Here is a 72,089-nt window from a genome sequence, read left to right as displayed (position 1 = left end):
TTCAAATTTGATTTGTTTACCTTTTACTTTAACTTTGATTTTTGACCAGTAACAAGGCCCATTAGGGTTATTTGAGTCAAATGACACATGGCCTCACATGATCACATGAAATTTGACCCTTGTGGTCATGATCTTTATTTAGGGTTTTGAATCACATCACATAAAATAACAACATTATGAAATAAAGCTTATTTAGTGAATGCATTCAAAATTTTCTACTTTATGAATGCTTTGCAATGCACATGATGACATGTCAAGTTTTAGTACTAGGTCAAAACACCAGAGGTGTTACAGTTATAGCAGCAGTCATGGAAGGGTTGGCCATTGGCTAGTGTCCAGCTCATTTCGTTAGGAATTATCCCACCTCTGTAAGGGAGCTGTTCGAGGTGATGAGACAATACGCAAGATCAGATGACAACTTGAAGAAGCGAAAAGCGACAATGAATTCATGGAGACAAGCATGCAAGGCCTCTAGACCACCACCAACCCCAAGCTAGCGAAATATGAGACCATTCTGCGCAATCAACAATCTGCAAGAGCAGCCAGAGCACAACCTAGTGGAACAAGGTCTCCAAGGGCCATCGCCGAACTAGCAAAATAGAAGTTTTGATCAATCTTTGTGCGGAGGGCAAGGAGGATGAACTCCCTATGGTGGATGCGAAGGCAGAGGAAGAGGACAAGCCCAAAGAGCACCCTATTGCGCCGTTTGTGGCAAAAACACAGGACATTTCACAAAAGATTGCAAATACAACAAAATAGCTAGAGAACTTAAATAGAAAGACGAGGCCGCAAGAAGCAGCGAAACATCTAACCATGTGTTCCTCAACACTGGTCATGAAACAATAAACAACCAGGGTTATGACAACCATTATTCGTTGGCAAACAGCAATGCTTTCCAGCACCCTAGCTTTTCACACAGAGACAGCCATCATCCGTACATCTAGCAGCAGCTACCGTTTCCAGTATACCAGCATTTCACCCAGCACCCAGGGCAGTCAGCAGTTGTATCCTCACCAGTTCAGCAAGAGCAGTGTTGGTGTTTTGAGTTGCCACTGACTAGTAAATTTCTAATATTGAGCGTCTGGCTCGGATGGTGTGCTAAGAGGATACGATGTTTATACTGGTTCGAGTAGAATGTCCCTATGTCCAGTTTGTTGCTTCTGCTCATGTTACTAGCACTAAAAGTTCATAGTAGGGGTTACAAATGGTCGAGAGAGGGACAGGTCCCAAGTCTCTGGTGAGAGGAGCGAACGGGTGCCGAGAGCTCGGTCACTTCCTAGCTATGTGCTTATGTGTTCTGATCAGTTCAGGGTTCGATGGGTTTGAGTCCCCTTCATGGGATGCCCTGCTTTCCCTTTTATAGGCCAAGTGAAAGTACAGGTTATAGTGGAGGGAAAAGAGGAGAATGAGAAGGAGAAGAAGTCCTCCGGGATCGTTGGGCCCTTCTTTTCCTTCACACGGGTCCCACCGACCCTGTAGACATCAACAGGGATAGCTCCACATTGTGGCCCTGTCCGTCACTGGTGCCATGCACAGGCATCATCTCCTGGTTATGGCGCTCCACTCCATCCTAGCGGACATCGTGGTGAACTAATGCGCCTATCAGTGCTCGTATGAGGGTTAGACATAATAGCTTTGGTACGCCCGACGTTGTTCCTGATGTGAATCCCCAAGTATGGCCCATCACAGGCACGGGTTACATTAGGGCATGTCGGTCACCTCCCTAGTGTTAGAGCTTTGACCCAGGCCTATTCACTTGGACCTAGAGTGGTTGGCGGTGGTATGGGTCTCTGTCGGGTGAGACGGATTCCCTAGCCTTAGGGTCTGTCAAGGTAGAGTCCCCCTAAGAGGCCGGGCGAGGCGGAGCAAACCCAAGGGTTGAGCAAGGTGGAGCCCGCCCCCAGAGATCGGGCAAGGTGGAGCTCGCCCTCCACCCCTAGAGGTCGGGCGAGGCAGAGCCCACCCCTCGAGGCTAGGACAGGCAGAGCCAGCCCTCAGAGGTCGGACGAGGCAGAGCCTACCCTTAGAGGTCGGGTGAGGCAGAGCCTGTGGCCTCGGTGTTAGGTGAGGCGGAGCCAACCCTCAGAGGTTGGGTGAGGCAAAGCCCGTGGCCTTAGTGTCGAGTGAGGTGGAGCCTACCCTAAGAGGTCAGGCGAGGCTGAGCGCAAACCCAAGGGTCAAGCAAGGCAGAGCCCGCCCCAAGAGGTCAGGTGAGGTAGATCCCTCCCTTAGAGGCTAGGCAAGGTGGAGCCAACCCTCAGATGTCGGGCGAGATGGAGCCCACGACCTCAGTGTCGGGTGAGGCGAAGCTTATGCACCTGGGGTCGGTTGGAGCTATAGTCGCACTCTTGACTGCTCAGATGAATCAAGAACAAGAAGACAACAGAGACACATGAGTTAGACAGGTTTAGGCCATCAGTATGATGTAATACCCTACTCCTATGGTCTGTTGGTTTGTATTAGCTATCGTATGATATTGCATGAGTTTGGAGGGGGTCCCTGCCCACCTTATATAGTCCGGGGAGTAGGGTTATAAGTTGGTTAGATCTAAGAGATAACTAGAAAGTAATAACTAATTACAAGAATCTTGAGATCATACATATCCTAACAGATCTCATAGTATCTTTAGGATATCTTCCAGATGCCTTGCAGAAGGCACCGACCAGAGTCGTGCCCTACAAGGCTTTGTCTTGTGGGCTGGGCCGCCCCTAAGGGCGCAGCCCATGTGGTCTGCCATGGGTATCCGAGGTCATACCCCCTACATCTAGTCTGCGAGCACCTTGTACCCATTGTGCAACCATCGTGATAACTCATGGTCCGACAATCGTGATGAGTTGCCGAGCAGTTGTGAGTAGTTGCCGAGCAGTGTGTGCTGTTACCGAGCAGCATGAACCATAGCCGAGCAGCATAACCCAAACACAGCTTGCCATAAGGGTGTAAGGAGCTCAAGTTCAGAATCAAAAATTTCTTCGTAGTGGACCAAGTGTGCCCGCTTAGAGTCTGACCACGAGAGAAAGAAGAAAAAGCAAGCACATTCACCGTGAGGTGAAGTGTGCCCACTAAGTCCCCGAGCCTAACAGTAGCTGATGTAGTCATTTGGTGCCAGGGTCCAAAGTAGAAGAATAGAGGACCAGACGAGCAGATAGCTAGTCCCCGGGCGTAGACCCAAAAAGCACATTCACCGCAAAGTGAAGTGTGCCCACTTAGTCCCCGAGCCTGACAGTAGGTGATGGAGTCATGTGGTGCCAGGGTCAGATACAAAGAAATCATGAAAGACCAGCCAACCCAGTAGCTAGTCCCCAAGCCGCAAGTGGAGGTATCAGAGGAATCCAACCGTGGAGAAAGAACCAGAGAAATGGCTGTACAGTAACGGTTACTGAGCCTCAATAAATGGCAGAGAAGTCGGTGATTATTCGGCGAGTAACAACCAACGTGGTGATAAATGAGCAACATGGGCAGTAGTTACGCGAAAGACCAGGCTATGGCCCATTAATCCACATCGAAGAATTTGGAAGGGCGCAAACTGCGGGCACGGTTTCCCAAATACCCTTGAATGCGAGAGGGTGGGGAAAGTGCTTTATAACTGCACCACCGCATTCATACCTTTGCCACTCTGCCAGTCCATCTTCATCCTCAATCCTCAAATTTCTAGATTCGCTTCCACATTTACTTCCATCGCCAAACCCCAATCACATCGCAGAGATGGCGCCGAAGAAAGGAGCTGCCAAATCGAAGAAAACAAGCCCCAAGAAGGCGAGCACCGGCGCCCGACGGGACAAAGAGTGGGTGCCATTGCGAACGGGAGAGGCGGAACTTAACATATTGGTGGAGGTTGGCATTCTTCCTGACCGTGCTACCACCGGATGGCGGCCGGCCCTTGGTGAGTCCTTCCCAACACCTCATACCGATGAACTGGTGGTATTCGAGGATTATTTCTGGCGCGAGTTGGGATTTCCTGTTCACCCGTTTCTGAGGGATCTATTGGAGCTTTGGGTGGTTAGTCTGTGCAACCTACATCCCAATACCATTCTGCACATCTCAATCTTCATCATTTCTATGAGGCATATCTCAGAATCCTCCCCCATTTCAATCTCTTCTATTACCTGTTCTGGCTAAAAAAGAGAGGCGGTGGTGGTTCCAAAGTGGTCGGTGGGGTGTACCTTCAGCTACGCGATGGGATGGCGGGCGAGTACCTTACTATGCCGCTGAACACATCATTGAAGGGGTGGAACGTGTAGGGTTATGAGGCTGCTACGTTAGCTGGAAAACAAAAATTCAACCTCATAAACCAGGATCTACTGCTAGTTATAGATCACGGGATTACCACTAGATGCACAGGTGTAGCAGAAGTGACTTGATGTAGTCGAACGCGTCGTAGCAGTGCCATGTAGTTGCAAGGCCGTCCGTCCATCCATCCATCCCCTTCGTGTGGTTCGTCCTTGTGCTCTAGATGCAGCACCTCCGAGGTATCCACACGTATAGGGAGGAAGCGTCACGCCTTCGGACTGCTAGGTCCGTGAGGAGCAGCAGGCACGGGCATAGGATGGGCGGTGGTGGCTGCCAAAAGGCATGGATTACTTAGCCCCATTGCCCACCCCACATATTTATAGGCATCCCTAATGAGCTCCCGAGTTGGAGGCCCATTAGTAACCCTAAGCCTTGTCTAACTCGGATCCAATCCGAATTAGGCTTCCAGCCCCTTAAGCGTGCGACCCTATGGGTTCATGCACACATAGACATGGCCCGAGTACTCCTACTCGGCCATTAGTTGATAGAGGCCTCTAGCAAGACATGTCAACTCCTATGTGTACGCAAAGATCATATCAGACGAACCACCACAAAACCACATACTTGTTATTCCCTTGCCTCACGATATTTGGTCCAACTCATAGGTTCACACTTAACCCAAGCACAGCCATGCATTTCTTGATCTAATCATTAGAGTGATCCAGTGATATCTCTCTCATATATAGAGAGGAGCAAATTTCATCTTGATTGTCTATGTCTCATAGCATGTTTCCTGACAAACCCGAAAACCACCTTTATAACTACCCTGTTACGGAGTAGCGTTTGATAGTCCCTGAGTAGGTCGTTTCACATCTTGAATACATACAACAATCTCAGGTCTAAGGACATAACATACATGATGTGAATAGAGATAATAACAACATCTCACGTTGGGTCAGTCTAGCCCCATGTCATACATGTGCCCACATTATTAGTTTGACATCTCCATGTCTATGACTTGTGAAACATAGTCATCAACTAATAATGTGTTGATCCATTATTCATGTGTATCCTCACACGAACTCTGACCAGGGACAACATTAGAATAACCATACAAGTAAAAGTGTTTCACAAACAATTCACATAATTGCTAATCGATATAGGTTGTCTTTAATGGAAATTCAATGAACTCATAATATATCATGGATACAAGGCAATATAATCATCTCTATGATTATCTCTAGGGCATACTCCCAACAGAACGCCAGGTGGTTCTACATGAAACAGAGCCACCCAGCCGTCCGCTGCGACGTCGACCACATCCCGGAGAACTAGAGGAGCTGGTCGGAAATGCTGAACTACGCTGACATGGAGCAAGTGAAGGAACTTCTTGCCTTGATAAAGGGCATGAGAACCAATGGCGGATTGGTAGCGGCTAGCTTTATAGTATGCCACATGCAGCCCTATAAGGAGAGAGCGCATCCAGCCTTCAAGTTCAAGGGGGAAACCGACGGTACCCGGGAGAGGCCGGAGATGCTATCAAGGAACATTTGTGAAGAGCGAACTACAGAACTATTTGCTCCATTTTCCTCTTTCAACATGTCAGGGTATACGAGGCCCTTTAACTGCAAAAATCTACCTCCTTAGATAAATATCTCAGTTGTGTATTCCTGATGCATTTTATCCTTCTTCATTGCCGAGCAGCAGGCTAATTTACCTATGCGAAGATCCATTCATAGAATAGGGTGGTGTACTTTTCAAGTGTACCAAAGGGCAATTGGCCACCCACTGTGGATGCATGACCAGCAACCCAACCTGAAGGAAGTGCCATCGGTGTCTCATCAGACTCTAGAGGCACAGATGTTGGTCGGACGGAGAGTTCTCCCCTAGTGTCAAAGAAAGCCTAGGGGAAGAGGGCAGCGGCAGACGAGTCGGCCCAGAAGAGGAGGAAGACGGCGGGTTCTGCTTCCATCAAACTAGGTGGCATCTCACTTGGCGATGATCAGACTAGTCGAACGTGGAGGACCGCTGTGTTCGACTGGTCAGATGACAACAAAGTTCTGACAGATCCTCCACCGAGCACGAAGGAGCCTCCGCGCAGCACTCTCACGGGGAATCAATCAAGGGCATGCAAAGAAGTCCCTGAGCCATAGACAAGGGAAGTCCTCGAGCAACGGACGAGGGAAGTTCCTGCATAGTAGACAATACGAGTCCCTATGGGGCAAGCGATAGGAGTCCCCGAGCAACAGGCGGAGGCAAACCGAGAGCAGTAGGCGGAGACGGCCCCAGAGCCACAGACAGAAATGAGATCGACTGTGGAGGAGCCGAGACATCCCTCACAAAGCATGGGAGTTGACCCCACTCATGCACCTTGGGGCTCGGGCTAGCACCACCGGTTCAAGAAATTGAATTGACAAACCAAACCATACGTATCCTTGTCTTGGAGTTACTTTGCTAGAGTTTCTCAACTTTTATGGTGACTGATGAGCTAACTTGATGCAGAGCAAACCATACGATGGATCCAGTCCCGCCCATCCAGATTTACGAGCATGTAAAACCCAAAATTCTTACTACAAATTAGCAATTAATTCTTAACATTTATTAAATTTTCTAGGAATTTTTAACTTAGGCTAAATAATAAATGTTGGATAAATAAAATATACTATAAGGATTAGAAACAATGGTTGTTGCATTCATGCCAAAGCATATGGTTTTTGGTTGAGTGTAGGGCTAGATGATTTGAAGTTGAATTCAAATTCTATTTGAATTTGGCTTAGAATTGAAAATAGATTTGGAAAAGGTTTTGTTTTTGAAAAAAAAAATCTCTTTTCTTCCATTCTGGCCCAACCCCAGGTTCTGGCCTAGCCCCTTTTCTCTTTCTCCTTCCCGCGCTGGCCCGCTGGTGGCCCAGCCGCGCCTTCCCTTCCTCCCTTTCTATTTCTTCCATGCCTGGCCTGCTTCGCACTCGGTGGCCTACCCCGCACGCCAGCGCACGGCCCGCATCGGCCCCCTGGCCCACTGCGCCCGCCAGCTCGGCCTTCATCGCCCGCACACGTTGTCATTTCCCTTCTCTCGCTGCGCCTCTGGCCCCGCCTGTCAGTGCCCTTCTCTTCTTTCCTTTCTTCTTCCCCCAGCACTTTCCTTCTTCGGCGCCCGCCGATGGCGCTACCGGCATGGAATCCCACCGTCGTCGCCCACATATGGCAGGCGGCCAATCCCGCCCAAATCTTCTTGCTCCCTTTCCTTCTTGCGCTCACCACCTAGCCTATAAAGCTCTACGCCATCCCTTCTTCCTCTCCCATCCTCTGCTCACAGCCGAATCCCATCACCGTCATAGCTCTCCCTCGCCCGTGCCTTGGAGCTCAACGCCGACGCCACCCGAAGATTTGCCATGACCTCCCGCACCCCTAAGTACCTCCAGTTTCACGAATTGGTCACAGCTTCCTTGGATTCTTCCACACCTGCATGTTCTTCCTCTCTCTAGAGCACTGTCGTCGTCGACCTCTCCTCTGGAGCCTGTCTCAGACGCCACCGACTTGTCCCATCAACTCACGGTGAACTCCCGACCCTTCACGTGCCTTTTGTCCATTACTTTGTGCCCTAGAGTGCCGTAGCAGCGAGCACCTGAGCCGCCGATCATGGCACCACCACGGACCACTACCCCGACGTGCTCCCCGTCCCTGATTTGGTACCCTAGCGACTTCGTGAGCGCTTGTAGTCCATTTTTGTGTATTTTGTTCCGATTAGGATGGCCGGAATCGTCGTACCAGTGTCCGCCGCCAAGCTCGGCTCATCGCTGGCAATGGCAGGCTCGCCGGAGCCACTCTACTACCACTGGAGGATGATCCGTCACCTATGCCGTTGGATCTTGAATGAGCGGTCGAGATTGCGTACCCCTTCGGGGTTAAGTGGTCGGTCCACAGCGAGCCATGGACCCGGTCCACCCCACCAAGTCAGCGCGCGCCCACGCCGCATGGCATACCGCGCCAACCAGAGGGCGCCACGCGTCCGCCCAGTCAGCAGCCGGGTCAAACCCGCAGTCAAGCGCACCCCTTTTGCAGAAAAACCCCTCTATTTTCGTAGATTCAACCCGCAGTCCATTTTAATTCAAAGTAATTGTTTTTAGTCCTGTTTTTATTCACTTTAGACCCTATATTTTCCAGAATTAGTACCCGCAGTCCAAGAACACGTTATAGTATGATTTTATTCAAATTTAAGTTTGTTTTATTTACAGAAATGCCATTACATCTTATTTCATGCATAACTTTTGCGTTTTAAGTCCAATTTGAGTGATTCTTTCGCTCACGTGTTCATAGCAATACGTAGAATAGATTTATAAGCTTTTCAACTTATGTTTTTACTGTTTGGTGTATTGTTTTAATAGAAGTCTATCTTGTATGCATGTAATGATTGGTATGATGCTTGATTGGTGATTGGAACACGATTGGAGGGTGACCCATTTGAGGTGACTGAGGACCCACAGTAGGACCAGCTGTACTTCTAGGATGACTTTGACGAAGGCAAGTGTACCAAAGGCCCCTTGTCACCTATGAACTATTACCATTCATATTCATGCATGTGTTTAATTTGAAATGCCTTTAAGGACTTTACCTAGATGATTACTTGTACCACATATCCTTGATACCTAGGGTTTTTGGGTTGGCATTTTGGATAGATGCTGCAGCGCTTAACATAAAATAATTGTTAAACATGATTAAAGGCTATATGCAATGTGATAAAATGGAGCTTTTTAGCAACAGATAGGGGCTAGAGTACGGGGTTGAGTACTCTAGTGCCTCTCCATAAGGACTTAATCCTGAAGCGACAACCTAGGATGGTCTGTACAACCCCGAGTGTCATATGGCTCTGACTTTAACCTGTTAACTAGATTGTACTAGCTCGTCTATAGCTCTAGTAAGGGGTAAGAGGGTATCTCTCCTTTTTCTGCTAGGGTGCGTACCGTGCTGCGATGCCCACGTGTGCCACTCCTTTGTAGCTATGACTTGTTAGTGCAACTAGCTAAGGGTTTCATAGTGAAACCCTGCCACACTTCCTGGGAAGAGGTGTAGTGGGTCTCGTGAACCCTGGCTTTGGGAATCACAGCTCAGTGGGTAAAGATGTATAATTTCTGTAGAAATAATTAACCTGTTATAATAGCCGTGCTCACGGATATGAGCGGTCTAGATCCTTCAAGATTAGTGATTACTATGGATGGTGGATGGTTGGGAATTAAGATAAACATGACTATATTTTAATATCACTTGGTGATTGGGACTGTTCATTAAAGTAGTGATTCAGGATGCTAAAATTTGATCAACTAAAATTGTGAACCACAGTCAAATAGTGTCAAGCCTTTTGAGCCTCATAGATCCCTTTGATATACTTGCTAAACATGGTGAGCTTACACTTGCTTTATATCTAATGAAAATCCCAGATGGGTAACAGATAATGGATATGATGAGTTCCCGGAGAATGTCTAGGACTACTAGGGAGACGTTCACTAGTTGGAGTCCCTGTGGCAGTTGGGCTAGTTATTCCGCTGTGATTGTAATAATATTGCCATCGAGCAAACTTTGTATTAATTTTATGATGAGATATGCGATGTAATAAGTACTTTACTTTGATACTATTGCAATTTGTGATATATGTGTGTGTTTGGACATCCTGGGCACACATATATGAGTACTTGGTTTTGCTATGCAAAATTGGGTGCGACAAATTGGTATCAGAGCTATAACTGACTGTAGGACGAACAACCTAGTTAGAAATGGACGTTTCTAGGATCACATTATCTTTATTTTACTACCTTTAATTTGCTATAAATTTTTTGCTTATATTCTGTTCTTTATCTGTTGCCAAAAATTATTTTGTTCTAATACTCAACGTTTTCATAGATGGCCCGCACCAAGCAGACCCCGTGCAAGAGGACCATCGTGATGCCCACCAGGAGGACTAGGTTCACATTGGGCAAGCGTGTCTCGACACATCTGGTGGAAGCTTTGAGGAACCAGGAAGAGGAACTGCCTGTGGAGGTGCCCATGGGGGAACCTCTGAAGGACGTACTGGAAGATCCAATGGATGAAGAAACAGAAGAGGGGCCCATGTTCGAGGAGCCCATTGAGATAGAGGAGTTTGAGGAGGATCCTATGGAGGAGCATGGATAGGGTGGCTAGGAGGGAGCTGGTGACCCTGACGATGGAGATGACTCTAATGATTCTGATGCTGATGGAGGTGATGACGGTGGAGATGGTGGTGATGGTGGTGATGATGGAGGAGACGGTGGAAATGGGGGTGATGACAGTGATGATGATCACAATGCATTGTTGGCTCAGGGATGGACCACGAAGATCCACTATGACTTGGAGGGTGATGCCTACTACCACCCCAAGCTTCTCACACTTGTACATCGCTACCACCCTAGAGGCACTGTTCAGTACAGGACGGGGCATTGGACCCACCCCGACTACATCGGCTTCTGGGAGACAGAAGTGTACATCCGAGAGGGGACTCGGGTGCGCTACATCCACCGCGCCATCACTGCACGGCTCACACATGCGGCCATCATTAGGGACATAGCTCGATAGACGTTGGTGGTCAACCACGACCGCCACTTCGATGACATCGCCTAGGAGGACGACCGATATCTTCCCTGCCATCGGAGCGTCCAGTCTACATGCAACATCACTACACCACTTGGAGAGGTGAACCTGAGGCTAAGGCCTACCTTGTTGTGCTTGGCTAAGACCAACACCGACTTGGATCAGGCCCTGGATGAGCTTGATGTCATGGGGAAGGCCTATCTGTAGCTTGCCCATGAGAACGCTACACTGAAGCAGCAACAAGGAGGTCCAGATGTGGAAACGCCAGGAGTACCTGCTCAGTCGCCCCTGAGGAACAGAGGAGAGTTTGGAGACCCCAACACCAGCACCAACGTCGACCTGTACCCATAGGAGAGTCTTAAAAATATGTAATAAACACGCATAGATACGCAATATAGTGTTTAGTTTCTTTCTTTTAATGGTTGAACAAGTGTTACTTGCATGGTTGGATGTTTATCATTATGAACAATGTTTGATTTGGATCTTTGATATGATTGTGATGACTTGTGGGCATGTCCACGGTCATTTAGTTAAGGTTAAGGTTTAAGGATATTATGAATAAATAGTTGGGTTTCGTTTTATCATGTTGTCCATTCTGTAATCATTCTAAGCAGTCTGCCTTTATCAGTTCATATCTCATAATCTAGCTGTCCAATGGTCATGAAATTTTTATGGAGATAAGCAGACTTCAACATCTTTATTTTGGCTTTGGAATCACCTGAATACCTATTATAAATTGTGAGATACAGCTGTTGTAAGTTGAGGTTTCTGTGCTGTCAGAATTTAGGAACAGTACTGTTTGTCGTCTATATTTGACTAAGTAAACGTAAGAATCTGAAAAAGTGTTCTAAATGAAAGTTGTAGAGAATTTCATAAGCTTTCCAGAAAGGTAAAAAACGAAATCAGATGATAAACATAGTGTGAGATATGCTCATTTTACTGCACTGCTATTGTCCAACTCGCTGGAAAAGTTCAGAACAAATATCTTCTTGTATACTCTACATATATCTTTTGTGTACACCTACTCTTGTTACACTATTATCTTTTAAGGGTTTTATGCTTGGACATATGAGACTTATATGATGCATCTACAGATGGTGAACACTAGGAGGAACAACCAGGGAGGCGAGGACCTACCACCACCACCTCCAATCACCATGGAGCAGCTAATGATGATGCAGACACAGTTGCTTCAGCAGATGGCCCAGAACATGTAGAACATGGGGCAAGGGAATGGGAATGCACCCCCTCATGTCAGAGATAAGAGGGGAGAGTTCCTGAAAGGACACCCACCTGTATTCAAGGACTCTACCGACCCACTCCAGGCTGACGACTGTGACAGAACCGCCCAATTTATACAAGATCAAGTACAGCTGTCCCCGCTAACACGTTGACACGCGCATACTTTCACTTATATAAACCCGGTAGTCCGCCGAGTGTCCCGAAAGACCTCGGTAAATCAACATCACAACCAAGATCGCGTGATTAAGCAAATACAAATCACATACGCAGAGTTGCAGCGGAAAACAATATTACAAATGGTTTCACAAATAATAGTATAAGTTTGGGTTTCAAAACCGATTAGTGAAACAACATTTGCTTTCAAAGAATTACATTAATATAAGTTCCAAATATATATTGCTAGCATAAGTGACATCCTCAGATAAAAGCATATAGATGAGAAATAATATAGAGTCACCGAGCCCACCGGCGGTTAGCCACCATCTTCAGCAGGCCAAGAACCGCACCTGCAACATGGTGGGATAAACCCTGAGTACTCGAATGTACTCAGCTAGACTTACCCATCATAAACCAGAAATAAAATCGACTCCAAGGATTATGCAAGGCTTTATAAGTGGAGGTAGCTTGACAACATTTTGCATAAAAAGCGATTAACTCAATTATACAATTATACTTCGGTCATCAAGTTAATTATATCTATCATTCTAGATTAGCAACTATCCTGTGCCAAACATGTGGTATATCATTTTACGAGCATACAATAGTAACCATAGCAGGTGTAGTAATTCCATATTTATCCAAACCATCAACTTCCATAATACAATTACTACGATGTTGGGACTAGCCAAGTTTCTCACTATCCGGGAGAGACGGCGATTCGAATCGATTTCAACCAGCTGGGAATTTATTCCTAACACAAACCCAGGCAGACCAGATCAACGGTCACCTTAGATCACCTTTGGTACAACTCAGGTACACATTTCGCGGGTCCGTACTGCGCCGCACAATCTGGAACACCAGATGCCAGGATGCTCAGGCCAAGCCTGCCCTTGGGCTCAGTCTGATCGTTCCCCGGAAGGAGCGCACAACAGAACGGTTCCCGGCCTGAGTTGAATTACTCGGCTTCGCGGTCGGAACGAGTTATCCGGCCAGCTAAGTGAGAGGCATGCGTTCAATCTTGTCAGAAGCGCCAACAACAGTACGGTCCATAATCGACACAGATGGGGATAAGTCCACACCCAAGACCTCCATGTCTTGTTGCTTCTCTATCGACTTCCTGTCCGGTCTCAATTTACTTTTACCTCATGGTTCTGTTCCACGATAGCAGATATAGCCAACCGTGCTCTGGTATCCACCTATATCTCGCAGGTGATAGGACATCACCCGACTTCTACTGGTCTAAGCATGGCTAAGCATATATATTCGATCCTGGACCTATACCGGTTAAAGGTGTTAATATCTGGACAAGGAATTTACATGCATCAAGTGGTTTCATTCAACTCTTATAACCTAATGCATCAATCATAAGTACGTAAGTAAACATTTGTAAATTACTGGGAGACTTATAATGCTCCGGGGCTTGCCTGGGATCCGACACAAGTCAGTTCAGTTAGCTTGCACCGACTTGGTGACATCTCCGGCCTTAGCACTTGCTTAGTCCTTCCATCTTCGGGTTTGACTCCACATCACATCCTTCACGTGGTTTATCTAGCGTACCTAAATGAGATGCAAGATGCAGGTGTATGAATACATGGAAGTGCAATAGGCAATGCATCGCATGCAGTAAATAAGACAAGCACAAGGTTACATTAACATGCACAAGCACTTCACATTGCTTACTATAAATATCGCACAATTTATCATGCCACGATAGCAAAGAAGATGTCAACACCAAGCATGACACAAGTTTCCCAAGATCTCAGGTACTCTAACTCAACCATCATCAAAGGTATGAGCCACACTTAGCAATATACAAGCAAACAACTAAAAATGGGAATCTGTCAATTTCTGGACATGCAAATAGCAGCTACAAGATTTAGCTATAACTGGAGTTACACAAATCCAAATGACTTGCAAGAAGACATTCTCGAAAGCTTATGAATTTATCTACAATTCATATTTAATCATCTTAGCATGATTCTCAAGTTAACTAAGTCAAATATACACATTTACAGAAACTGGTCTAAACAAGACAGAGAGTAATCAATTCTGTAACCCAACTTTAAACAGGCATAACTCACAAACTACTTAGCCAAATACCACCAAATTTTAACAGAATCTATATACATGAATTATCTACAACTTTGTTATTATCACCAAAAACTCATTCAAATCCTAACTAGATCAAACACTAGCATCTTTCAGATCTGCTCAGAATAAAATCAAAACTTGACCGAAGACTTAAAAGTCATGTAACTCCTAAACTATCAGGCCTATGGTCTTACAATTTGAACACAAGCAAGATTATGAAATTTTCTACAACTTTTGTATTCACTACAACCATAGCAAACATCATTTACACCACAAAAATAATTGCACAAGCAAAACTGCAAATCCAGCCCAACAGCAGTGGTATAGAAAACGGATAGAAACTTCAGAGAAGCATAACTGGAGTTCTACACCTCCCACAAACATGAACCATAACTTTTTGAAAAGCTTAGGAAGTTACCTACAACTTTCTTATTCTCATATTAAGATGATTCTACAGTTAGAAGGGTCAATCAATCCAATAATTGCATCTCTGTCAAAAACATAGACAGAAACCGACATGCCACTTTAAACAGCTATAAATGGAGTTATACATGTCCAATAAATGTGGTTCTAGACTCTTTAGAAAGCTTAGCCAATTCTAAACAACTTTGTTGTAAACACCTAAAGCTAATTCTACTAGTAAGAAGGCCCCACAGTGAGAACAAGGAAACCCTGTCTGGGTTTGGGCAGAAACAGCCACAGAGATTTAAGCAAGTATAACTCAAGATTTACTTAGCCAAAAATCATGATATTTAACTTTTTGGAAAGCTTAAGAAAAGTACTAAAAATCATGTATTGTCATCAAATCATGGTTCATAACTTAACTGAGCCAATTAATTCAAACATGCAGAACTGTTCAGAATAGGAGCAAATCAAAACAGGGCATTTGTTATTTTTATAACTCTTAAACTATAAATCCTAAACTCATGAAATTTTTACCAGACAACAACAATCACCTTAGTAGCACTCCACAAAAATTTCACATTTATTTGAGCACATCAACTGCAGTTATAAAAAAAACAAATAAGACTAGCATTCAAACCCTAACTGCACAAATCCATTTTTACAGCTACAACTTTAAACTAAAACCTGACATATTATAGATCTAGTGCATAGAGAATTTCACAAGGATTCCAAAAAGTCCTCATTTGCTAATTTACGAATTTCCTATGATTTACTATGAAGTTTCAAAGTTTTACCCGATTTACAACAAATAAGTCCTCGGAAGCACTATTCACTTGAGTCAATGACATTGCAGATAGGCCCTTGACTATCGTCGAATTGTCGCGCGAGGTCCTCGACGGGATTTGGAGCAGAGGAGGCACGGGAGTTCGCTGTTACCGACCGGAGGAGGCTCGTCGTCGGCGATGGGGCGGCGGTGGAGCACCAGGGACCTCGCGCGCACCCATGGGACAACTCGTCTTGGCACGAGGCAGCTCGTGGTGGCCCGGCCACGTGCGCCGGCGGCCGCAGTAGGCGACTGCATGGTGGCGGCGGAGCTCCCGGCGACGGCGAGGCCGGGGGTGGGTGGTACGGGTTCTGGGAAACCATGAGGAGGTGTTGGTGCTGCTGGCTAGGAGCGGGGAAGCACGGAGGCAGGGAACAGCGGCGGCGGCAAGCTCACTGCTCGGCCATGGCGGCGGCGCCGGTGGCGACGAGCTGCAGGGGCAAAGCCGGCGAAACAACTCGATTGGGAGGTGCGGCGCGAATGGAGGAAGGATTAGGCGGGGTTGGTTAGGCCTGAGGAAAAGCTGGAGCAGAGAAACGGGGCAGCCGTGGAGCTTCGGCGGCGACGACCATGGCGGACGCATGTCGCGGCCGCGCCCCGCGCGCAAATAGTAGAGAGCAAGGGAGAAAATGAGTGAGCAGGAGGGAGGAGGGAGGGCGCTCAGCTGTCCAAGACGAAGAGAGCGAGGCAAGGTGGCGCTCATGCGACGAGCGAGCTCAACCACGCGGCATTCGGTTGCTGTACACAGTCCGCCATGAAGCCACGTAGCACAGTTCAAATTTTCAATTCTACCTCAAAAGTTCGACTGAATATCGATATGTCTCCCTTATTAACTCCTAATCCGTTGCATTCTGGCACAAGATGTAGTAACAAAAGTTGTATAGCTACGCTAGATCTCCAACTTTGCCAATATCAACATTGTCTAAAACTCAAAGGTTTTCAAATTATGAGGCACCAAAGTACACTACACGAAAACTGAAAAGCGTTGAAAGACTTAGAAATATTTTCCGAGTTTTCAAACAGCACTACATGGACTTTTGTGATCCAAATTCAAGCATGTTAGGAGCTGAACTAGCCTATGACCCAAAAATAAAATTTGTTACACTCCTCAAGTACTACAACTTTGTTTTAGGGTACACATCCATGCAAAGGTTCCAAAAATGCAATTCAACTCTGGTCAAACATACCACATGAAATTGGTACTTTACACTAGATATGACTTAGAGACCAAATTAGCTTTAGTCATGAATATCAAAGTAGTTCCTAGTGACATTCTAAACATGTTAGAAGCATTCTTAAGGTTTCACAATCATTTCATATTTAGATCACATGTAAATCCTGGGTCAACTAAACATATCATCACTTAGGAGCTTAATTAGGTGAAGTGATCCATATGAACATTGTTCCAATAGGCATCCTAAGTGTAGCTAAGGTATTTTAGTGACCAACATCAACCACCTGCACTTAATCACACATTATCATAAGTGTACAAACAGGGAAAACATAAAATAACAAGTCCTGTTTCACAGGTTCTCATTCACCTAATAAAGCAATCCAAGAAAGATTATAACTTATCATTTCATGTAACTTTTTTTTTATTCCAAACTTCACGAAACTTTTCCAATCATCCATGTGGGTGGAAATTGATGTGATGCACATGAAAGAAGTAGATCCAACATTACTCAAGTATACTTTTTGGAAAGGGCAACATGTAAGCAATGGTGCATGGTCCAAGTTTAAGTGGTCGCTCATTTTGTAGATTTGATCTTGAAACTTTCATCACCACTTAACATGTCATGTTTGAGTTTAAACCCATTGCTTAACTGGTGACAAACACCTGGGGTGTTACAGCCCTCCCCCCTTAAAGGAATCGCGTCCCGAGATTCGGTGCAAACGACTTTTAAGGGAAGAGAAACATGTCAACCAGTTTCCAACATCAGTGATAGCATTAGGCTACTTAACTTTGGAGTATCAGAGAGGCTAATTTGGTCACGACACTTTCTGATACTTGCTCTTCATCGTAAGCTGTTGTCTGAAGAATTTCTTTCGTTGGCGTCCATAAAGCATTGTTACATTGGAAGAAATCTAAGATAGCACTGTCCTGCGTACTTCGTCCTCGATGTACGAAGAGTGATACAAGTGTATACTAAATACTTGTAACATCTACTTTCCTAGTGGATATAGCACGGACCTTATGGACTTTGCACTAGACCATAGTCTATTGACGGATATTCCTTACAAAGGTGCTATATTTGCTCCCAAGGTTTGAAAAACAGTTCTCTATTAAAGTGGCTTGAGCACAACTTCTCATAAAGGATGTGATCATAGATGGGGTAAACATCCTTTGAGGGTATGAGAAGCTAGTTAACCAATATCCAAACTGGTTGTAGCGGTGCAATCACTCAGATGTCAACTGATGGAAAACTACATAATGTCCCATGTATGTAGTGCTCTTCCTCTGATAACGACACTATATTATCTGAGTCTATTGAGTGAGGGGTAAATGTAATAGCTGACTCAGTTAGCTCAGCGTTCTTGATGATCATTCCTTAGGGAGCCTTTGGATCCAAGTTGCAACAGTGATCTAGGTTGAATCTGATGCAACCTCTTGGGTAAAAACACCTGGAAGGTACCAAAGAACAAGTCCGTCTTGTAAATCCTTGCTGAAGAAGGATGACAGCGAGGTCTAGAAGGCAACAAAGGTTGTAGTTATTCACCATCCGAAGAAATAGTACACTACTAAGCAGGTTGAGCACAATTTGACTTTATAGTGCAGTGGCGCAGTAAGTTGATTTGACTAACACTATAGCAAAACTAGCTTTGTTGAACTACATTGGACATTGAAGCCTCCTTTTCCAATCCAACGAGAATGACATAAGTTGCTCACTAGATGATCGACGTCATTACAGGGACCGTCAAGTAGAGTCACTTGTCTACCGTCTTGCAGTCTATTATGGTTTATGCCAGTGACCTGTTCTTCAAAGGTTATCCTTTGGACGACTCCAGAAGGAAGTCCTATGGTATCTAGCTCGACATACAGATCTTTTGACAAGAGAAGGAGAGATAGTCAAGGAGGAGCTCACGTGAAATTAACACATCGATGCAGTCCTGCAATGGATCATGACTAGAAACTTCGATACCAGCGCGTGCTGAGCAGCACAACCTTGTGGCTGCAGTCCACAGGATGCTCTCGGTTTCGTCGCGGCACCGTAGATCGCTAATCGTGGCACCATTACTGAACATACAACCCACAAGAAATCTCACATGGCATAAATTGGGTGGCATAGGAGCAAGCACTATGTGAAGGAGGGATAGCAAACAAAGGTAGTCACAAGGTTAGGAGTCAACAAGTAGGGGATCCGAAGATCAAAACACAGCGCAAGAGAGCATAGCCTAATTGCCGAAGACAGCTAAGCAGAAGATTCTTGCAAAATTTCCATATACGCCTTGTGTCCACCAAAGTGATTACCATATAGTGACAAACATGAGATTTGGTCTTACTGAGCAGCAACATGAGATCAAGACTGGTAACATCCAGAGACTTGAAAGAATTGGAAACAAAACAAACGAGATTCGGGGGACAGAGACAGTGCACTGACTAGAGATTCAGTTGATAAGGTAATGATAGGATCTACGAGGAAAAGGGTTCCAAAGCTAGGATAGATAGCGATTAGCATTGCACCAGATCATCTATAGAAGAAGGAGCAATGAGGCTCGACAAGGATTTTAGAGCAAAGTCCTCCCACATAGGAGCGGGACAACCACGACACATGTAAGCGTTCAAGGGAACAAAACTTGGGCCTAAGGTCAAGCAAAGGCATGGATAAAGATCTTCGTAGCGCAACGTTCAATGGCTAGCAATCACGTGTACCGGCTCAGGCTCCTAAAAGAGAACTTAATTGAAAACGACAACTATGAGATTACCAAAACTTGGACGTTGTTCTAGGATAGCGCTCTTCAACACTCATATGCGCTCCGAGGACAAAAGGAGTGACAGCTACGGCACTACCTAGATTACGAGCATCCGCACCTACATTCTGGTCTTAAGCAAGCATTTCGAAATACTCAATCTAATTAGCTTAAGCGACTATTACTAAGCACAAAGCTCACACCTAACAAGTAATCACCTACAACAACACTGCTACACATATCATGCAAAACATGGTGGTAAAGTATTGTTATCTTTTATTTCCTTTTTACTGAGTAGGTGGATATCTCTACAAAATAAGTTTTGCTAACATTTAGCAATCTAGTTTTCAAAGGGGTGAACCTTTTGCTAACTATTACTTTGTCATCTATTTCCTTTGGAAGCAAACATACAAGGCAAAGCTAATCACACACTATCTTCAAGCACAGCTATTCAAGCAGCATGGAACAAGGGACTTTGTTTATCTTCACACAAGGAAAAATAGTAGCATCACATTGATCACAAGTTACTTAGTATTAGAACAAGGTGAGGGAAGCATATTTATGCACAAGCACAATCATGATGCATGCTCGTCCTATTCGTCCTCACAAAATTGCCAGCCTAAGGCGGCAATCACGTTCTATGCCGGTGGCATAACATGTACTCTCTCAATATATAGCTAGTTGTTAGCTACATTCAATCTACGCATTCGTGGTTAGCGTACCTGCAGGCAAATTCATTGTAGCCCATCCCCACAAGAGATAAATAAGCACACAATGAAAGCAGTAAACTAAGATACTCTCCATATACACATCCCTAGATGTATATACTTTGATATCCATAGCTACCCGATAAATATACCCGCAATTAAGTACCTTCATATATACATGTGTGTAACATGTAAATATTCCAGTAACCATAGCTAACTCTCCCCTAGACCGATAGTTGGACGGTCATGCTCTCACAACTCACACTTATCTGGGCGTAGAGGCAATTGATCCATACATTACCATTCAAGTGAACGGCATCCATACAATAGCACGCCGTATGGACGACGAAAGTAAAATTTGCAAGAAGAAAACCCCCACAGTTAGTACTTAGATAGCCACCTAATAGTCCTTAACTGGGCATAAAGGAGGATGTCGCTAGCATAGTTTTGTAAATAAGTTTTAACAAATTTGCCTGTAGCTAAAGTTTTAGTTAAAATAGACTTTTTAAAACCAAAACTTGGCTTTTAAAACTATGTACCTGACAGTATTATGCTTAATCTCGCTCTGATACCAGCTGTGACAGAACCGCCCAATTTATACAAGATCAAGTACAGCTGTCCCCGCTAACACGTTGACACGCGCATACTTTCACTTATATAAACCCGGTAGTCCGCCGAGTGTCCCGAAAGACCTCGGTAAATCAACATCACAACCAAGATTGCGTGATTAAGCAAATACAAATCACATACGCAGAGTTGCAGCGGAAAACAATATTACAAATGGTTTCACAAATAATAGTATAAGTTTGGGTTTCAAAACCGATTAGTGAAACAACATTTGCTTTCAAAGAATTACATTAATATAAGTTCCAAATATATATTGCTAGCATAAGTGACATCCTCAGATAAAAGCATATAGATGAGAAATAATATAGAGTCACCGAGCCCACCGGCGGTTAGCCACCATCTTCAGCAGGCCAAGAACTGCACCTGCAACATGGTGGGATAAACCCTGAGTACTCGAATGTACTCAGCTAGACTTACCCGTCATAAACCAGAAATAAAATTGACTCCAAGGATTATGCAAGGCTTTATAAGTGGAGGTAGCTTGACAACATTTTGCATAAAAAGCGATTAACTCAATTATACAATTATACTTCGGTCATCAAGTTAATTATATCTATCATTCTAGATTAGCAACTATCCTGTGCCAAACATGTGGTATATCATTTTACGAGCATACAATAGTAACCATAGCAGGTGTAGTAATTCCATATTTATCCGAACCATCAACTTCCATAATACAATTACTACGATGTTGGGACTAGCCAAGTTTCTCACTATCCGGGAGAGACGGCGATTCGAATCGATTTCAACCAGCTGGGAATTTATTCCTAACACAAACCCAGGCAGACCAGATCAACGGTCACCTTAGGTCACCTTTGGTACAACTCAGGTACACATTTCGCGGGTCCGTACTGCGCCGCACAATCTGGAACACCAGATGCCAGGATGCTCAGGCCAAGCCTGCCCTTGGGCTCAGTCTGATCGTTCCCCGGAAGGAGCGCACAACAGAATGGTTCCCGGCCTGAGTTGAATTACTCGGCTTCGCGGTCGGAACGAGTTATCCGGCCAGCTAAGTGAGAGGCATGCGTTCAATCTTGTCAGAAGCGCCAACAACGGTACGGTCCTTAATCGACACAGATGGGGATAAGTCCACACCCAAGACCTTCATGTCTTGTTGCTTCTCTATCGACTTCCCGTCCGGTCTCAATTTACTTTTACCTCATGGTTCTGTTCCACGATAGCAGATATAGCCAACCGTGCTCCGGTATCCACCTATATCTCGCAGGTGACAGGACATCACCCGACTTCTACCGGTCTAAGCATGGCTAAGCATATATATTCGATCCTGGACCTATACCGGTTAAAGGTGTTAATATCTGGACAAGGAATTTACATGCATCAAGTGGTTTCATTCAACTCTTATAACCTAATGCATCAATCATAAGTACGTAAGTAAACATTTGTAAATTACTGGGAGACTTATAATGCTCCGGGGCTTGCTTGGGATCCGACACAAGTCAGTTCAGTTAGCTTGCACCGACTTGGTGACATCTCCGGCCTTAGCACTTGCTTAGTCCTTCCATCTTCGGGTTTGACTCCACATCACATCCTTCACGTGGTTTATCTAGCGTACCTAAATGAGATGCAAGATGCAGGTGTATGAATACATGGAAGTGCAATAGGCAATGCATCGCATGCAGTAAATAAGACAAGCACAAGGTTACATTAACATGCACAAGCACTTCACATTGCTTACTATAAATATCGCACAATTTATCATGCCACGATAGCAAAGAAGATGTCAACACCAAGCATGACACAAGTTTCCCAAGATCTCAGGTACTCTAACTCAACCATCATCAAAGGTATGAGCCACACTTAGCAATATACAAGCAAACAACTAAAAATGGGAATCTGTCAATTTCTGGACATGCAAATAGCAGCTACAAGATTTAGCTATAACTAGAGTTACACAAATCCAAATGACTTGCAAGAAGACATTCTGGAAAGCTTATGAATTTATCTACAATTCATATTTAATCATCTTAGCATGATTCTCAAGTTAACTAAGTCAAATATACACATTTACAGAAACTGGTCTAAACAAGACAGAGAGTAATCAATTCTGTAACCCAACTTTAAACAGGCATAACTCACAAACTACTTGGCCAAATACCACCAAATTTTAACAGAATCTAGATACATGAATTATCTACAACTTTGTTATTATCACCAAAAACTCATTCAAATCCTAACTAGATCAAACACTAGCATCTTTCAGATCTGCTCAGAATAAAATCAAAACTTGACCGAAGACTTAAAAGTCATGTAACTCCTAAACTATCAGGCCTATGGTCTTACAATTTGAACACAAGCAAGATTATGAAATTTTCTACAACTTTTGTATTCACTACAACCATAGCAAACATCATTTACACCACAAAAATAATTGCACAAGCAAAACTGCAAATCCAGCCCAACAGCAGTGGTATAGAAAACGGATAGAAACTTCAGAGAAGCATAACTGGAGTTCTAGACCTCCCACAAACATGAATCATAACTTTTTGAAAAGCTTAGGAAGTTACCTACAACTTTCTTATTCTCATATTAAGATGATTCTACAGTTAGAAGGGTCAATCAATCCAATAATTGCATCTCTGTCAAAAACATAGACAGAAACCGACATGCCACTTTAAACAGCTATAAATGGAGTTATACATGTCCAATAAATGTGGTTCTAGACTCTTTAGAAAGCTTAGCCAATTCTAAACAACTTTGTTGTAAACACCTAAAGCTAATTCTACTAGTAAGAAGGCCCCACAGTGAGAACAAGGAAACCCTGTCTGGGTTTGGGCAGAAACAGCCACTGAGATTTAAGCAAGTATAACTCAAGATTTACTTAGCCAAAAATCATGATATTTAACTTTTTGGAAAGCTTAAGAAAAGTACTAAAAATCATGTATTGTCATCAAATCATGGTTCATAACTTAACTGAGCCAATTAATTCAAACATGCAGAACTGTTCAGAATAGGAGCAAATCAAAACAGGGCATTTGTTATTTTTATAACTCTTAAACTATAAATCCTAAACTCATGAAATTTTTACCAGACAACAACAATCACCTTAGTAGCACTCCACAAAAATTTCACATTTATTTGAGCAAATCAACTGCAGTTATAAAAAAAAACAAATAAGACTAGCATTCAAACCCTAACTGCACAAATCCATTTTTACAGCTACAACTTTAAACTAAAACCTGACATATTATAGATCTAGTGCATAGAGCATTTCACAAGGATTCCAAAAAGTCCTCATTTGCTAATTTACGAATTTCCTATGATTTACTATGAAGTTTCAAAGTTTTACCCGATTTACAACAAATAAGTCCTCGGAAGCACTATTCACTTGAGTCAATGACATTGCAGATAGGCCCTTGACTATCGTCGAATTGTCGCGCGAGGTCCTCGACGGGATTTGGAGCAGAGGAGGCGCGGGAGTTCGCTGTTACCGGCCGGAGGAGGCTCGTCGTCGGCGATGGGGCGGCGGTGGAGCACCAGGGACCTCGCGCGCACCCATGGGACAACTCGTCTTGGCACGAGGCAGCTCGTGGTGGCCCGGCCACGTGCGCCGGCGGCCGCAGTAGGCGACTGCATGGTGGCGGCGGAGCTCCCGGCGACGGCGAGGCCGGGGGTGGGTGGTACGGGTTCTGGGAAACCATGAGGAGGTGTTGGTGCTGCTGGCTAGGAGCGGGGAAGCACGGAGGCAGGGAACAGTGGCGGCGGCAAGCTCACTGCTCGGCCATGGCGGCGGCGCCGGTGGCGACGAGCTGCAGGGGCAAAGCCGGCGAAACAACTCGATTGGGAGGTGCGGCGCGAATGGAGGAAGGATTAGGCGGGGTTGGTTAGGCCTGAGGAAAAGCTGGAGCAGAGAAACGGGGCAGCCGTGGAGCTTCGGCGGCGACGACCATGGCGGACGCATGTCGCGGCCGCGCCCCGCGCGCAAACAGTAGAGAGCAAGGGAGAAAATGAGTGAGCAGGAGGGAGGAGGGAGGGCGCTCAGCTGTCCAAGACGAAGAGAGCGAGGCAAGGTGGCGCTCATGCGACGAGCGAGCTCAACCACGCGGCATTCGGTTGCTGTACACAGTCCGCCATGAAGCCACGTAGCACAGTTCAAATTTTCAATTCTACCTCAAAAGTTCGACTGAATATCGATATGTCTCCCTTATTAACTCCTAATCCGTTGCATTCTGGCACAAGATGTAGTAACAAAAGTTGTATAGCTACGCTAGATCTCCAACTTTGCCAATATCAACATTGTCTAAAACTCAAAGGTTTTCAAATTATGAGGCACCAAAGTACACTACACGAAAACTGAAAAGCGTTGAAAGACTTAGAAATATTTTCCGAGTTTTCAAACAGCACTACATGGACTTTTGTGATCCAAATTCAAGCATGTTAGGAGCTGAACTAGCCTATGACCCAAAAATAAAATTTGTTACACTCCTCAAGTACTACAACTTTGTTTTAGGGTACACATCCATGCAAAGGTTCCAAAAATGCAATTCAACTCTGGTCAAACATACCACATGAAATTGGTACTTTACACTAGATATGACTTAGAGACCAAACTAGCTTTAGTCATGAATATCAAAGTAGTTCCTAGTGACATTCTAAACATGTTAGAAGCATTCTTAAGGTTTCACAATCATTTCATATTTAGATCACATGTAAATCCTGGGTCAACTAAACATATCATCACTTAGGAGCTTAATTAGGTGAAGTGATCCATATGAACATTGTTCCAATAGGCATCCTAAGTGTAGCTAAGGTATTTTAGTGACCAACATCAACCACCTGCACTTAATCACACATTATCATAAGTGTACAAACAGGGAAAACATAAAATAACAAGTCCTGTTTCACAGGTTCTCATTCACCTAATAAAGCAATCCAAGAAAGATTATAACTTATCATTTCATGTAACTTTTTTTTTTATTCCAAACTTCACGAAACTTTTCCAATCATCCATGTGGGTGGAAATTGATGTGATGCACATGAAAGAAGTAGATCCAACATTACTCAAGTATACTTTTTGGAAAGGGCAACATGTAAGCAATGGTGCATGGTCCAAGTTTAAGTGGTCGCTCATTTTGTAGATTTGATCTTGAAACTTTCATCACCACTTAACATGTCATGTTTGAGTTTAAACCCATTGCTTAACTGGTGACAAACACCTGGGGTGTTACAACGACTGGCTATGTGCCATTGAGAGGCAGCTGGAGATTGCCCAGTGTGATGATAAAGAGAAGGTTTTATATGCTTTGGGATAGTTGCAAGGAGCTACACTGGATTGGTGGGACTCATTCCGCTTCGGCCGTACCAAAGCTAATCCCATCACTTGGGCCGAGTTCCGCAGTGCCTTCCGCTCTCACCACGTGACTGCGGGACTGATGAAGCTAAAAAAGGAGTTCTTGGCTCTCAAGCAGGGAGCATGACTGTTGTTGAATATCATGACAAGTTCACACAATTGTCATGGTATGCACCGACTGAGGTAGATGAGGACGGAAAGAGGCAAGAGCTGTTTATGGAGGGCTTAAATGATGGTCTCCAGTACCAGCTGTTGTCTCATACTTTTGCTAACTTCCAGTAGCTGGTGGATAAGGCTTTAGTGATCGAGAACAAGTGCCGCCAGATGGAGGACAAAAAGAGGAAGTTTCAAGGACAACAATCCGGGAGCAACTCTCGCTTCTGTGCCAACCCTCAATAAGCTCAACCTCAGCAGTGCTATCAAGGTCAGATAGGTCTCAACCGTAACCAGCACCCCCAGCGTGCACAGCAGCCGCAGTATAAAGCACTAGCTCAGCGCCAGCAGCAGTCCAACAATGTGCTAGTGAGGAACAATGCCCCCAATGCTCCACAAAGGAATGGCGCACCAAAAGCACCAAATGTAGTTAATGATAATAAATGCTTCAATTGTGGAGAGCCAGGACATTACTCCAATAGGTGCCCCAAGAAGATGGCTAACTCACAGTAGAATTATGTTCGGGGGAAGGTGAACCATGTGACTACTGAAATAGCTCAGGAGGCACCAGATGTGGTGATCGGTACGTTTTCGATCAACTCAAACTCAGCTACAATACTTTTTGATTCTGGTGCTTCGCATTCCTTCATAGCATATACATTCATAAAGAAGCATGGTATTCCAGTAAGTGTTATGAAGAAACACATGTTAGTAAGCTCACCTGGAGGGGTAATGAAAGTAGAGTGGATATGCTTAGCTGCTAGCCTCAGCATAAGGGGGTAGAATTTCAAGCAAACCTTATAGTCATAAACTCATCTGGTATTGATGTCATCTTGGGTATGGATTGGTTAAGGTTGTAGAAGGCAGTTATTAATTGTGGCAATAGTTCTATGAATCTTACCACTTCATCCGGAGAGGAAGTTGAGTATGTGGCAACTCAGTCAGCTGCAGAAATCTACCAAGTTAATCAGTTGGAGGGCACAACCTTAGACAATATAAGGATAGTAAATGAGTACCGAGATGTCTTCCCTAAGGAATTGCCAAGTGTGCCACCTGAACGAGATATCAAGTTTATAATTGAACTTTTACCTGGAACTACACCCATAGCTAAGAGACCCTATAGAATGGGAGTGAATGAATTAGCAGAACTTAAGAAACAATTAAGGGAATTGATAGATAAGGGTTATGTTCAACCTAGTTCTTCACCTTGGGGTGCACCAGTACTATTTGTAGAGAAGAAGGATGGTACATAGAGGATGTGCATAGATTATAGGTCACTTAATGAGGTCACAATTAAGAACAAGTACCCACTGCCTAGAATTGATGACCTATTTGACCAGTTGAAAGGGGCTTGTGTGTTTTCCAAGATCGACCTTCGATCTAGATACCATCAGTTGAGGATAAGATGTACTGACATCCCCAAAACTGCTTTTGTGACCCGATATGGACTGTATGAGTTCACAGTCATGTCTTTTGGTCTGACAAATGCACTTGCTTACTTCATGTATCTAATGAACAAAGTGTTCATGGAGTACCTTGACAAGTTTGTCGTTGTATTCATTGATGACATATTAGTGTACTCTAAGAATGAAGAAGAGCATGAAGAACATTTGAGGTTGGTGTTGCAGAAGCTTAGAGAACATCAGCTTTATGCCAAGTTTAGCAAATGTAAGTTCTGGCTAAAAGAAGTATCTTTCCTTGGTCACATAATCTCTAATGGAGGAGTAGCAGTGGATCCCAAGAAGGTTAGAGATGTGTTGAGTTGGAAGCCACCTAAGGATGTTAGTGAGATTTGGAGTTTTCTGGGTATGGCTGGGTACTATAGGAGATTCATCGAGGGATTCTCTAAGCTAGCTAAGCCCATGACTGCTTTGTTAGAGAAAAATGCCAAATTTGTATGGACTAAGCAATGTTAGGACAGTTTTGAGGAGTTGAAGAAGAGATTGACTTCTGCCCCAGTGCTCATCTTACCTGATCTCACCAAAAGCTTCTCTATCTATTGTGATGCCTCACGGCAAGGTCTAGGCGGCGTTCTTATGCAAGAAGGCAGAGTTGTTGCCTATGCATCCAGACAGCTGAGGAAACATGAGTTAAATTATCTGACTCATGATCTAGAGTTAGCAGCCGTGGTACATGCTCTCAAGATTTGGAGGCATTACTTGATTGGTCATAAGTGTGAGATTTATACGGACTATAAGAGTTTAAAGTATATATTCACATAGTCAGATCTGAATTTGAGGCAGCACAGATGGCTAGAGTTAATCAAGGATTATGATTTGGACATACACTATCACCCGGGAAAGGCTAATGTTGTAGAAGACGCTTTGAGTAGGAGGAGTTATGCAAGCATGGTCTATATTACTCAACTACCTAAAGAGTTGTGTGAGGAGTTCAAATACCTGAATTTAGGTATTGTGGCTAACACCATGGAGTTAGAGGTAGAACCTACTCTGGAACAAGAGATTCGTAAGGGATAGCTAAATGATGAGAGGATCAAGGATATTGCGGAACTTATAGTGATTGGTAAAGCTCTAGGATTCCACATGGATGATCAAGGGACAGTATGGTTTGGCAAAAGGATTTGTGTGCTAGAAGTGAAAGCTATTAGGGAGTCTATCTTGAGGGAAGCTCATGACTCAGCCTATTCCATACACCCAGGGAGTACTAAAATGTATCTTGATCTTAAAGAGAGATACTGGTGGTATGGACTAAAGAGAGATGTAGCTAAACATGTAGCCATATGTGACACGTGCCAAAGAGTAAAGGCAAAACATTAGAGGCCAGCAGGTTTGCTACAGCCTATGAAGATACCCGAGTGGAAATGGGAAGAAGTTGGAATGGACTTCATAGTTGGATTACCCCATACACAGAGAGGATTTGACTCTATCTAGGTAATTGTAGACCGTCTGACAAAAGTGGCACATTTCATTCCAGTCAAGATAACTTATTCGGGTGCAAAGTTGGCAGAGTTATACATGGAAAGGATTGTATGTTTACATGGAGTACCAAAGAAGATTGTTTCGGATAGGGGTACACAATTCACATCACATTTTTGGCAGAAATTGCACAAGTCAATGGATACGAAGTTGAACTTTAGCTTAGCTTACCATCCGTAGATAGATGGACAGACCGAGAGGACAAACTAGATCTTAGAGGGTATGCTAAGAGCTTGTGCTCTGTAGTATGGGACAAGTTGGGATAAGAGTTTACCCTATACCGAATTCTCCTATAATAATAGCTACCAAAAGAGTCTTAAGATGGCACCGTTTGAGGCATTGTATGGCAGAAAGTGGAGAACCCCATTGTTTTGGAATCAAATGGGAGAAAGTCAAGTCTTTGGACCAGATGTTTTGCAACTGGCAGAAAAACAAGTACAAACAATAAGCCAAAACTTGAAGGTTGCACAGTCTCGACAGAAAAGCTATGCGGACACGAGAAGAAGAGATTTGGTGTTTAAAATCGATGACTTTGTTTATCTCAAAGTTTCACCTATGAAAGGAGTCAAGAGATTTCATACTAAGGGAAAGTTGTCACCCAGGTATGTGGGACCATTCAAGATCATCAACAGGAGAGAAGAAGTTGCTTACTAGCTAGAATTACCAGAGCAGCTCTCAGGTGTTCATGATGTCTTCCATTTGTCGCAACTTAAGAAATATTTGAGAGTACCTGAGGAACAACTACCTTTGGAAGAACTGGATATCCGAGGGGATCTATCATACAAAGAATATCCACTGAGAATCTTGGAAACAGCGGAGAGAATCACAAGGAGCAAGATAATAAGAATGTGCAAGGTTCAGTGGAACAGACACTCTGTGGATGAGGCAACTTGGGAAAGAGAGGAAGATCTGAGAACTGACTATCCGAATCTCTTTGAACCATCCAAATCTCAAGGATGAGATTCATCTTAAGGGGGGTAGGTTTGTAACACCCAAAATTCTTACTACAAATTAGCAATTAATTCTTAACATTTATTAAATTTTCTAGGAATTTTTAACTTAGGCTAAATAATAAATGTTGGATAAATAAAATATACTATAAGGATTAGAAACAATGGTTCTTGCATTCATGCCGAAGCATATGGTTTTTGGTTGAGTGTAGGGCTAGATGATTTGAAGTTGAATTCAAATTCTATTTGAATTTGGCTTAGAATTGAAAATGGATTTGGAAAAGGTTTTGTTTTTGAAAAAAAATCTCTTTTCTTCCATTCTGGCCTAGCCCCTTTTCTCTTTCTCCTTCCTGTGCTGGACTGCTGGTGACCTAGCCGCACCTTCCCTTCCTCCCTTTCTATTTCTTCTGTGCCCGGCCTACTTCGCACCTCAGCCCACAGCCCCCGCCAGCTCGGCCTTCATCGCCCGCATGCGTTGTTGTTTCCCTTCTCTCGCTGCACCTCTGGCCCCGCCTGTCAGTGCCCTTCTCTTCTTTCCTTTCTTCTTCCCCCAACACTTTCCTTCTTCGATGCCCACCAATGGCGCTACCGGCATGGAATCCCACCGCCGTCGCCCACATATGGCAGGCGACCAATCCCGCCCAAATCTTCCCGCTCCCTTTCCTTCTAGCGCTCACCACCTGGCCTATAAATCTCTATGCCATCCCTTCTTCCTCTCCCATCCTTTGCTCGCAGTTGAATCCCACCGCTGCCGCAGCTCTCCCTCGCCCGTGCCTCGGAGCTCGACACCGACGCCACTCGAAGATTCGCCGTGACCTCTCGCGCCCCTAGGTACCTCTAGTTTCATGAATTGGTCATAGATTCCTTGGATTCTTCCTCACTCGTGTGTTCTTCCTCTCTCCAGAGCACCGCCGCCATCGACCTCACCTCTAGAGCCTGTCCCAGACGCCACCGACTCGTCCCATCAACTCGCGGTGAGCTCCCGACCCTTCCTATGCCTTTTGTTCATTGCTTTGTGCCCTAGAGCACCATAGTAGTGAGCACCCGAGCCGCCGATCATGGCGCCACCGTGGACCATTACCCCGACATGCTCCCCATCCCTGATTTGGTACCCTAGCGACTTCGTGAGCACCTATAGTCCATTTTCATGTATTTTCTTTTGATCGGGATGGCCGGAATCGCCGTACCAGTGTCCGCCACTGAGCTTGGCTCGCCGCCGGCAATGGTAGGCTTGCCGGAGCCGCTCTACTGCCATCGGAGGATGACCCGTCACCTACACCGTTGGATCTTGAATGAGCAGTTGAGATTGCATACCCCTTCGAGGTTAAGTGGCCGGTCCACAGCGAGCCATGGACCCGGTCCACCCCGCCAAGTCAGTGCGCACCCATGCCGCGTGGCACACCATGCCAACCAGAGGGCGCCACACGTTCGCCTAGTCAGCAGCCGGGTCAAACCCGCAGTCAAGCGCGCCCCTTTTGTAGAAGAACCCCTCTGTTTTCGTAGATTCAACCCGCAGTCCATTTTAATTCAAGGTAATTGTTTTTCAGTCTAGTTTTTATTCACTTTATACCCTGTATTTTCCAGAATTAGTACCCGCAGTCCAAGAACATCTTACAGTATGATTTTATTCAAATTTAAGTTTGTTTTATTTACAAAAATGCCATTACATCTTATTTCATGCATAAGTTTCGCGTTTTAAGTCCGATTTGAGTGATTCTTTCGCTCACGTGTTCATAGCAATATGTAGAATAGATTTATAAGCTTTTCAACTTATGTTTTTACTGTTTGGTGTACTATTCTAATAGAAGTCTATCTTGTATGCATGTAATGATTGGTATGATGCTTGATTGGTGATTGGAACACGATTAGAGGGTGAGCCATTTGAGGTGACTGAGGACCCATAGCAGGATTAGCAGTACTTCTAGGATGACTTTGAGGAAGGCAAGTGTACCAAAGGCCCCTTGTCACCTATGAACTATTACCATTCATATTCATGCATGTGTTTAATTTGAAATGCCTATTACTTGTACCACATATCCTTGATACATGGGGTTTTTGGGTAGGCATTTTGGATAGATGCTGCAGCGCTTAACATAAAATAATTGTTAAACATGATTAAATGCTATATGCAATGTGATAAAATGGAGCTTTTTAGCAACAGATAGGGGGCTAGAGTACAGGGTTGAGTACTCTAGTGCCTCTCCATAAGGACTTAATCCTGAAGCGACAACCCAGGAGGGTCTGTACAACCCTGAGTGTCATATGGCTCTGACTTTAACCTGTTAACTAGATTGTACTAGCTTATCTGTAGCTCCAGTAAGGGGTAAGAGGGTATCTTTCCTTTTTTCTGCTAGGGTGTGTACCGTGCTGCGATGCCCACGTGTGCCACTCCTTTGTAGCTATGACTTGTTAGTGCAACTAGTTAAGGGTTTCATAGTGAAACCCTGCCACACTTCCTAGGAAGAGGTGTAGTGGGTCTCGCGAACCTCGGCTTTGGAAATCACGGCTCGGTGGGTAAAGATGTACAATTTCTATAGAAATAATTAACCTTTTATAACAGCCGTGCTCATGGATACGAGCGGTCTGGATCCTTCAAGATTAGTGGTTACTGTGGATGGTGGATGGTTGGGAATTGAGATAAACATGACTATATTTTAATATCACTTGGTGATTGGGACTGTTCATTAAAGTAGTGATTCAGGATGCTAAAATTTGATCAACTAAAATTGCGAACCATGGTCAAATAGTGTCAAGCCTTTTGAGCCTCATAGATCCCTTTGATATACTTGCTAAGCATGGTGAGCTTACACTTGCTTTACATCCAATGAAAATCACGGATGGGTAATAGATAATGGATATGATGAGTTCCCGGAGGATGTCCAGGACTACTAGGGAGACGTTCACCAGTTGGAGTCCCTATCGCAGTTGGGCTAGTTATTCTGCTGTGATTGTAATAATATTTCCATCGAGCAAACTTTGTATTAATTTTATGATGAGATATGTGATGTGATAAGTACTTTACTTTGATACTATTGCAATTTGTGATATATGTGTGTGTTTGGACATCCTGGGCGCACATATATGAGTACTTGGTTTTGCTATGCAAAATTGGGTGCGACAGAGCAGCCGAAGGCTAGCTTCGGGACCAAGGGAATGCCGGTGGACCCCATCCTAAAGTCCCCAGGTACTCATCAGCACGCGGGGGAGCCAATTGCCCCCGTTGGCAGACTTGATGGCGGCGAACAGTTGTCGTCGACGACAAACGAGTCAGCGATAGCACCCTTGACAATGGTAGGCACCGCCGGTCCTCTGTAGTAGAAGCTGTAGTTACCAGCATCGCACTGGAATCTGGGGTGGAGAATCTTGCAGTGCCAAAGGAGCAGACGAGGCTCCTTGAGGCATCGGAGGGAATGGTCGGACCTGCTATCCGACCACTGAGTCCCTAGGTGGTGCCTTTGGCTGCAGCAGAGGAGGACGAGGTGGAGGAGATCGAGCATGAGGAGCCTCGACCCCAAGCTATCCGAATCCTCCAAAAGCGCGGCGATGACATAGTAATTGTTGAAGAGGAGGACACCACCAGATCAAGGTTAGTACTGTGTCTGGAATGCTCCTTTTTGATGTTGGGAATTGGATTTCAACATTGTCATTGTGCATTTACAGGAGATAACATGGACTGTCGAGCAGCGCCGTCAGTTGATAAAGAGGATGGAGCCCCTCGCTGAGGAGAACGAAAAACTCAAAGAGGCGGTGAACCTCTCAGAGAGAAACATCTAGAGGGCCCGACACGAATGAGACCTAGCAAGGTCCAATGTGCGGGACCTGGAATACCAGAGGGGGGTCCTATCCGAGCGGCTAGCGGCGGTGTCTGAGCAGCTATGGAGCCAGTCCGAGTAGCTATAGAGCCAGTCTGAGCAGCTGGCTGCTGTCTCTAGACAACTGAGGAGTGCCTCCGAGTAGTTGGAACAGAAATTCGAGGAGCTCAGAAGTGTATCCGAGTAGAAAGCAAGTAGAGTATATCGGCGAATGCACTTGGTATTGCTGAACAACCATATTTTTAGTGGTAACTATTGCGCTTGTAGAGCAAGATGCGGAGCTCGGCCAACTGCGCCAAGTCATCGAACAACTTCGATAGGAGAAGGCAAAGGAGTCTAAGCGAGCAGACAAACTGGCCGAGGAGCTGAAAGGTGAATACCTCCTAGTCGGAATTACTGTTGAAGTTGTTTCCTTATATGATGGAACATTGTAACACTTGTAGGCTACCGTCATAAAGCCAAGACATAGTTTGATGTGCTGGTGCAGGAGGCCAGGACCCAAAGGGATAACTTCGATGCTATAGTCATCGCAATTAAGCCGGTGCTTGACTGCGTCGACATGGAACCAGGTATTTAGCTCGATGGTAGGCGACAATGTTCGGACACCATCATCAAGAGGTGCAAGATAGTGTGGGAGAACTTCAAGAGCTTCAACCGCGATGCCATACTATCCATCGCTACTCATGTCCTTTCAGTTGTTCAGTCCCATTATTTGGCTATTGACCTTCAGGCGATAGGGGGCGGGTTCGCTGAAGGGCTGAGCGATGCGGAGACCCAACAGCTGGAGGATTAGGTAGAAGATTCGACGAAGAAGTTGGCCAGCGATATAGACATGTTCATTGAGACGGACGGCAACGGCGGAGCATAATGATCTGCTTGGTGGATATCATTTGTAATTTCTAGACAGTGTAGTTAGAATGCGCGAAAAGCACAAAAACACTTATATACACACTAAATGTTATAAAGTGCATGTGCATGCAGTTAGATTGTATTTTGGCGAAAAAAATCTTCATAGTTGCGACCATAAGGTATTTATATGGAGTATAAGTAGAGTCCAAGCAGTTAGTTCGCTACTGACCCCCATGGCCTCAGCTAGCCCATAGTCCATGACGTTGAGCGTGGAGCCCGTGCATGTGTAGGAGGAACAGGCGATACCAAGAAACCGCAACCAACCACCCATAACATAGAGCATGGAGCCTGTGGCACATGTAGGGAGAGGTTAGAGACTAGGTCTTTTCCATAAAGAAAAGAGCGAAACCTATGCTGCTCGGCGGTTATCAAAATAACTTGGAGATATATATAGTATAAGGGGCGTCTGAGCAATTAGTTCTGTGCTGAGCTCTCGGTCTTGGCTAGCCCGTAGTCCATAACGTCGAGCGCGGAGCCCGTGGACGTGTAGGATGAATAGACATGACCAAGGAACCATAGCCAACCACCCATAACATAGAGCACAGAGCCCATAGCGCGTGTAGGGAGGGATCGGAGACTGGGTCTTCTCCGAAGAGAACAGAAAAGAAAGTATGCTGCTCGCTGATCGGCGAAATATCTTGGAGATTTGGAGCAAAGTGTTTGGTGACTTGGAGAAAACTTATTTGGTGATTTTAGGTGAAAATGTGTCAGCAAATAGGAGAAATCGTTCGGTGATATTGGAGAAAAACCCATCGGCGATAACGTTGGAGATTTGGAGAAATGTGGTCAGCGCAGTTATGGCAATTTTGTATTGGAGTTCGCAATTGGAGTAGCATGGAGCTTGGCAACCACAAATGGAGATTAAACCATAATGAAGAAAAAGTGGAGACAATTTATGGAGACCAAAACTTTGTTCATCATAAAGTGGATAGTACATATCTAGGGTGATTCAAGGATAGAAGCGTATGAGGTGCTCGATGTGCCACGAGTTGGAAACATCGATTCCTTCTAAGTCACACAAGCGATAAGACCCTGGTCGGGTGACCTCTTTAACGACATAAGGCCCTTCCCAAGGGGAGGAGAGCTTGTGCATCCCTTCAGTTTTTTGTTTTCTATGGAGAACGAGGTCACCGACAGCAAATGAATGACCTTTGACGTTGCGGTTGTAGTACCTCCGCAAGCCTTCTAGATATTTGGCTATGTGGACATAGGTGATTAGGCGTTCTTCCTTGGCCCTGTTGACGTCTTTTGTCCGAACAGCTGTGGCCTGCTCTTCATCATAGTTTTCCACCCTAGATGCTCGGAAAGCAATGTCCGCTGGTAGTATGGCTTCTGAGCCATAAACCAAGAAGTATGGAGACACACTGGTGCTGTGACTAGCTTGAGTATGCAGTGTCCAGACTATAGCTGGTAGCTCCTTGAGCCATCTGCCTGGGTGTCTTTCTTCTTTCTGATATAGTCTCTTTTTGAGGGCATCAAGGATCATGCCATTCGCCCGTTCGACCTGGCCGTTGGCTCTAGGGTGAGCAACGGATACGTATTTGATGGAGATGCAACGGTCTTTGTAGAAGTCCCAAAAGTGATGGCTAGTAAATGTAGTTCTGAGGTCGGTGATGATGCTATTCGGGAGACTGAATTTATGGATGATATCTTCGAAGAGCTCGACTGCTTTTTTTGTAGTAGCCGAGACGAGCGGTTTATACTCAATCCACTTGGAGAACTTATCAATGGCAATGTATACATACTAGAAACCACCTAGCGCTGGCTTGAGAGGACCAATCATAACCAGTCTCCAGCATGCGAAGGGCCAGGAAGCTGAGATGGTTTGCAGCTCTTGTGCCGACACATGTATTTGCTTGGCAAAAAATTAGCATCCTTCACAATGTTGTACGAGGTCTTCTGCATCAGAGATGGTTGTGGGCCAGTAGAAACTAGCTTAGAAGGCTTTGCCGACCAGTGTTCTCGAGGCCGCGTGGTTGCCACAGGAACCAGAGTGAATTTCAAGAAGTAGCTTCACTCCGTCTTCTTGGGTGATGCATTTCTGCAGTATCCCTTCCTTAGCACTTTTCCTCATCAAATTGCCATCTACCAGCACGTAATGCTTGCTATGATGAATTAGGCATTCGATCTCAGTCTTGTTGGTGAGTACTTCGGTGCTGGTGAGGTACTTGATGAATTGTTCCCTCCAATCAGTGGTCGGTGAAGGTACCGATAGTACCATCTGCTCGGTGGGGGGAACTTCCTTAATTTCCTTATCTTCCTTAATGGATGGTGCCAGGAGGTCTTGAACGAAGACCTCCGGTGGGATCGCAGCGCGAGAAGAGCCCAACTTGGATAAATGGTCAGCGAGCTGATTTTGGTCGTGTACCACGTGGTGGTACTCGATGCCGTAAAATTTTCCTTCAACTTTCCTGATTTCGGCGCAATATGCATCCATCTTCTCACTAGAGCAAGACCAATCTTTGTTAAGCTGGTTGATGACCAGCGCGGAGTCCCCATATACCATGAGGCATTTGACGCCAAGCTCAACGGCTATATGGAGTCCGTGGAGACATGCTTCATATTCGGCGGTGTTGTTGGAGGCTGGAAAGTTTATTTAGAGAACATATCGGAGCTTATCCTTGGTCGGCATAATGAACAGGATGCCCGCACCAGCACTATTGATGTTAAGGGCACCATCGAAGTACATCACCCAGTGCTCAGGGCAGGTGGCAGCGATGGGCTCTTGGATCTCGGTCCACTCAGTGATGAAGACAGCAAGCGCCTAAGACTTGATCATAGGCCTGCTTCTAAATTCAATTGAGTAAGTACCGAGCTCGACAACCCACTTGATGATACGGCAATTGGCTTCTTTGTTATGAAGGATGTCCCCTAGAGGGAACTCAGTTGCCACGGCGATCTTGTAATACTCGAAGTAGTGGCGGAGCTTACGTGATGTAATCAAGATGGCGTATAGAAGCATTTGGACCTAAGGATAATGAGTTTTGAGCTCGTTAAGGACCTTGCTGATGAAGTATACTAGATGTTGCACCTTATAGGCATGCCTGACCTCCTCGCGTTCGACCATGATGGCTGTGCTAACGACGCGGGAAGTAGCGGTGATGTAGATCAGGAGAGTTTCATCTAGCCATGGTGCTATCATGATCGAAGGCTTTGTTAGGAACACCTTGAGCTGCTCAAAAGCTATATTTGCCTCTTTCGACCAGGAAAAGCGCTCAAAGGCCTTTTTCACCGAGGTGAGATATGAAGCGGCTTAAAGAAGCCATGCAGCCTATAAGTTTCTGTTTATCCTTGACGCATATTGGCCATTTCATGTTGGTGATGGCAGAGACCTTATCAGGGTTGGGTTCGATGCCACGAGTGCTGATGATGTAGCCCAGTAGTATACTGGACAGAACTCCAAAGACGCACTTTGAAGGGTTCAACTTCCATTGATATTTTTTAAGGTTGGCGAATGTTTCTTTGAGGTCGGCGATAAGATTGTCGGTGGTCCTAGACTTGACGACCACATTGTCGATGTAAGCTTCGACGTTGTGGCCAATCTATTGATCGAGGCACAACTGGATGGCCCTTTGATAGGTTGCCCCGATGTTCTTGAGACCGAAGGACATGGTGGTGTAGCAGTATGCACCGAAGGGCGTGATGAATGACATCTTGATCTGGTCTTCTTCCTTGAGGGAGATCTGGTGATAGCTGGAGTAACAGTCAAGGAAGGAGAGCAGTTCGTAGCCAGTGGTGGAGTCTACAACCTCGTCTATCCGAGGCAAACCAAAGGGGTCTTTAGCGTAGTATTTGTTAAGATTAGTGTAATCAACACACATTCTCCATTTCTTATTCTTTTTTCAAACAAGAATAGGATTAGCTATACACTTAGGATGATACACTTCTTTTATAAATCCAGTAGCTAAGAGCCATTTTATTTCTACCCTAATAGCCTCCTTCTTGTCTAGCGTGAATCGGCGGAGTTTCTGCTTGATCGGTTTGGTGGTCGGCGAGACATTTAAGGAGTGCTTGATCTTCTCCCATGGTACCCCCGGCATGTCTGTAGGTTTCCAAGCAAACATGTCGGCATTGGCACGTAGGAAGGAGATGAGTGTGCTTTCCTATTTGGGGTCGAGGTGAGCCCCAATCTTCACGGTCTTGGAGGGGTCGTCGAGGCCGAGGCCGACCTCTTTTCTTTCCTTGGACTTGGTAGAGGCACGGGGGGGGCTCTAGCTCTGGGATCTCCATGTCGTCGGTGGGAAACATCTTGGCTTCGGTGACCACGCTGGCCATCTGGATGGAGAAGTCGGTGGCTTTGGCGAGAGTGAGACTCTCTGTCTCGTAGGCATAGGCAATGGAGAGGTTGGCCCATAGGGCCAAAACTCCTACAGGCGAAGGCATCTTCAGCACCAAATATGTGTAATGTGGTACAGCCATGAACTTGGCCAAAGCTAGCCGACCAAGTATGGTGTGGTAGGCAGTGTTGAAGTTGGCGATGTAGAAGTTGATGTGTTCGACGCGGTAGTTGCTTGCCATGCCTAACTGTACTAGTAGGGTGATCTCTCCAAGCGGTTTGGAGGCCCTGCTAGGTACCACACCCCAAAAGGAGGAGTCGGAGGGTGTGAGATCTGATAACCTGAGGCCTAGCTCCTTTAGGGCTCCAGCGAAGAGGAGATTCAGAGCGCTCCCACCGTCAACGAGCACCTTTCTAAAAAGCACCTTCTGAATGGTTGCGTTGAGGACGAGGGGGAAATGCCCTGTGTAGGGGATGTCCGCCCACTAGTCGGCCCTACCGAAGGTGATGGGTACCTCGGACCATGGGCAATAACTGGGGTTGGCGGTGGCATCGTCCATAGTGATGGAGAGCACCCGCCGTGTGGTGAGTTTCCGTTCTCTTCTGCTCTCGGTGGAGGCAAGGCCCTCAAAGATGGTGGCAACCACCTTGTCGTGGTCCTAGAAGGCATTGTTATTGCCCTCGGGTGGTCGGCGGTCTCTGGCTCCGTCATTGGCGTCATCTTCTAGCTTTTTGTCCTAAAACTCCTTAGCCAAGTAGAGGCAGTTCTTTCATCTTATGTTTGGTGTTCTTGTGAAGAGGGCATGGGCCATTGAGGATTTTTTGGTACTCATCGTAGTTGTGCTTGGCGCGAGGTTGACTGACGGCGGCAACAATGTGGTCTGGCCAGCAGCGGTGATTTTGGCTAGGCTTTGGTCCTTCTATTCGATCACGATCACGACCACTATCACGATGGTAACTGTGGTCATCGAAGCAGCGTTCGTTGTGGCATCGGTCGTCGGGGCGGTCGACGTAGTGGCGAGGTGGGCAATGGGTGCTCGCATCCTTGTTGAAGCGCACCTTGGCTTCCTCGGCATCGGCGTACTAGTTGGCAGTAGTGATCATCTCGCCAATGCCTGTAGGTGGCTTGCGGTTGAACTTGGAGCGAAGCTCGCAATGGTGGAGTCCTCGGGTGAAGGAGGGGATGACCTCAGCTTCCGTGATGTTGGGAATAGAATTCCTCATCTCAAAAAAGTGTCGAATGTTGCTGAAGAGGAGCTCGGATGGCTTCTGGTTGATGCGGTTGAGATCATGCTTGGTGCCTGACCAAGTACATGTAGCCATATAGTTGTTGGTGAAGACTTTTTTTAGCTCTTCCTAGGATCTAATGGAGTTCAGGCAAGGCTAGTAAACCAGCTCATGGCAGGTGGCATGAGCATGATGGGGAGATAGTTCACCATGACACTGGTGTCTCCTCCGATGGCACGGACAGCGGTGGCGTAAGTCTGTAGCCACTATGTTGGGTTCATCCTTCCCTCGTAGGGCTCGACCCCAGTGATTTTGAAACCATGGGGCCATTGAAGTGTTTGGAGCGCCCTTGTAAACGATGGGGGCCCTTTGGGGTTCTAGTCGGCGTCGGCTGTAGTGTTGTTGGCATCGATTTGCTTGAGAGCTGAGTCTGGGTTTCCGTACTCCTGCTCGTACTCCTAGCGGTGGCATACTTCGTCTTGATGGCGACCGAAGCGACGTTGCTCAATACACCATCATGCATCCTAGAGGTTACTGAGGTGCACTCGAGCATCCTATTCGACCTCTTGGTTGTGTTGGCGATGGTGTTTGGTGCAGTGTCCCCTACCTCCCCCCTAGAGAGGTAGTGACTGGTTGGTGAAATGACTTTGACTAGGGCAGCGATTGGATCTCGGCGCAACTGATCAGTGAATCATGCTCATGGAGCACGAAGGTCTCTAATCCTCGCAAATCTCGTTAACTTGACAGTGTGCCGCTTTAAGCATGGCTGCAACCTTGGCGAGCTCGGGCATCTACGGGAGGTGGGTGAGCTCATTGGCGGCCACTGCTAGATTGGTGCTTGGAGTCTTGAAGACATCATGGCCGTCAACACGGAGAAACTCTTCATCGAGGTCGCGGTGGAGTGGGAGTGGCCTTCCTTGTGAGTCGAGCCAATTATTTCGAGCAACCTCAGCCCTCGCAATAGCTGCCTCATTTTCTCAGCGCTGAGCGCAGTTGACGTTCTAGTTTTCATGAGTGACACGTTCCTCCTTGATTTCGCCGTTCCGAGGAGGGCTATCAACGCTGACGTTGAAGATCGCACCACCCTAGAAGGGTGGGAGGAGTTGCTCGGTGAAGGTTTCAGCGAGGGTCTCCGTAGAGCCCTAAGACTTGGAGTTAGGATTTTCCTCCGGGATGGTCTGGAGGGATGCCCCAGGGCACCAGCCTATGTGTAGCATGTTGATGATTGGCGGAGGCTGGACGGCGAGTGGATGGGTGTCTCCCACCTGGTCGGTGAATTTTCCCCTCAGGGCGTCTTGGTAAGTAGCGGCGACGTTGGTGAGCCCGAAGGGCAGAGCCACAACTCCTGGAGTTTTCTGAGCAGCCTCCGATAGATTTGGATCGAAGGGTGGTTGGCGTTGAACCAAAGTGTCCAGGGCCAATTCAGTGATGGTGAGGTAATCAGCGAGCTTTAGACCAACCCAATCGATGGATTCGATTAGATCATCATTGTTGATCTGCCTCCTCTGGTAGCGAGGAAGCGGTCAGTGGGTTGTTGATGAAGGCAACCTCAGAAGTAGTTCCAAGATCGGATCTATAGTTGTGGGTGTGGGGGTGGTCGGCGTAGAACTGATTTGCACTGGCTCAAGGAGCTCTCCGACTCCGTCAGTGTTGATGACCCATGAGATGGATCTGACCATGAAGATCTGGCTGGGCTGCGGAAGGGATGAAGAGCCTACAGAAAAAACCATCTTGTTCGACAAGGAAATAGCACACACACCCCTACTTGGCGCGCCAACTATCGACAGAATATCATCGGCAGTCCTCCGAGGGGTATCCCATGAAGATAGATTGATCGGTAGGGGAGCATGAGATCAAGAACAAGAAGGCAACAAAGACACGTGAGTTAGATAGGTTTAGGCCATCAATATGACGTAATACCCTACTCCTGTGGTCTGTTGGTTTGTATTAGCTATCATATGATATTGCGTGAGTTTGGAGGGGGTCCCTACCCACCTTATATAGTCCAGGGAGCAGGGTTACAAGTTAGTTAGATCTGAGAGATAACCAAAAAGTAATAACTGATTACAGGAATCTTGAGATCATACATGTCCTAACAGATCTCGTAGTATCTTCAGGATATCTTCCATATGCCTTGCAGTAGGCACCGACTAGAGTCATGCCCCGCAAGGCTTTGTCTTGTGGGCTGGGCTGCCCCTAAGGGCGTAGCCCATGTGGTCTGCCATGGGTATCCGAGGTCATACCCCCCACAGGTACCCTAGTATTAGTCCCTGACAAGCAGCAACATTCAAGCTAGCCTCAGCCCGTAAAGTAAGGAAATACTCAAGAACATCAAGCCGTAAACAATATCTTACCATCGCAAGGCCATATATTTGCAATCACCGGTGGATCAAACCAAGAGCACAAAAAACAACAGAGCTAGAGGAGAATTTGAAAGAAGAGTGCACACCATTTCACTAAGGGTACCGCTTAACAGACCAGCTTGGTCCATGGTGCCCATTACTTTCGACGAAAATGACTTTCAAGTGCAGGATTTTCCTCACACAGATGCTTTTGTAGCAACAATGAATATAGCTGGGTTCACTATACACAACATCCTCATAGACAATGGAAGCTCCACCGATAATTTATTCATCAAGCCTTTCGAGCAGATGAACCTTGACAAGCGAACGTTGGAATCGGTCGGGAACTCGTTGTTCGGTTTTGGGGGGGGGGAGATAGACACCTTGGGAAAGAAGGCAATCCTGGTCTCTTTCGCAGAAGGCGAGAAGGTCCGCATGGAAACCATAACTTTTGACATAGTCAACATGGATTACCCATATACCACAATTTTCAGCAGAGGAGTTCTGAGCAAGTTCGAAATCGCGATAAAGCAAAGCTACTTATGCATGAAGAAGCCATCCCCCTTTGGCATCATCGCAGTATATGGAGATCAAGCTACATCTAGACAAATAGAAGGCAAACTGATCCTAGGTTACAACCTTGTAAATGAAGTTTCCAAGAAACTACCTAGCGAAGAAGAGGACAGTGAAAACAAAGTCAAACCAAGGGCAAAAGCAGCCAAAGACGCTCAGAAAGCCCTAGTGTCAAAACTAGTGCTAGGAAAATGTGTGCATGTGGGCTCTGATCTGGTAGAGGACAAAAAAGATAGGTTGTTAGCTTTTCTCCATGAGAATCAAGACGTATTCACCTGGTCGGCAAAAGACTTGTAAGGTGTCGCGCAGCACAACTTGAATGTAGCAAAAGGAGCGAAACCCTGGAAGCAAAAGCGGAGGAAGATGTCCACAGAGAGAGCAAAAGCAGCGAAAGCAGAAGTGCAGAGGCTACTTGACTCTGGCGTCATCAGGCCTATTCTGTAACACCCCAGGTGTTTGGCTTCCACATTTGCACTTGCATTTCATGAACATGAGCATCATTCATCCATTCATGAGTTTGTATTGCATGAAACATGTTTTCAAAACATTGCAACATATCGTTATATTTCATGTGTGCTTATTTTAGGAAATAAATGGTGTGCAACACTCAAGTGCAACATGTGCAACTCACTTTAGTGAAACATAGTTAGTTAGTACTATGCAATAAGATCATGAAACATGTGAAACATGACTATGAAACAAATGTAACATTTCACTGGTTTTTCCTTGTTTCAGTACATACAATGCTTGATTCTTGTGTGACCAATGTGTGGTGTGGCTAATAACTCTCTTAAGCAACTTAGTTATACTTAAAATGTCATTTGGAACATTGTTCATGTTGATCATGTTGCCTAATTATGATTTCAAATAGTGGTTTGACTTGTTTTGACCCCTAAACTCTTTTGTTTGACTGTTTAAAAAGTACAACTTAGAGTGTTTGCATGTCTAAGCAATCTAAAGCAAATTTGTAGCAAATTTTATAAGGAACAAACTTTGTTTAGAAGCCAAGTCATGAAAATGTGCACAACATGCTCAAAATGGCCCACAAGTCAGTGTTGAGGGCTGATTCAACACTTAGAAAATTTTCGAGGGCTGATTCAAGTCTGAATTGCAATTCCAGTTTGATTGAGCTGACTTTGGCTTGATATAACTCGTGATCCGTTGAGAATTAGGTCTTAGTCCTTTAATATGAATTGTAGCTGGTACTTTGGGCTACAACTTGTATCTTGACTGTTTTCGCTGATGACCAACGGATTAGGAGAGGAAGGGCCATCAAGTAACGCTGTCAGGCATCAATGTCGAGACTGAATTGGAGCTACAGTGTCGACAGGGTTCAGAACTTGACGCCCGCGTGGATGCCACCCGTCGCCGGCTGCCTAACTGTGCAGGCCACGTGCCGCTGCTGTCCTGGCGCTGCTGGCCACTGCTTGAACCCATGCCCATCTGCCCGACATGCTCGCCATTCCATTTCTCATTTTCAATCACCTTCCCCGCTCACCGCAGCAGCGCACCACCGCTCCACCATTGCCGAGCGAGCTTCGCCATCGCCTAGCTCACTCGCCGCCGCAAAAACGTGACCTCCAGCTAGCCCACAACTCCACCGTGTCCTCCTCTACCTCATCGCCCTTCTAGCTAAGCCAGCCAAACCGTATGTGAGGGCCATTGGCCGTTTTTTCTGACGCCATCTCCATGGTCGTAATTCGTCGGAGCGGAGCTCACCGTGGCCAACCACCACTGGGACCCTCTCGTCCTCCTTTCTCTGCTTGGTTAGCTCTGTGGTGACCCCGTGAAGCTCGTACCGAGCTCAGAAGGGGCATTAGGGGCTCGCCGTCATCTGTACCTCGCACCGGAGCTCCGCCGTGCCGCCTTTGCTGGCGACGAGCTACCTCCGGTTAGCTTTAGGCCTTACCGATAGCATCATTCGACGCGACTCATCACATAGATCGTGTAGGTGCCCTCGGTGTCACCGAAATCCTCACCGTCGGCGCGCTAGGCCACTGCCACGCCATCGCAAGCCACCTCCCCTATTCTGGTGTCAATGACAAGTGGGGTCGGCTGACACGCGGGTCCCACGCGTCAGTGACAGTTTAGTTGTAGGATAGTTCAAATTTGCAGATTTGAATGCTATTTTGTGAATTTTGTATCTCCAAATTGGTAGATCCAAATGGAGTGATTCTAATTTTGGTAGAATCACAGTGAAGTCTAGTATTTAATAAAAATATGACATGAGCACTTGAAGTGGAAATTTTGGATGAATAAAATAGGAACTTGAAATGTGTTTTTAAATGCATGCAAACTTGTTTAAATTATATCTTGAGTTTCTGTGCTCCAAAAATTATGAAATTTTGTGGGTAAGCTATTCTTGCTTAGTAGAAGCTATGGTAAAAATTTGAGAGCCATTGAATGTATGGTTTTTGAGTTATAGATTTTCCTTTTATCATTGATCGATACTTGTGTGAATTTTTGTAAATTATCTAGGAATCCTATGACCATGAAATTTTGTGGGCAGTATCCTCGTACCTAAAGGATGATAGGAAAAATATGAAATCTATTGCTTGACACTGTTCACTAAGGTTTCCTAATTATGTCATTTTAAGCCATTATGTCTTATCATTTTTGTGTAGGCTGTTATACTTGCTCAAATGGTGTGAAATTTTTATAGTGGTCTACTTAGAGCATGTAGGACCTACTGTAATTTTTGTAGATTTAATAGTGTAGTTTTCATATATGTTTACCATTTCCCCTAATTAATTAAATAAATTAAGAAAGGTATTAAAAGAAATGATTTGGTGATGAACACCTTACTTTCTGGTGTTCTTGTGATATGTGTAATGAGTGAGCAAAGTTAGTTTTGTCCAATTATGTGTTTGCAACATAAGTTAATAATTATTTTGCTTGCATTATGTCCTTCTGGACAGTTCTGGGGATTTCACAAAGTTTCCCATGATAAATTGGTTTGCTGTGAATATGGTGAATACAAAAGTTGTAGATAACCTATGTGTCTACCTCCTGTCAAAATTTGGTGGCATTTGGCCTAGTAGTTTAGGAGTTATAGTCGTTTAAAGTTGGATCACAGCTTTGCCGGTTCTCTGTCTTGTTAAGACAGATATCTGGTGATTAAAGAGTTCGACCTGGTAAAGTTTGGAATCATGCTTTGAGGTATGAAAATGAATTGTAGACAATTTCATAAGCTTTCAAAATTGTCTTGTTGCATGTCATTTGGGTTTCTAAATCTCTAGTTATGACCAGTTTACTGTACCGCTATATAGTTTCTATTTTGCTGAAATACAAATGCTTGTGTGTATGCTTTGTTACAATGTTCTTGTTGATTGTTTAGGGGCTAGCCTAACTTGAGAACATGCTTAGGTGCAGGTGCTAGGTCCTTAACTGAAGATGAGCAATTATACATTAGGTTGTACAAACTTGGTAAGTTAAAGTGATTGGAATAGGGCTTAAGTTGGAATATACGGACTGCAGTGAGCATGTGCATTCCCCGAGCATCCCTAACTCCGTTCATGTGCATCCATGATATTTATCATGCGCATACATGCAATAGGTGTGCCGGAGGGAGTGACGCTGCTGGAGTTCGAGGGAGCCAACCAGGAGGAGGAGCCCGAGGTGTAGGAAATCGACGAAGCAGCCGCCGAGGAGGAATTGCCCGAGTGCCCTGACCACCAACCGTCCTCTTTCCTGAAAGGCAAGCCCCAGAGCATATTAAGCCTCCCATGTTTTTACAAATACATTGAGTATCTTTTATTCATTGATGATGCATTAAGTATAGGAATTGATTGGAACCAATTGTTGCATTATATATCTCTCATTGTCCAGATATCGTACTGGAATCCTATTTAAGTTCAGGAATGGGTTAAATGCTTAGCCATGCTTAGTGCGGTAGAAGTTAGGTAATTTCCTATCACCTGCGAGCTTTAGGATGAGGTGGATCATGGTTGGCTATATTTGCTATCGTGGAAAAAGAACCATGTTAATAATGAATTAAGACCGGGCGGAGTCTTGTGTAGCTTTGGACATAGTGACTCCGTCTGTGTCGTTTAAGGACCGATACGCTGTACGTCCTCATGTCATGTTGAACGCAGCCTAACACTTAGCTGGTCAGATAAGTCATTCTGACCGTGAAGCCTAGTAGCTCGATTTAGGCTGGGGACGCGAGCAGGGGTCCGCAATCTGGATGGAAGTAAGGATGTGCAGGGAGCCATTGGCGTAAGCCCAAGGGCGGGTTAAGTAACCGAGCACTCATGGTAGAGTGGTTCTCTGATTTTGCGGCACTGTTCAAACTCATGACTCCCGAATTGTACCAATGGTGACTTGTTTGCGACCCTGATGGGGGAAGCAAGGTTTGTGTTTTGGAATACCCCTCCAGCTGGATAGAAATCAATTCGAATCACCGTCTCTCCTGGATAGTAAGAACTTGACTGAGCAGCAGCAACGTAGATTCAATTAATTTAACGATATGGTTAAATGGATGATGATGATAATGTTGCCATGATTTATACCTGATATGGTTATTAATGTTTGCACCTTAATCAAATGATTGCTTAGTACAGGTGCTAATATAGATGACAGGTTAATGGTTAAAAGTCACTGCTAGTTCAGGTTAAGAGTTGATCATTATTACTTATGCTTTTCCGCAAAAAGAAAGTGTCAGCCAGATCCACTAAATTAAGCTATGCATAATCCTTGGTGTCATTTGTTTTGGTTTCCGACGGGTAAGTCTAGCTAAGTACATTCTCGTACTCAGGGTTTATTTACCCTTGTTGTAGATGACCTTCTATATCAAGGATTCTGTAAGTATTGTCTCCACCCGGCGGGTGATGAAGACTAGATCATGGGCATGATCTCTGGTTCTCTTATCTGAATGCTTTTGTGGGTTGTGATCAGCAAACCAGTATTTGTATTTGAACTCGGGTCTGTAAGTTAAACTATTTGCTTCCGCATGTTTTACAAGACCTGTTTTGTAATAACGATGACTCTAAGGTGTTGTAACCTATTTGCAAACTGTCTATGAAATGTTGTAACGTAAGATATGTCATGTTGAATTACTGTGATCTTGGTTGCATGCAAGTTGGTTTGAAATCCTTTGAGGTTTTAGGTGACTACCGGGTTTATATGGGCTCAAGTGTGAGAATTTGATCGTTTCGGCGATTGTTTTTGTACTTGTGCTCTTATAAATTGGTCGATTCTATGACATTCCAGTACCCGAAATGGTTGGCCAATGTTGTAATGGTCAGAAAGAAAAAAGGGAAATGGCGAATGTGTGTCGATTTCACCGACCTAAACAAGTGTTGCCGAAAAGATCCATATCCGCTCCCAATGATTGACAAATTAGTTGTTATTACCGCTAGATGCGAAGTGATGAGCCTACTAGATTGTTTTTCTAGGTATCACCAAATCTGGATGAACCCAGATGATGAAGAGAAAACGAGTTTCATCACCTAGGAGGAACCTATTGTTATCTGTGAATGCCTGAGGGACTACGAAACGCAGGCCCTACTTTTTCAAGGATGGTAGATGGGGTTTTCGATAAGCAGAAAGGCAAAAATCTCATCACGTATGTCGATGACATTATGGTCAAGAGCAATAAGAAGGAGACCCATATTTAGGACCTTTAGGAAACATTCAAAAACCTACGAAAGGCCGACCTCAGGTTGAACCCAGATAAATGCATATTCGGCATCAAGAAAGGCAAACTGCTTGGTTGACTAGTATCAACAAGGGGCATCAAAGCAAACCCTGAAAAGATAGCAGCGATTGTAAACATGAAACCACTAGCAAGGAAGAAGCAAGTATAGAAGCTCATGGGAAGACTAGCAGCATTGAACAGATTCATCTCGAGATCAGCTGAAAAGGGCCTACCCTTTTTTAGAACTCTTCGAAGCTCAGACCATTTTGAATGGGGGAATGAGCAGCAGCAAGCTTTTGACAAACTCAAGACATACTTAACCAGGTTGACAACATTATCCAAACCATCACCATCGGCAATGTTGCTATTATATCTAGCAGCATCGCCAACAACTGTCAGTGAAGTGCTGGTCGAAGAAAAGGAACATGAAAACAAGATGAAGCAATTCCTGGTATACTTTGTATCAGAGGCCCTATCAGGAGCAAAGCTCAACTATTCTAAACAAGAAAAAATAGCGAACACTATGGTCATGGCATCAAGAAAGCTAAAACATTATTTCCAAGCCCATCACATCAAAGTCCTTTCAGTGCAACTGCTGGAAGCGCTATTTTGCAACAACGAAGCCATCGACATAATTAGAAAATGGGCCACCGAGTTAAATGAATTCATAGTGGATTTCGAACATAGATCCACTATCAAGTCTCAAGCACTCACCATTTTCATCGTAGATTGGACCCTAGTAGCTTATGACACAACAATGCAATTTGAAGAGCCAATTTGGACTGTGCATTGCGACAGAGCATGGGGAATGAATGGTGCAGGAATAGCAGCGATAGTAATGCCACCAAAAGGCCCAACACTACTATAGATTGACTTTTCACTATCGCCACTTTCATTGCTATAGCGATAGAAGCGACGGTGTTATACTTCCACCATCGGTTGGACTGATAGCGAGGCCTCCAAGGGAAGGAAACTAGCAGTTGAAAACCATTAATGCGGTAGTGGTACTAGGGTTGAATTCCACCGCCATTTGGAATGCCGAGCTAACTGGGATAGGCATTATGGCCGCTGGCTCTACACGCCCATTTGGTGTACCGGCGGTAGTAAATTCAGCGTGAGTTATTTCCCCCATTTCTCAACTACCAACAACATAGTTGCATCACCATTACTTTCCCGATTATCATGACGAACTTGTTTCCCGGTTATTTAAAGAGTATCATCTGGCCACACAGTGCACTGTGCCACTTGATCTTGGACGTTGGACGCTATCTCGATGGCGTAGCCCACAACATCGCTGTTAGTGTTGGGTATGATATGTTCTTACATGTGAATCGCACTCCTAATTCATGACCATTGTGGCGGTTGCTTTTCCAATGTTTTTGAACGTTGCAGGCCAAGCGACGTGAAATAGGTGCCTTGGGAACTCGACGCTGCCATGCGAATGGTCGCCATTGAATGGCCGTGTTGAGTACATTGCGAGGCGAGGCGATGGGAAATATGCGCTTGGCGAAGCTAGTCAATGTTGCCATGCAAATTGTTGCCATTTCTTCATATAAGAAGGGGGTGTAGTGTGTTGCTTTCTCTTTCTTTCTTCCACTTCCTCCACATGCACGACAGGCCATAGTGACTCCGAGAGCGAAAACTCATATTCAGATGAGACTAAATTCGAAGAGAAGGAAAGCGAGATCCTACTCGGCCTCTCCAATGGAGGCGTCAGGTTTCATGGTCGTGGCGAGGGCACCATTGTGTGTCCTTTTTGCCATGGCAAGAAAGTTCCATCATGGAGTCTTCACAAGTTGCTGCAGCACATGAATGGGAAGTCTCACTGAGGCAAGGGAATCTCTGGGCCAGAGCATAGTGCTTTGGCCAAGTATATCCTGAGCAACGATGCCATGGCCCACACCACGAGCTTGGTGGAGCTGGGGGCTACGATAGCAATGAGGCAGTGAAGGCTCATAGGGACCAGCGCCACGTGGCCAATAGGGCTGACAAGGAAGCGCGCAAGGAGAAGGTACTGAAGAAATAACTCTGTGTGATGATGATTTTTTCGGATCAACCTTCTTTGAATTTTTTAAGTTATACATAGTTCCTGTCACCAATTGAAACTAACTATATTTTAATTAATTCAGTGGATCAAGCGCCGCATGGGAAAGGGCCCCTACTACAAGCCTGGCAGAAGACCCAACGGAGGGTCATCCGCATCCCGCGGAAGCTAGTCTTGTAGTAGGATTTTTATTTGATGTACTAAATTTTTAGTGTACAATAAGTGTGTTTTATTTTCATGAAATATGAAATGTTCTTATGTATTTTTCAGGATCATCCTTATCTTTGCTGTGATGTTTATTTTCTGTGATGGGGAAGCGGATTTGTACGATCGGTAGTGTGATGGTAGCCCCCGATCACCTTAGATTTTGGGACCGTATGTCACGTCCGTCGTTAGGTGATATTCGTAACATGCAACCACTACTGCCGGCAGCCTTCACCGCCGCATCTAGACGGTCAGGATGGTACTGCTATCACCAATTTCCAAGCCCGTCCAAGTCTCCCGCGCGTATTTACGAAGTTTCACTCAAATTTGCATTCCCGCGGCCCTTGCTTTAGCTTACAAAGACCACTTCCCCACCCTGTGTGCCTCCTCCTCAGTGCTACTATTCCTCATCACCACCACCTACCGCTGACAATCTAGTGCTCCGCACCGTGGTGTCGGTACACCTCACCGGCCTGCATAGATCCACCAGTGACCAAGGTGGTACTCACCGCCGTGTTCGCTCGAGCTCACTGCTGCAAGATCCAAACGCAAGGGTAATGCTTTCGCCCTTCCCTTATCCATGTTTCTTGGATTTTTATTGCGCTCTTCACTCATGTAAGTAGGAAGAAAGCTTCCATCAGATTAGTGTGTCTGCCACTCCAGTAGATCCCTGTCAAGATGGAGGAGGTCCCCAACAATATGAAGGGAGTGGGCATCATAGCAGACCATGTCTTGGTCCTCATCCTCTGCTGCCTTATTGCCTGCTCCTTGTGTAGCTGCAAGTGTGTTTGCTGCTCCTGGAACCACCTCATATCGGATGCCAACTACCGAAAGGAGTTGCCCTAGATTGTTGTTGGATTCTTCTATTGCACCTGGAAAGGCAAACGCCACTTCGCCAGTGTCACCGGTGAACACCCGTCCTTGTCCTTCTTGCCCTTCCCCATTCATGCTATCGTCATCTCAGATTGCTACAGTGGCCTCATCCTCTGCTGGTGTTTTGGGTGTTGCTATGTTGTTTGCAATTCGGCGACTAATAAATGGTTGCTACTGCCTAATAACCTTCGTTCTTGTGGCGAGGCTCGCTTGGGGTTCGATCCGACAGTGTCCTCGCACTTTGATGTGTTTGAATATGGGAAGATGAGGGAGGGTGAGTCCATAGGTGTGAGCATCTACTCATCTAAGAGTGTAGCTTGGATCTTTAAAGAATCTGAATGGGGCGACGGTATTAAAGTATCCACATATGCGAGAAGTGTGTTTCTTAATGGTTTTATGCACTGGCTTGAGTTCTCCCAGATCATTGTTGTTGATATGGACGGAAAGACATGGATGAAAATACAGAAGCCATGTGGTGATGCAATCTCCATCCATGAACCCCAAGGTCAGTTGTGTTTATGTAATGCTTATATTTACACTATGACTCAACTTTCAATCTGGATCCTTGAAGACTATGGTAATAATAGATTGACATTGAATCATACGGTGACCATGCTTGAGATATTTGGACAGAACAATATTGAATTTGGTTACGAGGTTTGTGATGTGGAGTACAGAGTGATTGCAGTTCACCTTGAATGGAATTTGATTTTCCTTGTTGGAGAGGATATAACACTGCTTGCATATGACATGAACCACAAAAAAGTTCATGTCCTCCCTACATGGGTCATCCACTGTCCTAGACCTACCTAGAGTCTATGTATCAATGGACCTCACTATCTTCCTTATGTTCCCTTGTTCATAGAGTCATTAGTAGAGCAGTAATGGTGCATATGCTATATTTTGTTGTTAGGCCATGTCTTTGTTCAGGTAGGGAGTTGTTTTGAGTCTATATATAGTCCAATTTTGGCTTGTAACTAAACCAATGGTGTGTTGAATATTATTAATTCTGCTATTTTGCATTCTGCAAGTTTCAGAGCCTCAGTGCTTTTGAACGATTTTCCTGCAATGGCTATGGGAGGAAGAAGAGGGGTTCCATCGTGCCTTTGCTACAAAGCTGATCAAGGAGTGCCAATTTGAAGGAGCAGAGCACATCTACCTCGTTTTAGTTATGTAAGTAAGTAGGGAGTAGAACCTTTGTTATGCTATCTATGTACCGCTTGTGTTAATTCATCAGTTGACATGGTTGTTATGTTAGTGTCGAGCATTGTTATTATTACAAGTAGTCTTCATTGTGGACATGATGAATTATGTGTAATCATTATATATGTATGGTGTGTGTTCAGTAAGTTATTAAGGCCTAGTTGAATTAGTAAATACATTGTAAAAACCGGATGCAATTCTATCACCATCGGATGTGGGTTGTTTTGTCATCACCGCCCTACCACTCGTCATTGGTGAAGCAAACATCCATCACCGCCGCTATTCGTCTGATGCAACATGGGTCAATAGTGTACCACCGCTGAATCATTTAGTAAACTAACACCGACTAAAGGATCATCATGGGCGGATCGTACTACAACACGACGGTGACCATGCCCTCTAACCAGGCGGTTCATATACTGAAGCGATAGTGATGTTCGCCTGGACATAGGCGGCTCATGCTCCAATGCGACGAAAACAAGGATCTAATCACGGACGGATCATAGGCCATGCGGTGGTGGTAGTGCATACCGACACAGGCGGTTCATGCTCCATTGCGACAAAAGTAAGGACCTTATCATGGATGGTTGATAACCCAATGTGGTGGTGTTGTGTACTTCTCAGTTGGTCTAAGATAGCGATGGTGATGGCTACGACTATCACCGCTGATAGCTTACCGCCGAGGCCAAAATTGGACTGCCATGTGGGTTGCAATGCGGTTGTGAAGGGTGTGAGTGTAGTAGTTCAAAACTTTGCTATGCAGAAAGACTCAAATTCCTCACAACCAACAATATAGCTGAATATGAGGCAGTGCTCCTGGGGTTGCGAAAGCTCAGAGCTCTAGGAGGTGTATAGTCGGGTTGGATTCTCAAGTAATAGTGGGACATGTCAAAAAAGAGTTCACTACGAAGGAACCCGAGTTGATCAAGTACTTGGCAGCGGTAAGAAGAATGGAGAAGCATTTTGTCGGCTTCACTTTTCGCCACATTCCAAGAAGCAAGAATGCGGAAGCCGATGAGCTAGCAAAAGCAGCTGCACAAAGAGCACCAATGCCAACAGATGTTTTTTATCAAGAGCTGTCAGTCAAAGCAATACGAGAAGAAGAGGAGTGGCCTAGCATCGTGCATGTTATCGCAAGTAAGGATTGGAGATCACCCATATTCACCTACCCCAATGGAACCTATGAGCCGCATAGCAAGCAAGAGATAGATAGAATGAATTCCAGGATGAAACAATACCCCATCATAGCAGGAGAGCTGTACAAGAGCGGAATAGTCGCACCAATGCTAAAGTGCATAAGCAGAGAGCAAGGAATCGAATTGCTAAGTGAAATGCATGCTGGAATGTGCGGAGCTCACAGGGGACCACATGAAATTGCTCACAGAGCAATGAGGCAAGGATTCTATTGGCCCACAGGAGCAGAAGACGCAAAAGAGCTGGCTCATAGTTGCAAAAATTGCCAGATGTTCAGCAAAAAGCAGAGAGCCCTAGCTAATCCAACCACGTCAATCATCCTAACATGGCCTTCACAGAGATGGGGAGTTGACATTGTGGGGCCATTGCCGACAACGCCCGACAACTTGCATTTCGTAGCAGTAGCTTTAGAGTATTTCACCAAGTGGATTGAGGCCAAGCCACTGGTGAAAATCACTTCAGGTACCTTAATTAGTTTCATGTGGCAAAGGATCATCTGCCATTTTAGAGTCCCATCCTACATCACAGTTGACAACAAAAAGCAGTTTGATTGCACGGAGTTTAGAAATTTTTGCAGTGAATTGGGGATCAAACTAGCATTCGCCTCAGTGAACCACCCAGTGAGCAACGTAGCAGTCAAAAGGGCAAATGCCTTGATTTTTAGTGCAGTATCAAAAGCATTATTCAACTTCCCAAAAAGAAAATGGGCCTAGGAAATGGTCACTTCCTTCTGGGGTCATAACATCTCGCACACTCGGACAACCGGGTTCACCCCTTTTCGCCTGTTGTACGGTGAAGAGGCAATTACGCTAGAGGAGCTCAAGCAAGGGTCTTTCCACACTCAAATTGCAGCAACCACTCCAGTACAGCGATATGTGGAGCTCAAAGCGGTAGAAAATGCCAGGTTACATGCGGCGACAAACCTCGACAAATATCATGAAGAAACAAAGACCTGGAGAGACAAGAAAATTCTGCAAAAAAACATCAATCCAGGTGACATGGTGCTGATATGTCACCCTGACAAGTAGGGCAAGCTACAATCCCAGTGGTATGGGCCGTTCATGGTGGCAAACATGGTTAAGACATGGGTTTATAGGCTACTCAACGAAGGAGTTGAAACAAGCCACACATGGAACATGGAGAACTTGCGCCGCTTCTAGCCATAGCAATTTTGCCCCCAGAGGGTTGTAATTTTCCTTTTTTGACATTATTGTAAACATCAAAAAAGGGATCCGCACTCTTTTTCCTCACAGGGGAAGCCTTAGCAAAAAGGCATGAGGTTTTTTAATGAAGCAATCCCATGTACCCTTCTCAACTCAAGTTGAGCCTTTCCCCAAAAGATCTAAAAAGTAAGATGTTGAAACAAAACCTGGCTTCGGTAGGTCATGGATATCGACGACAGCATGCACCAAAGAAGGTTGCGCCATTTTGCACTCGTGCAAAATGTCACGAGCAAAAACTGAACAACCTAGAAAAACCTAGAGGCTGCAAAAACCTTCTGCTTCACCAAAAAGGAGTGAGCAAAAGGAAGAGGCCAATAAGCCATAGCAAGCGTCTTGCCGCACCAAAAAGGAGTGTAGACGAACACAGAAAGCTAGGTAGGCTAAAAACAATTCGCACCGCCAAAACGGAGTGGTGGCAAACAAGAAAAGCTTAAGAGCCACAAAGCGCTCAGAGACAAGGGTCGCAAACATGAGTGCGAAAAGATCCACTCACATTGTCATAAAAAACAAAAGCATTATAAAGAAGCGCATCCGCAAGTACGTACATGTACTGAAAGGACAACCAAGATTAAGAATGGCACCAAACACTAGCGTTAAATCCCTCTACCAACTGCAACAACCAAAATTAATGACACTAAACCTTTAGAACCCTATAAATAAGAGACCCGGGCACCCCTAGGTAGCATATCAAGTTTCAGTCTAGAGCAAAAGCATTAGGTTAGACACCCACGCCGCTCAAGTTAGGAGCTATAGCAAGAGAGGAGTTCTTGCCTAATAAAGGTGATGAGTGGGCTTGAGAGAGTGTCAGGATTTTCGGCGTCTGCCCAAATAGGGAAGTCACGAGTGTGGGACAGAAGGTTGTACAAGCACAAGGCCGCCAGTAGCGAAAATTGGATGTTGCAAGAAACCACGTAAAGTTTAGGGTGCATACTATCCAAGAGGAGCAAGCACATTATATTCGCCAGCCACGGAGCTGAAAGATGAGGCAAGAGGATGTGGTCGTGGCACAGCGACAAGCAAGCATGGAGGGATGTTGCAAGAAAAAATGTAACATCCCCCCATATGGTAAAACCACAAAGCTAGGCCATGTACCTGCACGAGACAGGATTCTTGCTGCAGCTCATCACTGGGAATCATGGCATCACAACACCACACTTCAATTTAGCTAATTTGCTCAGCAATAGTGCTGATTCACTCTGGCGAATTAACCAAACAAACTACATGTTGCGAGCCAAGAAGTTGAAGGAAAGATACCAATTGTACATATCTGCCAATACACCTAGCATAAAATCAAATGTTGGTATAAATTAATGCACACAGATAAATCCACAAGCGCACAAATACCACTGTAGCTTTCACCTAGAGGTATTCCAAGTATCGTATCCACATGGAAATGTGTGAGACTAACTTGGTCTAATTTAACTAAAGGTAGCAACAAGGTTAGGATAAATAGGGACGTAGAGAGGAAAACTAAGGTTCTCTAATTCTGACTTGGGTAAACTATGTCTTCTACTATTCAACTAGGGACACTACTAGGGAAAGACACCAGCATAGGTTGCTTTCCTTCACAACCACATCCTATGTGCCCTTACAAATGGGAGGTGGACTACAAAGGATTCAACGAGGCTATAATAGTCACCCGCGCGAGCTACCACTCATCCGGAATGTAGGATGCATCTATGATTAACCTAAGTCTAAGCACCACGCTTACACTTACGATTAATACTTTACTCCCCCTAGAAAGAGAATAAAGCACTCAAAAGTGTCACAAACCTGATGAACAATATAAACAAGATGCTTACTTGGATCTAAAGTTGATTACCAGAGAAATCTCAGAGGCAAGCTCAGATAGAACTTAGATCCGCCAAGGTACAAGCCATAGAGAGAGCACCGACAGACTAGCATCTCCTCCAAACTCTTCCCTCACTCTCAATCTCACTATTATTTACAAGACTAGATCCTAAAGAGGACTAATCTTCTCTTGATAGCTGGCTCTGATCCTGATGAGGAGAATATGAATTAGCGTTTCAAGTTGGCTTTAGGGAGGGAGGCATGGGCTGGTATATATAGGTAGGAGCATCAATTCTGGACCCTCAGATCAAACCAACTTGAAAGAACGGTGTAGATGCAATCTAGGAGGTGATGGGGAACCGACATTCAAAGCGGAGGCTGGCTAGTGGGACCCACTGGCTGGCCGGCCTATACGTAGGGCCGGCCGGCCCCACATGGTAACCCCTCATGGTCTGCTTCGGTGGAGAGCCTCCTAGAGTCCTCTAGAACCTTCCCACGTCGGTTTCGCTGCGGATAAACAAGATTTAATTTCATGAATAGGTCCCCCTTGATGGTTTTTTGGATAAATCCTCCTACAAACACAGATTCACCAAAACTCATAGAATTTATTAGTTTAAACCCCTAGACCTATGTTGGTCATCCTTTTTATATATTTATACAAATTATGTTGATATTTTATTATTGATGTTAACGACAGTCAATAGCGTATCCCCTCACCCTAAAGGTTGGGGGCAGCGTTTCCCCATTCGCCTAAATGATATGTCGTGGGGCTCGCAAGGAAGCCATCTCAATAATTTGTGCCTTCACATATCCCCTCGCCCTAAAAAGGATTGGGGGACGATGTCTTTTTGCCTAAGCAATATGCCAAGAGGCTAGCAGAGGAGCCACCTCAAGTATTCGTCTTAGCATATCCCCTCGCCCTAAAAAGAATTGGGGATGGCATATTTCCACCAACGCGATAGGCCGAGGGGCTAGCATAGAGGTTGCCTTGAGAGTTTGCCTCCATCCAAATCAAATATATATATAAGCTACGCGCGGGAAAAACACACAACATAAACGAACAACTTTACACAAAGACCCAGCATATGAGATTACCAACACTATGTAATGTCCACACACCAAACTACACTTCGCCCCTCGTAGGGCGAAGATAAAAGCTATACTGACAGTTTTCAAGATCCAATGTCATCTCTTCAACCGGCTCCTCCTTAGGATCCTTGAGGCCAGACGTTGAGGGCTCCCCGCAATTTTGTTCAGATTGCCTACGTTGGGCCCTCCGCTCCTCCAAAATAGTCAGAACAAACTCCGAATAGAAGTACCAATTAAGAAATCCTTCTTTCCAAAGATAGCGCTAGAATCGCAACCTCAAAAAACCAGTCATACTAGTCCCTAGAAATTTCTCGCAGTGGCGAAACCACAAAACGCCTCCAACATGAAAGCCATTGCTGTCAACCATAAGCGGGTACACATCCATAGGTTGCGTAGGCTCCAAGTCTAGAACATGCGCACCAAAATCATAATAGTTTACATTGTGCCTTACAACCAGCATCCGAATAAACACAGGGTCCTAAACGATTACAAGCATCAATTCCTAGTTGTCTACCCCTTCTTGGGTAGCAGATACGCTAGGAGCACCGATGCCATCCTCGATAGGGACCTTGGTAGCAGGGGTCAACGGCGCATCCACATCACCCGAGCCACTACCAGCCGCACCTTCACGAGCATTCCGCTCAGCAATGAACCTCTTCACCTTCTCTTTGATGGCCGCACATTTTTCAGTAGACTGCATAATAGATTTTAAACATGTAAGAATGCTTCTTCGCAACCTATAGCACAAGGGCCAACAAGGTGAGAAGAAAAAGCTATAGACAGTCTCACCTTGCCACGGCTCATCGCCACCCTAAGAAGATCGAGATCCCTGTCGCCAGGGTGCCATAATCCTTTGAAAACCTCTTCCCCGCCTCGTGGGCACGGCTAGGGGCATTCCAGTAAGACTGAGGGTCCTTGATCTCAAATTTTTCAAGATGATCACAGCCGTATTCTTCTAGAGCCTGAGCCAAGGTGCGCAGTGAAACAAAGGAGGCATACTCCTGACCGATGGCCATGTAATCGCTCACGGTGGCTAGCTCGTTCGTCGGCCACTCCATGAAGTCGACAACTGGCGCATCGCGGGGCGCCTCCGACTCCTCACCCACACTTTCAATGAGCTCCTTATACATGTTTGCAGCCCTTTGGATGCCGGCAATCACCCTCTTGCATTCATCATTCTTTCACTTCTGGTAATCATCAAATTCTTGACGCATCTTCTCAGCCTGCTCCTCAGCAGTCTTGCGGGCAGCTTCATTTTCTTTGGCCAACTTTTTGGCCACCTCTAGCTCCCATTCGAGGGCCTAGATCCATGCATCCTTGGCCATCAACTTTTTCTCTAGGCCATGGTGGAAAGCTTGGCCTTGGTGCTAGAGCCCATGGCTAGAAGCACGACCTATGAGAATTAAACGCGTCACAATAAGCTGTAGCCAAGCGAAATACAAAGACAAAAGTCGAACATCCATCCACTTACGCTAGCAGCATGAAAGTTTACCGTCTCTATAAGAGACAGGTTAGAAACCTTCAAATGGTCCCTCTCCACCTCAGGGGCTAAGAATGCATCGGCGAAGGTGGCCACACTCATAGTCGGCAGCAGACCAACGGTGCGATAATCCACGTTGGCAATGACCCAAGAATTCGACACCGCCCCTAAAGAATGAGCAATCTGGTAAGTCTCCTCCTTCACAGAATTCATTTCACCAGAAGAGCTCGACCCTGAATAGACCCGCATATCACCATAATCCTCAGGCCATGAATTCAGTCGTAGTTCCCCATGACCGAACAGTTGCCCATAGATCAAATCTTCGCTTAAGCGAATATGCTCCATATAAAATCTAGACTTACCCTGTAGCTGAGAGCCTAAAATTTTAGGAGACGTCACGGGAGTGATGATCGGGCGAACAGAAGTTGCCTCTTCGGTAGAGGCCAGTCTTGCCTTTTTTGCGCCGGCATCCTTCAGGGGGTCACTAGACTTGCGGGAATTCTTCTTAGATTTCTTCCCAAGATCATCACCAACGAACATGGTGCCCGCATGACCGAAGGCGTCGTAAACATCAACAACTTTAGCCTTATCGGCCATTCCATCAAAGCTTGAGGAAGCCTGAAACATCAGCAGCAACGCCACATTAGTGAACGGGTAAAACAAGAATGAACTAGGAAATGAAATGCCAAACCAAAAACAACAACAACAAAAATACAGCACTACCATTTCAGCCCAGACTTGCCCAAAACAGCGGGTCTGTCCGATCATGAAATTTTTGCTATTCCCCACCTTGTCAGCAATTTCTCTCACAATTCGCACATCGGCAGGCTCCGCGAGACCGTGTCCTCGGCTGCTTAGCTTTTGTTTTCAGGATTCCATAGCAACAATATCCGTCCCATGTCTGGTCGTCACCTTCTGTGCCCTGCCTCTTGGCCCTTGGGCCCCACGACCATGGCCACGAGGGACGGCGTCATCGGCCGTGAGACAAGTCGAGGGGCCTGACCGATCAGCATAACAAAGGCCCATCACTTCGAACATGCAGTTTAATCACCTCTTCCCATCCAAGGACTGGCACCGGCCCTTGTGCTCCCTATCGCCATAAAATCTAATGATTTCCTCAGCCTTGTGCTCTATCAGATTCACAAAGCTAAAATCGGTGGTAAACACATCCGATGGTGCGACGGCGAGATACGGAAAGACATATCCATCCCTTCGCTCTATATTAGAAAATCGGGTCTCACAGCTCAACGGAGGGCTATCGTAAGCTATCCATTCTTCAACCAAATCCCAACTAATCTACCAGCGCGATGTCAAAGCGAAGGCATCTGTAGCTTTGGTATCATGTGGACCATCCGCCAGAACTTTGGCCAAGCAAAAACCATCCATCGATGTCATCTCTGAGACAAGTATGTGCGCTTTCGGCAGGCCATTTATCATCGCCTCGGCCACATCTTCATCAGAGCACACACGGTCATAAAACTAATAATCAGTCCAGCGTGGCCACATATTCCGATAAGCCAGCACAATTTGCATGGTGCCCTTCGTCTCCTTGGGAATAAAATTATACAAGCCATAATGGGCCACCATCTCGACCTTGGTCCGCTTGTCCTTCACCATCTTCTTGTGAAGATGGGTTTCATAGTAGCATGCGAAGGTATTCACACTCAGAGCACACCCTAACATTTTGAGCGCCATGGTGAACACGCTCAGCCGCGCAAAAAGCATTAGGTGTCAGGTGGTGAATTTGTAGATTGAAGCGTTGCAATACTTCGCCCACAAAATCCTCATAGGGAAAACGCAATCCTACTGCAAAAAAAATCACAAAAAGACGATGGCCTCATAAGGCTCCATGCACGGCTCCTCCTCTTGGTCTGAAAGCATTAGGTCTTGAGAAGCCCTTGATCAACATACTTGTCAAGTTCTGCCTCAGTGACGCGCGAATGCCCTATCCGATAAGTAGCCAAAGTTAAATTAAGTTGCCCCTTAATGGCGGCCGGCACTAGACCTGGGGTTTTGCCTTCTTTGCCCTCTTCCACAATCTTAACATCCGTATCTATTTATTTGCGGATATCAAAATGCGAAGGGCCTGGGCAGCCATCAATAGGGTGATCTGCTGCCAAGCTACCACCTTGCGCAATTGGCGACTGAGCCATCACTCGCTTAGACACACTTTGCGACTAAGTGCGAGATCCCAAGCTAGAGCCATCGGATGAACTCCCGCTAGATGAACTGTCGCTAGACGATGACTCACTCGACATCTATCCAAGCAAGGTACATATGAAAACCCAAAAAGAAACAAAAATAGTAAAGAAGTGAAAAGATCTAAACAATAAAATAGTACAAGTACACAATAAAGCAAATGAAAAGCATATAGGAGAAATCAAAGAGCCAACCTGCTTAAGAGCTCAGCGAAGAGTGGAGTCCCGACGAGAGCAAGAAAGCCACCAAGCAATTCAAGCGAAAGGCCAAAGAGCGAAGGCTTGACTCATGAGCGTAGGATGAAGCAAAGATGAGAGCGCACGGCTCCTCTGACCTAGGGGGCTTATATAGGCGCCCGTTGGGCCTGGCACGCGAATTGAGGAAGCGACGCGATGATTCCAATTTCAAGAAATAGTTACACGACGTGATAACCGAAAAACAGTAACACACTATTCCTAAAAAAATTATAATAATAAATAATAACAATAAAAATATAAAAATAAATATTATTATTATCATCACAATATTAATAATAACAACAAAATTCACACACATATACGCGTATAGCAACAGCATAGACCTACACCCTTCGCTTGGGACGGCATACGAGCCTCACTGCGAGACAGTCCCATAAATTCACAAGGCAAACGCGCTTGGATCGAGAGCCTCCTCGCGCATTTCTGAGGGGCTGATGTTTGGGGTGTGCCCCGCCTATGGGCACCCTATGTGGCTCGATCGCTGTCCTGGTTCCTCGCAGGAGCAAAATAACGAGAGTTCGACTCCGGCGCACTCAGCATCTCGCTACAATATAGAGGTGAGAGGGCTAGCCGTGTGTGAAGAGAAGGATGAGTTGAGCCCCTTTCTTGCCTCAGCAAAGTAAGGCCGCTGCTTGCCATCCCATTCTTAGAATTTCCTTTTCGCCATGGCGAAAGGATGAACTCTGCGGCTAGGACCAGGTCATGCCTAGTTCTTTTCCTTTAGCCCTAGCAGCAGGCCCACTGACGATCTCAGTTATTCGCTCTGGCGAATAGCTGTTAACGGTTTGTTCGATCATTTCTGCATATTTCGCCAAAGGAGGGTGCATAGTCGGTTTTGACTATTCACCCAGGCGAATAGCTGCTAACGATTTGATTGATGGCTTCTACAGGTTTCGCCAAAGGAGGAGCCACTCGCCTTTGCATGGCTGACAACTTCTGTCACTGTGCCCCCCTAGTCAGTTGGATAGGCGACATAAGGCGGAGGTGGTCAGACCTCTCTAGGCCGGCAGTATCTGGGGAAGGCGGGTACTCCAAATGGCGAACAAGCCCAAAGCTACGGGAAATATTCCCCGAACGTGTAGTAGTTGAGAGGGCTTTTATGTCCTATGAGAAGCCTATGGGCGTATATAAATAGCCCCCATTGAGGGAATGTAAAGTGGGGGAAAACAAGTTCAATGAAATCATTCATCTTGTTTCGCTCAAGTCTCGTTTTGCCCATTTCTCGTGCTTGATTTCGCTCGAGCGGCAACCGGTGTTCGAAGGTCTTGGCATAGAACAACACAATGATTACTCAACAAATGAAACATGTATGAGCTACTTTAGGTTTGTGGACACATTTGGGAAAGCAATTTCCATATTTAGTCTAACACAGCTAAATGAACTTTTAGATGAACGGCCCTTTTAGAATGCAGAAATTTTGCAGCAATATATAGGAATTTTATAAGAATCATGAAAAACACAGGCATAAGGAAAGTTTCATATATTCCAAGGCTTACAAAACATTTCCTTTGCATCGCTGCTTGGATCTTTCGCTGGGGGAAGTTGGGCTTTTTCATGCATCGGTTGGACCAAGCCCAGTGGACCTGTTGTTAACTACAAAGCAATTCGGTGTGGGCCCTTGAAGTAGAAACGCCTAGAGTTCTATCGACACTGCTAGTGACTAGATGTTCAGACGGACGTCCGCGGCTGCAGTCTCTTTTTTTGAGTCCACACATGGGCCCGCATCGGCTGGATGTTGCTCACCCAAGCCTACATCTCGCGGCCAGGCGAGGCACGCACCACCCGCACGTAGGGACCACTCACGCCCCCTGTAGCTTCCCACACGTATCCCATGTGCAACACCCGATCTACTTTGAAACATTCGGATGAAACACTTGCAACATAAAAAAAAGACAGATAAAACACTTCAAACATGCATCTAAAACACTTGAAAACATTGCAAACATACACAACATCCAGATAAAACACTTGCTACATATGTGTGAAAAATATATGCAACATCCAAATAAACACACGCTTGCAACATACGTCTGAGAAATGGATGAAACATTAGAGACAGACACTTACAATATGCGTGTACAACCATTGCAACATATGCAACATCTCGATCTACTTTTACAACATCCGTATGAAACACTTGGAACATACCTCTAAAACATCGGAAATATTTGAAATGTGAGCTTGCAACATGTATAATATCCCGGTGCGGCCTCCTCCACCATCTGCATCGGGGCGCCATAGCCATAGCAGCATGCGAGGCTGGAGGGCTTCCACGCCAGTCGCCAGGGCTTGGCGCTTCTCCTTGCACTAGCGGGGCCTGTCGGCGTCCTTGGGCCAGGCAGGTGGCAGAGCAGGGGCAGCAGGCACAGGCTATGGAGCAGTGAGATGGGCGCGTATAGCAGGATCAAAAGCAGCGGGACGGGTAGGCGGAGCAGTGGGGTGGGCGGAGGAGGAGCAGGAGCAGCGAGGGGCGAGTGGCAGTGTAACACCCTCGGTGTTACGCCCTAAACAAACTACTAAATCATGTCATGAGCATCGTGTTTATGTAATAATGCATGTGATAGAAGGTGTTGATAAATTTCTTATAGCCTAAAATGACCAATAAAAATGTTAAATGGAAATTTATTCGATAACTCATGTTATGTCAAGTAGGGTGAAAGACCAATTTTTGTTGAGCAAAAGTATTATAGAACATGTGTGTGACACCTAAATAAGGTTTGAAGTATAAACTTTATAGATGATAATGCAACTCTTGCTATAGAAAAATCATATGACTAGCTAGTATTTCTAATGGCTTGGAAATGGAACTTGAAGTCAAATTCAGCTCAGGACTTGAAAGAAATTTTAAGTTTGAAAACAGTGTGACAATGCCATGTTGGTGAATTAATTCTAGAAAATCTAGCTCAAGGTCAATGCTGTGTTTTTGCTCCTTATGGTAGACTGATGTACCATCGTTAGCATGGTTGAGGTAGTTTAGCTTCAACTATGTTAGGTTCATTTTTAGACGCGCTTTAAAATTTGTGCACATCATGTGCCTGCCCTATGCACACGGTCACCTCATGCGGCTGGCCGCGTTCCGCGCGCCATGGTGCCGATGTCTGGATGGCCTATATGGTCATGGGTTGGTCGTGGCCAGCCCGGCAGGCCGCTGTCATCGCCTAGCAGCTGCTGGCCATCGCGCTACTGCCCCACCTCGCTATTGTGCTGCTGCGCGCACCGCTGCACCATGTCGGAGGGCTACCAATGCGCTTCACTAGGGCAGCCGGTGCGCGGTCATGTGGCGAGACGTTGTCGCGATGCTGTTGTCGGGTGCCCCCGCTGTCGCCATGTGCGTGCATCATTTTGACCGCTGATCCACGCGCGGGGTCATGCTGAGGCTAGGGCCATTGCTGCCATGGCTACGTGGTAGCCACCCTACCCTGTGATTCACCTACCGTGAGTCCATGTCACCGCTCACCGTGTTTGGGTCAGCCGACCCTAGCTTTAGGGTGACGGTGATGCCTCCCTGGTTTGCCCTGTCCCGCTAGCCGATGCCAGTAAGCCGCTCGAGCCCAGCTACCGCATTCAAGTGCTCCACGCGCTAGCACACCTCTTGGCTCTATCTAGCACTACCCGATGCACCTCCTGCCCTCGCTCGTGCGGCCATGTCCTCACATTGTCGTACCCTATTGGGATGTGGCCGGGTCACCTCTGATGGGGCTGTGTCGCGTGATGTAGCAGGGGCGATGTGCCGCCCTCTTCCCTTCATAATCACCAACTCAAAGCTTCCCAGCTCAATTCCTCATGTCAGTGAGAAGCAGAGGAAGTTAGCTAGACGCCCCATTCTCATCGGGTCCAGCGGTATGGCCACGACCAATTTTGGATTTTGCTCACCACCGGTCATGTGCGCTGCCGTGACCCGAGGGTTAGGGGGTAAGGCCCGTAGGAGTGGTAATAGTTCAATTGCTCGTAACCCTGAACTCGTCTTGACTCCCTCCATCTGGTGCTCATGCTATTTTGCCCAAGGGAACTAGTCAGCGACGTGGTGACGCATGGGTGTCCATCCCAGAGCACCGCCGCCCCGGTGGCTCGCACGTGGCTAGACCATCGCAGTGCTCCCCTGCTTCAACCGTTAGTAGAGCGTACACCACGGTGATCTACCGATGCGTCTCCGCCATCTCTACCTTTTTGTAAGGGCGTGGGCTCGCTGGAACAGTCGCGCCACTATAGCCCGTGACAGTGCGCCTCCGAGTCCCAAACCGCCACCCATCCTTGTGTGTTTAGCTGTAAATGATGGTCGGCCCCTTACTCCTATTGTAGCATGCCTACGTTGCCTGGTGTAACCGCCTTATGCCGTTGGCTGCCACACTAGTGCGCGCGGGGATCCCTAGGGACCTCCCCGTGGTAAAGGTGAAAACATCCGATGGTTTAGTTGCAAGATTACTGACGGTAGGAATAGTACGCAAAGTAGTCATGTTATTATCTAAAAGCACAGGGGCTTTTCTGCAAAGCTGTCGTCTCGCGCGGGCCTCCCGGCCTTGGGCCGCGTTGGGCCATTGTGACGCGCGCGGCAACCACGCCCGCGCTAGGCCGCTGGGTTGCTGGGCCGAATTGAGTACCGCCGGCCCTTTTCTTTTTTCTAAGCATTTTCAAAATTAGTTTCTAAGGTAAAATTGTAAATTCAAAACAAATTTGTGTAATTGACCAAAAATTATCAAACCAATTTTGTTAAGTTTCTAAAATCATGATCTATCTGCTAGTATATTTTGTTCACATAGTTTTATAATATTTTTAGGAGTTATCTAATTAATTTAATATGCTTAATATTGTAAGATATAAACTTGTAGGAATTGTTGTGATAAATTGGTGATAGTGTTGGCTCTGAAACTTTTGTAGTAAATTCTTAACATTATTAGGTGCTCACCGTAATTTTTGTAGCTCCATAATAATTAAATGAGTCCTAGTTCAAAAATATATATTTAATCAATAAAATGCCGAAAATACCTTGGGATTTTAAAACTAGAATATTTTCTAGGAAACACCGCCTTATTCGACAACATGGATACATAGCCTAGCACGTTAGTTATTAGAGCTATCTCATTAGCTTGCGAGGTGTAATCGTATTTCTAAGAGTTTTGGTTGCCGTTGATTATTTATGTCTCTGAGTTGCATCTACGAATATCATAATAGGGACAACGATGAATCATGGAGTCGACCGAAGTAGCAGAAAAGATATTGCCTCAATGATCGTGTCACCATGATGGAATACTAATTTTTAGTTATATCTTACCCAAGCAAGCCCCAGTGCATAACCTCTATTATTCTGCACTTTAATTTATGCTTGTACATTAAGTTTTAAGGAGTTGAATGAAAACCACTTTATATATATATCCTTATTCTATGAGTCCTACTAGTATGTCAGGATCGTGTATATTGCTATGCTATAGGATCCGGTAGAAGTCGAGTGATTACATGTCACTCGCGAGAGATTAGAAAGATATTATTATTGTTATTATATTACTATCGCATGGAATATATATGAATGATAATTGGAGACCGGGCAGAATGGTACTTGGATTTGGATTTGGTTAGGCATTCGAGCGAGGCTCGGATTGCACTTGTTCCGCCTGTGTCGATTAAGGACCGTCCGTTGCTGTGGATGGTAGTAGTCACAGACTTATTATCCTAAGCACATACTTGTTTATGGGAGCGGGAAGGCTCGTTACACTCTTATCGTGGGTTCCGGCTCTTTTCGAGCCGACTGATTAGAGGCGGGAAAAGGTGAAGGTCTAAGCACCATACTAAGACAGGGTAAGTCTTGCGGAGTATAATCGAGTACTCATGGTTTTATTCCCCCTGTTGCAGTTGATCGTTGGATACATAGAGCTGACTCTTGTGTGTGGAAACCTCCTGGTAGGCTCAGAGATGATTCCTTTTATGCTACAACAGTAGTGTTTATTTATAATCCTCACTAAAGGTTTTTATAAGAAAAGATGTAAATCTGCTAGCATCTCTCGTATATAAATGTCCATTATGTTAATACTCTACCAGGTCATTAAATGAATCTTTGCTTCCTCTTTAACTCTGATAACATTGTTATATTCCGCTGTTATAATTAATTGAGGTAATATTCTGCTACTGTAATAAAGTGATGTAAGAAATGGCTAAAGATGTTGTAAGCTTTATTATCTCATTTATGATCCTGATGAAAAATGTGGATTTTTGAGTTCTCCCTCGGGGTGTGCTCGACGGAACTACGTAGTTTAGTGTCCTCTCTTGAGTACTTAGTGTCTAATGGAAGACAAGTACTTTTAGAAGGCATTAGATTAGACGGTTCTACCACAGGTAGGAGCAACGAAAGGGGGCGGACGGTGGAAGAGAAGCAGGAGCAGCACGAGGCGGGTGGTAGGAGCAACGGAAGGGGGACAGACGCTAGATTTATTGGACCAGTTGGTCCACAGGCCTAGGCACGCGGCGTCCGGATGGGACAGACACCCGCGTCCTATCATTTTCAGAGTTCTTTAGGATAGATAGAGGAGGCGACTGTATGACAATTCTTCTTTTTTTCATTTAGAGAAAATTTTGATACAGTTAGATTCCATCTTCAACCTCCAACTATCATTTTTTTCACCCCCTGAAGCAGATGATCATTCACCTATTGCTACCCCACGTTGCCTGCATCTTTCTTCTCCAAATAGTTCTCTGGCCTGTAAGATGTATCCATTGCCTGCCGCTACTCCACCGTGCACCGTCCTTCCACTCAGAGCAGCCGCAACGTATATATCTTTTATTAGAAATTGCCAAACAGGACATGTCACTAGTGTTGGTCTGGATTAAATAGTTCCAGCGTATGAACTCACTTTTAAGGCTAAGTTGGGTCCCGTGTATGAATAAAAATATCTCATCTTCCTCATCATGTAACTTTCTCTTCATGCAGTTAATCTGATGATAGAATAAAAATTACTCCGAAGATGGTGCTTAGGGCAGTCCCAATGGTGCATTGATGATTATTTCTATCCTCATTAAATGACTTGCCACGTAGGCAAAATGCTGACATGGCAACGTAATTAATGAATAAAGAGAGCAAAAATCATAGAAATGGTTTCTTCATGAAGAAACCAAGTCTACTCTTGACCCAATGCACCAAGAAACCATGAAATCGCCATTGGGGAGAAACCACCAGTTTCTAGGGAGCTCGTGTCGCACTCCCATTGGATAAAAAGATAGACTTGAGAGAGAGAAAGAAAAAATAGTTATTACTCATAGAAACTATGAATTAGAAAGCATTACTTTTTTGATACGATATCCCGTGTTATAGAAACTACGCAGCACCCCAAGCTCTAGCGTGAGGCAATCACAGAATCTTATTCTGACAACTGTTGGCACCTATAGTTTCTGTTGCAGCTGCTCTCATAAAGCCGGCATCTTTAGAAGCTTTTAGTTTCTGTTGGATGTGGCCGGATAAAAAGCTCGTTGATTTGACTGGCTTGTTTAAAGATTTATTCGATTGATTGAATTCGTTTTTTTAAATAAACTTGAGTTTGAATGACTTTTGACTTCAGCTTGGCTTGTTAAATTCGGTTGGAATTAGATCTCAAACAATTTAGGAGATATAATAAATAAAATTGCCTCAATTTCAAAGAAAACTCGAAAAAAATACAATCCACTCGTTCTCCACCACATCCTGCAACCCCTTCCACCCAAGCAACTACGCCCCTGAATCCTGATGCGTCTCAAGAATCAAGAGCATGTTTGAAGTGTTCAGCACTGTCGTCTGTCACGTGCGGGTTCGTTGTACCGGGGACCTCCGACTTTTCCTTCAGATTGCTTGTGGCTACTGCAGACGTCGGTACCATGTTGGCCGCGTCCTTTACCTGTAAATTTAGTAGAGCACGTGTAAGCTGTTTTCCTTTCTTTTTCTTTTTTGAAACCATAGGAGTAGTAGACGCATTTGTAGTTTGGTGGTTTCTGAGAGTGGCTTAGAGTCCATACCACCATCTTTGACTTAAACTTTTTATGCGAACGAGTACATATGCGAAAATAAAGTGGTGGAAATATGCAGTGGACTCGATGTGCAGAGTGATTCTGAGCCATTTCGACTGTAGGGTAGTACAATATTGTGTAGAATATATAAACAAGCTAGAGAGAGCAAAAGGTATTTTGATTAGCTTGTACTATATTTATCATTAATTTACTTATATATTTCTTAAGACTCATTATCAACGCTTGGACGGGCACGAGTTGATGTACAGTTTTAGGAACGATCGCAAATCATGATTAGGCAATCAAGGTGAATAATAAGCTTGAACGAGATAGTTTCATCCAGGTTCATGCAATGAACTAGACAGTTAATTAAATATAAATAAAACCTAATAAATCCCCCCACCCCGTAACCATGTCGGCGTCCGTCCGAGTCCGCCGACTGAAAACAACGCCAAATTTCAAAGCCTAAAAGAAAAGGCGTTCGTCACAATTCATTGTCACGTCGCTGCATCATCTTTAATTTAATAAATCTCCGGTTGCTCTCGACGTCACCATAGAAAAAACCGTTCCAAGCAACAACGCCCCCTGATTCGTCCCATGAGCATGTCTGAGTCTGAAGAAGCGTTCAACACTCTGTAACGTACGGTTCGTTATTACTCCGCTCCGGATTAAATTTTCAAGTACTCCTGTGCATCTTCTCTGATGTCCTCTGTCGAAAAAAACACAGTATCCAGATCCAGTGTGTTCCGAGCTCCGACCCTTTCTCCATAGTAAGGCTGCTGCCGATGTCGGTATCGTGTTGGCCGCGTCCGCTGCCTGCAGATTCATGGAGGTTGCCCGCCGTGAGCAAGTTTTTAGCTGGTTCCACGGCAAAAGTACGCGGCCTGTTCGGTTTTCAGGGTCAGGCCGCTAGGGCCGATCGGGACGACTGGACGAGGTGGTCAGCTGCTTATCTCTGAAGTGAATTGGTCTGGCAAAATGAACGTCGAGATCCAACGGGAGCGCCGGACGCCGGCGGCGCCCCTCCCCCTACCCTGGCGTCCTCACCCAACGGGAGCGCCCAACGCCACGGATCTGGTGGCCCACCACCGCGGCGAGATCCATGGAGGTTGTGTGGCATGTTGCATGGGAATGGTGGCTCTCCCCACCCCGGCGCGGCGCCCTCCCCATCCCTGGTGGCGTCCTCTCTCACCCTGGTGACCGAGCTCCCCCTACCCCGGCAGCCATGGCGCTCCTCGCCCCGCATCCTCCACCGTCGCCGCTGAGCCAAGCCCGGTACTGGTGGCCCTGGTGGCGGTGGTGCTCGCGGGGCAGCCTCTCACCACCGTCTCCGACCTCGACGACTGGAATCAACTGGCCCAGCTTTCCCCTCCCCTATGTTTTGCATATGTACGTTTTCAAGTGTTTTAGGCGTTCCAGATGTTTTTTGCAATTGTTTCGTATGGATGTTGTAAAAGTAGATCAGAGGATGTTCCACATGTTGCATATATTGTAATTGTTTCAAAGGCATGTTGCAAGAAAATGTTTTAAGTGTTTCAGATGTTTCAGAGATATGTTTCATCTGTGTTTTCCGGATGCATGTTGCAAGTGTGTTTATTTGGATGTTGCATATGTTTCACACATATTGCATGTATTTTATTTGGATGTTGCGTATGGT

The sequence above is a fragment of the Miscanthus floridulus genome, chromosome 8 (genome assembly GCF_019320115.1).
Source record: "Miscanthus floridulus cultivar M001 chromosome 8, ASM1932011v1, whole genome shotgun sequence".
Classification (NCBI taxonomy): Eukaryota; Viridiplantae; Streptophyta; class Magnoliopsida; order Poales; family Poaceae; genus Miscanthus; species Miscanthus floridulus.
This window is presented reverse-complemented; position numbering follows the sequence as displayed.